Here is a 72,089-nt window from a genome sequence, read left to right on the forward strand (position 1 = left end):
GTTGGTGCCCATATAAATATTGGCTTGATGTTCTTGTATGACTCTAATCAGTCACCTTGTTCTCCTTAAAGATCTGCTTCATTCTCTTTATGCCGATTTAGGGTGGGCAAACACAGAAATCAGTCCGGTTGTTTACCAACCTTATCACTTAAACAAATGTATTTTGAGACATACCTATATAATATAGTAATTACTAAATATAATATAGTAATTAGTAATTGCTTTCCTGATTCATGGAGGCAGCAAGTGCAGCTTAATCTGGCGCTGATTTGTAACTTTTTTTAAGCAATTAAAAGCTTAACACATTTGACAGCGGAAACAGCATGCGGAACTTTAGTTCTAAGTTGTTTTCCACCGATCATCTAACCCGGAACACCAGTCACGCTTGTCATGTCAACAATGTCAAGTTACCCGGAGTAGAAATTGGTACTTCTGGTATTTTCTTTCAGACTAACACTTTTTAAAGCTATTAAGGTGTTCTGTATATATATATATGTATTTAAAGAAATACAACGTTCAGAACTGAATAAAACGAGAACACAGTAAAGTTAGAAATATATTACATACATATTACAAATAGATACAGTAAATGCCTAAAGTAAATCGCACGGTTAGCTAACGTTAGCCATGTAAGTTAGCCTACATATGATGCCATACACGTGGGTCCGAAAAAGAATGAGCAAAGAGAGATAATAAACAGCTAGAGGGTGACTTCTGTCTTGTGGATATGCATATTAAAACCACGTAAGAACCAAGTAAGAAATATGTCGTTTAATTTGAAAGCTAATCAGAATCACTTCCGGTAGTAGTGTAGTTGACTTGATAACATTACACGCTGTCGACACCGGGGAGCAGCAATACGACTGCTTGTGTATGTAATACATTAGATTTAGTTGAATATAAATTCCACTAATCTTTATTAACATGGTGGGAAAGATAAAACACGTCCGTCAGAAGATTCACCAGGAGGCAGTGAAGCTTGACAGGCCGAGCAGCCTCACACAGCCCCCCGACTCTGTGTTCCCTCAGAGTTTACTGAAGCCTCCTGTCTTGGGACTGCATACAATAAGTCCCCCACATCTGGAAAATGAGAAGCAGGACGCCTCGAATAATGTCAAACAGGTCTGTAAGAAGAACTTGTGGAATAAACAACGCTGACATGTGATGTTGAATGTACATTAGCCAATTGGGCAGGGTGATTCAAGGGTGCCATTCCGTTATTTTACTCTGTAAAAGTAGAGCTTTATTTTGAAGTCTCGCTTCTTTTTAGATGAGACTTAAGAAGGTGAATAAAATCTAAAACTGTAGTACCCGATAAGGATTAATTTTAGAATTGATATATGGTATACGTTTGTTTACGATTGCTTATTTACTTCCAATCTAAAACCTGTTAGGCTGTGGCAGAGAGCTCCTTCCCCAGCGGGATCTTTGCTGGCACTAAAATAACTCCAGAGGCCCTGGTACAAACACTGAAGTTTGAGGAACCTCCAGATGTACCCATACCTGCTCAGAAAGGTAAGACATGCTCTAGTCTGTGTAATAGTCCTCCCTCACCTTTTAATGACTGATGCTTAACGTACTTAAAGTTGTGCAAATGTGCTGACTGTTCCAGGGGGACAGAAAGATATAGACAGACACCGAATGGACTTTATGGTTAATCCCTATAGAAAACTGCATCATGGCTAGAGCAAGGTCACATCTGTCATACAAATAAATTTTATAAAAATAAAATTTATTTTCCGTTGAGAACAGCTTGTTTACTCACTTATGGACACAAATAGATATTTACTGAGTTTGTAATATTACCTAATTAATTTTGTAAATATTTAAATTCTGTGTTTGAATTTCTTCTCCAAAACTTGTAGTGCCCCTTTAATGCTGCTGGACTGTGGATTTCTTTGTGAAGGAGTCAGGTCAGATTTTTCACGACAGTCCAACGGATGTGACTTTATGCACATTCTCAAGTGCCTTGGGCCTCTCCCCGACCCGCTCACAGCAACAGTAGCTCACATTAGTGTAGAAATGGAGTCTGCTCACATAAACTAATGGCAGACTTCAGCACAACACACAAGTTCCACAGAGCCCCTTTAATATAAATGTTATATACAGTTTATATATTAACAGTACTGGTATGATCTAAGAGATCATGTCAAAATGTCACTTGGCAAAACAGTTTCTTATTTTCCTTTTCTGTTTTTAATTTTTCTGTAGGCAGATTTTATTCACAAAAGTCCAAGACCATTTCATTCAGTTAATAATGTAAATATGTAAATATTAATGTAAACCTTAATATTTTTTATAATGCACCAGGTTCGAGGGTTTACAGCACTCATTTTCTCAGAATCTTTTTCATATCCAAGTAAAATTGGTACTGTAACTGAAACTATATTGAATCAGGATATCAGGTGCGTTGTCAAGGTGGACTGGAAGTCTTTTTACCTTTCCTTTGTAATATTAAGCAATCCTGGCAGTCTCCTGCAAATAAATGAAGTTCATTTTGTCCAAAGGGGCAAAAAAAGGTCTTTAAAGGTTAGAGGCATTAAAGCAATTATCTCATCACTTCTTTATGCTGAAAGATTTTTATGCTTTATTTAATTTTGCAACACGAAATGGACACCACACCACGCAGACTACTGGGCTGCTGCAGAGTGCCAATGCATGCTACTGAAGGAAAGAGTACTGGATGGAAGGGCCTGAGCCTCTGCAAAGCCTGGCCTTGTTGACCACAGTGGTATGGTGCAGGGGCAGGTAACTGTAGTGCAGGTTGTGGCACATCTGCTCTACCTTCAGGTCATGAGCATTAGTGGCTAGTCTGCCCTCCAGACTCAACAGACACTTTTGCATCAGCTCCATCAAACACTGGCAGCGCTGATGTATGGGGCGAAGACCAGATGCCAGTTTTGTCAGGTCATTTTTTCCAGCATGAGGCTGATGTAGGGCTGGTCGAGGCACATCTGGGCCTGGGCCTCTGGTTGAGGATGTGCAGACAGTAGTTGGTCTGATGCAGCTTGGAATCACAGTTCCTGATCCGACCTGCAAGTTTCTGAGTGTCAACTGTCAGGTCTTTAATCTCGTCCATGGTCTTCTGCCTCTCCCAGCGCAGCCTCTCCTGGACCTTGCTCATCTTATTGATTTTTCTCTGAAACCGTTGGAGTTTTGACGCTGACGCTCATGGGCATTCTTCAGCCTAGCAAGGGTACACTGCATGTTCCACGAAGGAAGAAGAAGACGAAGAAGAGAAAAGTCTTCAACCAGGTTCTCAGCAGTCAGGTTTATATCCTTGCAGCGGGACAGCCACTTGTTACGCCTCTCATAGCTTGGCTTATATTGACAAATTGGAGCTGGACGCTTAATGTCACGAGTTATACCTTTGAAGGTGAGCTTGATGGCCTCACCCTTGTTTCGATAGTCTGCCAGCAACTGAGTGTGGATCAGTTCAGTTTATCCAACAAGATGCTGATCTGCTTCTGGAGCAATTCTGTGATCTCACTGGTAAACTGTAGCTCCTTCTTCAGCTCTGTGAGTACAGGGTCTTTTGCCCGTGTTCAGATTGTCTTTAAGCTCCACACACACCATTAGCTGTCTGTATAAACCCTCTCCTTAAGAAAGCTCTAAGCAGTGCCTTTCACTTGCTCCAGGGCAATGATTTCTTGGTCCACCTGCCCAATACCACTGGCTCACCTCCTTATGATGGGAGGTCAGCTGTGACATGGTGCGACAAGTGGGAGAGGGGATCCTCGAGAGATCTGGACCAGGGCGCAGACAAGCTCATCGTTGGGCCTCAGTACCTGGTCCTGTCAAGCTTAAGTCTAATTACCACCAAGCTGTCGTTGGGGGCAGATGTAGCAGGGTACATCTGGCGTCTGAACTGAAAGGGTCCTATCTTAGAGTGCAAGGTCGCCTAGGAGTATGAAAGGAATTTATGGCGTTAGCTTGACTCCTTCTATCGGATAATGTTAAGGGTCATCCACCCAAATGCAGAAATTGTGGTGGTATCAATGCATGCAGATAAATTAGGATTTATTTAGAGATGCACCGATACTATTTTTCCTTCTGATAGTAATTCCAATACCCAAACTTTGTGTATCTGCTGACACCAAGTTTCGACCTGATACCATTGCATTACAGTATATTGATATTATTAGAGTTCTACTTTCACCCTAATACAATGGAGGTGAGTGGAATTTAGTTTATTGTTCTCACAGCATGAAGGAAGTACTTTTCAAATATTTAACAAGAACATGTCTTTACAGAAAATGTGTCCTTGTTGCGCTGGTTAATCTACATAACACACTGTCAACAGTTTCTGTTAAACATACTTTGTAGCAAAGAAATAGTTCCTCTAAAAACTGTCATGTGTTTTTCTGTGAATTGTCCATCTCAATAAAGACACTGTTTTTAGAAATGGATGTGCCAATATAAAACATGAGAAAATATTTTTTAAATTTGGGTGAACTGACCCTGATTGACAGACTGTACATTTTTTCATTTTTTGGAAAGACAGCAAGAATTATTTTAAAACAGAAGAGAGTTACTTACCACATGTCCCGTGACCAGAATGAATCAAGTGAAGGAATGTTTAAGAAATCTGAGATAAATTGCCAGTCTCTGAAAAGTTGTGCTCAGTTCAAGCTGAGCAAACATCCAGAACCACTGTCACTGTGACATCAAACGGACTGTTTTACTGTTCTGTTCTTTCTGTTCTTCCATGTTTACATGAATGTTTTATATCATAAACATGCAATCATTTATATGATGATGAAGCTAGAGGTGGGCTTTTGGTGGAGTGGACCGCCTCCGCTATCAAACACTGTGAGAATTCATTGGTTTAACATTGGAACATCACCATCTTGCCGGCAGACAAAGGGAGATGCACTGTAGTGCTAAACACAGCGAACTACCACACCAAAGTCACTAATCTGCTTAGTGATACTAACACCTTTGAGACTCTGAGGCGAAATCCTACCAGTAGCTACAAAAAGGAGGTTATAGAACATCTGCATCTGAACTGGAAATGACAAAGCCATTGACAGGCCATTATATTACAGTCTGTACCCTGGGGAAGCCATCCCATGTATCTATGGACTCCCCAAGATACACAAGGAAGGAGCACCACTCAGACCCATCATCAGCAGCATTAACTCAGTTACTTATAACATATCCAAGCACTTAGCCAGTATCCTAGCTCCTTTGGTTGGTAACACTCAACACCACATCAAAAACTCACAGGAGTTCGCCAACAATGTGAGTGAAATAACACTGGACCCAGACGAAACAATGGTTTCCTATGATGTCATCTCAATTTTTACATGCATTCCCACTCAAGAAAGCTGTTAGGATGGTGAAGAAACGGCTGCTACAGGACAGCACTCTGTCCAGCACAACCGGCTTCACCCCAGACCACATTTGTGCCTTACTGGACCTCTGTCTGACGCCCACCTACTTCCAGTACAGTGAAGGTTTCTACAGACAGAAGCACGGCTGTGCCATGGGCTCACAGTGTCTCCAATAGTGACCAACCTCTACATGGAAGAAGTGGAGAGCAGAGCCTTGATTACCTTCACAGAAACTGCTCCTAGCCACTGGTTCAGGTATGTGGACAACACCTGGGTCAAAATCAGAGCAAGGGAAGTGGAAGCCTTCACAGAATATATAAATGCTGTGGACAATAACATCAAGTTCACACGGGAAGATGTCAGAGGAGACAGTCTGCCCTTCTTGGACTGTGCAGTACACATTGAAGAAGAAAGAAGCTTCAACATTGAGGTGTACAGAAAATCTACACACAGATCAATACTTGCTGTTTGACTCTCATCACCCACTGGAGCACAAGCTGGGGGTCATCAGAGCCTCAAACCATCAGGCTGAGATCATGTCCACTAAGTCATAGGGGAAGGAGAAGGAACAGAAGCACATCAGGGGAGCACTTAAAACCTGTGGTTACCCAAACTGGACCTTTGTCAAAACCAAAAGATCCAGAGCAGACAGAGAGGAGGAGACGAGAAAACGTAACAACATGGTCATTCCTTATGTCGCAGGAACATCTGAGAAACTCGGAGGACCTTCAATAAACATCATATCCCAGTTCACTTCAAACCTACCAACACACTGAGGCAGAAACTTCTCCATCCTAAGGACAAAACACCCAGGCATAAACAGAGTAATGTAGTTTATGCTGTTCAATGCAGCCAGGACTGCACAGATTTGTACATTGGGGAGACAAAACAACCTCTCCATAAATGGCACAACACAGGAGGGCCAACTCCTCAGGTCAAGACTCTGCTGTCCACTTACATCTGAAGGAGGAAAATCATTCCTTTGAGGACAACAATGTAAACATCTTGGCCACAGAGGACAGATGGTTTGAAAGAGGAATAAAGGAATCCATCTATGTCAAACTGGAACGGCGGTCTTTGAACAGAGGAGGTGGCCTAAGACATTACTTATCACCCACCTACAATGCTGTACTGAGTTCTCTCCCGAGACAGCTTAAAAACCATTCACACCTGGGCTCACCTGGCACTAGCAACCCACATGAAGGCCGGTTGGGTCAACGACCCACAAGTGGCCCTGCCGACTCTGTAAGGACACTCCCACACAGAGTTTAAAAGCCTGCGGCTCCCCTCCAATTAGTTAGAACTGAAGAAGCCTCCTGGATGAGAGGTGAAACGGCTTCAAGAAACTGAAACACGTACAGTTGCCTACGATACAGCACCTAGATTTACCATGACCTGGATGACTGAGAACCTTCATCAACATTGGAACTAATATTCCAAAAACGCAATACATGTTTTGATACTTGGCTTTGAGAAATATAATCATGTTTAATGAAGCCGACCAACATTGATATTTGGAGCTGATGCAGATGCCAATTATAGGGAGTAAAAAAATTCTGAAATCAATATAACAGCCGAGATACATGCTTTTTTTGCAATGATTCCTCAAATGTGGCAATCAAACACTTGTGACATAGACATGTAACAGAGGCTGGATATTTTACAGTTTCACAATAAACTTTGTCTAAAATAACATCAGTGAACTGAAACGGTAAACTTTACAGCAGATTTAATAATTATAAATTACTCCAAACATATTTTTCTGTATTATATTCTCTCTAAAAAAACAAAAAACTAATTTGTTCTCAAAATCTGAGGCCTTGTACACATGGACAAGGGTATTTTTATATATGAGGGTATAAAACAAAAACAATAAAAAGAAAACTGTCCAAACGATTGTTTTAGTACGGTTTCAGAAATAATCTCCATCATACAGCACACCTGAAAACACATGGCTAGTCACGTACACTGGGTTTTGTAAACAGGATGGTCTGGTTGGTTCCCTAGCTAAAGAAAATACTGTGAATGAGGCAGTAAAACGTGACCGCTCTTGACAAAACTTTGTGGATAACTTAATAATAAACATTGTCAGCAGTTTATTTTGTCTCTCTTTTCCATCTGTCTTTCTAAATATAATTTTAAACAATATAACATCTATTAATTCAACATACAAACTCAAATACAAACAACACATACTCCAAGTATTTGCCAATGATGCTACAAACACTGATGAACATGCGTGTCTGTGTCATAATTTCCAAAAAACTCCCGTCCAGACATGAACACTAAAAACAGAGTTTCTGAATATCTTCACCCTGGAATGAGTCTTCCTAAAGCTCATTTTTCAGTGCCTTAAGACATTGTTTACATGTGTACCAATGGCCAAAATGCAGAGAAAAAGCTTGGTATTGAGAAATAAATACTTGTGTATGTGTGGATGTGTATATGTATGTTTTGTCGATTGTAATTGACTGTATATTCTTTGCAATGTTATGATTTTTTTGGTGTTCTCACAGGAATTGATGCAGTATGTGTGTTGATCAAATGTGGGCACACTGCATAATGAGCATGTGCTTACATTACAATGAATAAGTAGAGTGTAACTGGGATACAATCAAGTATTGTCTTGTAGCATTGCATTCTCTGTCCACTAGATGGTGTGTCAGACTTATAGTTGTTCTCCTCATGCTACAGCAGCTCCACAGTAGAGCACAGTCAAGGTTTTTTGGGGATTTCTGTGGCACTAATTAAGGCTGCTGGAACATCTTCTTCTGCTTTGGACCAGCAGCTTAAAATGGCTGGCACAGAAATGTGAGACACAAACTGATAATCAAAGGGATGGAGGGCAGTGGTAGCATCTCTGTGGCCGATGTGTCTGAAGAAGGGCATGATGGATATGGGCATAGTTGCAAAGCACGCTGTGCTGCACAAAGCCTCACCAGACAACGGCCCGCTGCTATTTATAGAGCAGGCGTGGTATAAATTTAGCTCATGCTTGAAATCAAGATTTAGCTGCATCAGTGTTTCCCTGCTTCTACTGAAAGACACTGAGGCTGGTGCTGTCTCAGATAAGTACACTTGTTTAATCATTTATCTCCTTAAAGCACTAATAGATCAATTGGATTTTCTTGGTCACTGTCTTGTAACAAACTCAAGATAATATCAGTGCTGTTTCTCAAAGTGTGTTGTAGTGTTTTTGAATGTGTTTTTCTTTCTTTTCAGACAGCAATTGATTTCTATTTTTCAATTACGTACGGAAATCAAGTTGGTCTTGAAGCATGTTTGAGGAAAGTAATCCATCTCACTGGACATCATTTCTGTAGGGCTGCAAATCACAGTCATTTCCATCATCAGTTTATTTGCAGATTATTGTTCAAAATCTTGCTTGTTTTGTACATGAAACGTAAGACGATGATGAAAAAGCACCAAGCAAACAGGAGTCCTATATGCCCGCTCCTATTGCACGCTGACTGAAGGCGGGCTTGTGGATGCATTTTAGCATTCACAAGCATCCAAACATTTCCAATTACTCCAAAAGTCCAAATATATTGATAATACAAGATTCCAAAATTAAGAACTGAAAAAGTCAGAAATTGATAAATCAACCAATATCTTATATACACAAAATATGGTATACAGAAACACATTTTTTTTTGCAAATGATCTGTCAAATGTGGTTATCAAACACTCATTACAAAGATATGTAACAGAGGCAGGATAACAGTTTAACAATAACTTTATTGTTCAAAATGACATCAGTGCTCTGAAACAGCAAACTTTACTGGGAACACATTCTCTGCATTTTATTTTGTAAAAACCAAAGTTTTAGTATTCACACATATCAGACAAAATGTACACAGATACCTAGCCCTGCCCAGGCTGACAAGACACTACAAAAAAAACCTTCAAAGAAGAACTTTAAAACAAGATATTTGGAACAGCCTCACATACGAGTGATTTAAGAGAATTTTTGGCATTTGGCAACTTTCTCATATTTTGAATTTAAATTTGTGTAGGAACAAAAAATCACAAGTGGTGCATATGTGTCGAACAAATCATGTACAGAAAGTCGGTCTGACTCTACAGGAGGATTTGACCTGAAATCATAATTAAACTGAATGAATTTGGACTTTTACTATGAAAACAAAATTAACATAACAACTAGAATAGACTTCATGCACAAGTAATATTCTCTTCACCATATATTATCATATTATTTTATTGTAATTTCTTTTTTTTTTTTTTTTTACAATTTGTATTAGTATATTTCAGCACATAAACATGAAGAGAATTTGCTCACTCAAACAGCTGCCTCAGGGTCTTTCTCGTTCTCTACTGACTTTCCTAAAATTACCAACAAATGGAGTGGAACAGGTCCCCTTATTTGGCAATTTCAGGGCCGTGGATTATGCTAATGATCAAGTCTTATGTTTGCACACCTCCCCATGAACAGGTAGCATAACTGAGGATGAAATGAGCTATATACAAGCGTGTGCAGTTAAGAGAGTTTAGTAAATCCGACTCATGCAAGCAAAGCTGACAGAAAAACATCAGAGAGATTTAGATTTAGACTTATACAAATATGTTCTTGCATGAGGCCCACTGTTTTTCAATGTGGAATAATCACCATGAGAGTAGGATTAAAGTCTCCAGGGTTAGGGTTCAGTTTCTCAGAGACAGCCAGTATAATACTTATCAAAACTATACTTATAGAGTGAAGTCCATTTTCTCAGAGATCATATTTTTAATAAAGGCCTGTTTGTATTGTCCTTAGCCTTTAGTGTAAAGTCCTGACTGTGGCGGTTGCTCAGAGATCCCCCACGGCCAAAGTGGCAAAGTGCTCTGTCCGCAGTCTAATTAGAGGTATCATATCACTATCAGACCCTGGAGGGAAGACCCTGGATCCTCTTTATTTTCAGGTCATCTCCCTACAGACCGCCCGCCTGCCCACTTCCCTCCTCTCCTCTTCCTCGTCTTCTGCCCTTCACATCTACACACTACCCTCCCATCTCTCAACCATCTCCTGCATGTTCATCAGTTGTTAGACTGAACACTGAAGAATCACCATCATTTCAACTATATTATATAATGTTAATCTGTCAATAATCCTATGTTGTTTCTATGTTTTGGGGTTTTTCTTTTTTTTTTTTTACCCGTCTCTGTTATTTTTCTCCTGTTTGGTTTTAGGCTGATGGGCAAATTTGCCTGTGCTGAGCTGTCATGTTTACTTGCATCTTTATAATGCGACTGCATGCATCAGAGCATCAGAGCATGCAATGGAAGTAATAGTTATCTGCGTGTGAAAGTCAGTGATGCTGTGAAGATGAAAATGGTTTCTGGGTGAGAAACCAGATAGTTCTTCAAGGGGTCCTTTGGTCAGGGTGGTGGATCTGTCACACCAACCACATACAGCCTGGAGTGGTTATTAAAAATGTCTTTTGATATAATTTTGAAAGTGACTATCAAAATTGTATGCGTATGAAATGCACACGACAACAAACCTGTAACCTGTAAAATAATGGTAATACAGTTTTCCAGCAGCTTGGGCACTAAAAAATCCTGTAAAATAACAGAAATCTTATAAAAATACTGTGATTTTCCATGATTAAATAGTATTTTTTATCTGCAATTTTACATCAGATCTTATTTATTTATTTATTTTTTTTATGTGTACAAGCAATCAAATTACACTGCTAAAATACAAAAAAATCAGGCTTAAAGTTCCAGAAGAGTGCTGTTATTAGTTGGGTTTTTTATATACTGTTACTAAAAAATGTAATAGAATGATACACTACCCATGTAACACCCATCTCACTAATGGTAAAGGCTACAAACCAGCACAAAATGACAAATACCAATATCAGCCAGGATTTTCTGAACACACATTACAAACACTAACTAAAAGTAACATTGGGATTTTAGTTCATAAAACAGTAAACTTTACAAACAACTCAGCACAATGCATGATGGGAAAAGTAGGCCAGAGAGCAATAGAGTAGAAGGTGGAGTCAAACTGTGTCTTCACTGGAAAGTAGTTTGTGAAATACATAGATAAAAGCACATTCATTCAATATTTTTGCTGTTTTTTTTTTTATTTCTGTCAATTAACAAAGAAATCCATGTAAAATTACAGAACCAATACCTCTACTCACTAATTCTATCTATTGTTATATTTAGTAATTACAATCTTAAACTTGAATATAACAAATTAAATATTTGTGAAATTATGATACATTTGTATTTTTATGTAGAAAAACTGTTATAGTTAAAGCACACTTACATATTTCTCTTGTTTTTTTTATATTAGACATGTCAAATCAGTCTTTTTGTAATTTTTATATTTTAGTGTCTCTCAAAAATTAAAAAAACCTTTAAAAATGTGTAAAATGAACAGAAAGTCTTCTGTAAAATCCAAGATTTTTTTTTTTCAGTCCAGAATCCTCCAGGGAAAGAGATTAGTTATCTGAACATGGTGAAACAGAAAACCTTTCTAAAGTAAAATGCTTTACATTTGTTTCACCAACAGTCATATTTCTATAGGAAATAATCTTCCTCTATCCTCTAATTCTATGCCATCTTATTATTTATCATAAAGCATGAATATGGAATTAATTTTAACTGTTTGTACCATCTCAACAACCCAAGATTTCCCGATAAACATAAGATCTGTTCAGATGTGACCTTCATGGCCTTCATAACCTGTGATATTTCTTTGTCAAAGAAATGGGTCCTTACTGTGAGATCCAAGGTGATGGATTACTCTTCAATTATTGGATGTGTCAGAGCTTAAGTATAACAGCATCAAAAGTATTTTTTTGATACAGTTGAGTTATGTTAAACAGACAATAGAATGTGTATTTTCTTGCATAGCCAGACCTCTCTTACCTGACCAGTTTTCAGTTTATCTAGTCTCGAATATATAACGCCACACCATCACCTTGTCCACGATGGGGACAGGACACTGAAGGCAGCCAGGCAGGCAGGAACAGAAACCATTCTGTTAATGCTACGTTACTTAATACTGTACTTACTAATGTGTAGCTCTCTCTTCCAAATAATCCAGCCACGTAACTACCCATTCATTCATGAAATGAAATTGCGCACTTTAGGATCCTCCTTACCCTGGGAACATGCACGAACAATAATGGTTTGTAAGAGTGGCATTTAACAAGCAATCCAAAAAGTAATCCTGGCCAGTTCAGCCACAGAACAGCTCATCGTCCATTGTAAACAGAACAGATTCAACCATGTAATCCACTAAATCACATGTTTCCAGGTCGTCTGTCTTGATATCAAACAGACAGCTACTGCTAGCTTTTCAACTCAAATTAAAGACTGTGTCCTGCACATCTCTAAAGTTGCTCTATTTTACTAACGTTACAAAGCCTGAGTTTCACTGTAACTTTTCACAGAGAGGGTGGGAGAGAGAGAGGGCGCTTATGTTCAATTCAACAGTGCTAAAAAAAAATAATAGCAAAGATTGTTCAATTTCAACAGCGTTACATTTAAAAAAATAAATATCACATCAAAATTAATATTGGACGATTAATCAGCTATCAGCTTTTTCCTTCTCCCAACTATCGTTATTATATCAGCCTTTAAAAATCCACTATTGGTTGACCTCTAGTTACACTTTCAGAAACAAATTCCTGGTCACATGCAGCAGCTCACTGAACCCTGTCATACACTTTGTGTGTATGGAACGGACGCAATAAAGACTTATAGTTTCTATCAGAATCTCGCTGAACCACCACAATACGAGCACAGTTTCACATTTTCAGTACAAAAATAATCCTAGCTGTCCATTCATCCTAATTCATCCTCTCTTTTCTTTGTCTTCCTTTGTTTTTTTTTCCTCCTGTAAATCGGCACAAACAACTTGGACTGTTTGGACTGCGTCATTCCCGCGTCACGTCTCACATCTGTGATCTTGTAATGTGTGTCCCCTGTTGCTGATCAGTCATGTAGTGTGTAAACAAAAAATAATACAAGACTCCCGATTACAAGACAGAAAGTTGTGGAGTGTGAACAGCACAGCGATTTGACGACTTTGATAGTCATGTAGCATTGCCAAGACATTGGGGCATTTAAAACCTATACTTTCTATTTAGGCTGCCACTCAAACTGTCTTCTGTCTTCTCACCTCTCTAACCTCTTCTTTATTTCTCACGCTTCTATCTACCAACCTTTTTATCTTTGAAGTCTCAATACTCCAAAACACCCTCTGTGCCCACCTCCACCTTTCACAGCCAAGCTATCAGCCCAGCTCAGAAGGTGCAGGAAGATGAGGAGTCTGTCCAGGATGTACAGTCTGGGTGGATGTGGGCTGGGGAGGTGAGGGGGTAGTCTCTAGCCAGCCATAATCACAGCTATCCATTTCATCCAACAGCGGGAAGATGATGCCCCCAATGGGATTGGAGTGGTGGTAAAGCCCCCCCCCCCCCAAAAAAAAAAAAAAAACCACAAAGAGACACCCCCACCCACTCATGGGAGATTAGATTTCTCCGCCTCTACCCGCATTTGTAGTCAGCAGCAGATGCCTATCTTTGCCTGTTCTCTTACTGCAAACAGCAGCAGAAACACTTCTGTTGTTTAGCTGTGGTGGCAGATAAAGGCCTGCCAGGATCTCTGGAGTGTGTAGACTGAGAGATAATGTGCCTGTCTGAACAGCATCCACTGACACACCAGCAGATGGAATATGTACACAGAACACTTCACACACTAAATACAGCTCCCAGTGTTGGGATTTTGATTAAATATTTGCCCAAATATTGTTTCAACCTTGGAAGGTGAAGCTCATTAAAGTAAAAGTAAGTTCTTAACAAACCTGGGTGTTTCATTCTTGCTTTTTTTTTTTACACTTAGTTTTTGTCCAGTCATTCTTAATGATTAGGTTTCACTCACCAACTTCATCTTTTAAAGCTGAGGACATGATGAGTCTGATAGGATACAAAGTTTGTCTCCAAGTAGTATGGTTCCAGAGATGGTAATGTCGGTTGGCCAGTTTGTTCAAGATTGTAATATCTCAACAAATATTGGATGGATTGCCATGACCTTTAGTACAGACATTCATAGTCCCCAGAGGGTAAGGCCTACTGACTAGGGGTGTCAGCAATACCCACCATGCAGCAGACTGGTGCACATCTGATCTGATTTGAACTGAACTAATAACATAGTTAGAGATTCTTTATTGATTTGCTTGGGAAGATGGTTTGCTTAGGACAGATTTAACAAACTGAATTTCTGTCTTTTGTTCTTTATTGTTCAGTCACTGAAGGCTGTTTTTTTTTGTCTAAATCTGGAATATTTATTTTTGGTGAATATTATTTGAACTTGTCTTACCCTAACCTGCAGAAGGCCACCAGAATAAAGTCAAGCTGTTGTTGTAAAATACCTCTGAAAATTTCAGATTTTATATTGAATCAAATTTAAAAATCAAAAGTCACGCTGAGTCCTGGATTTGGAGAACACCCTTTCTATGGACTAACGTGACCCTTTGACATTTCATCTAATGCCATCATCAGACCAACTTTGGTTTATGACTAAATATCTGTTGAACTAATAACCTTCCCATCATCTTCAGCCATACTTTCTGTTTTGTGCTAATTTAGCTAATTAGCAAATGTTAGCATGCCAATTCACTAAACTAATATGGTTAACATTGTAAACAGTAAACCTGCTAAACATCACCATGTTCACATTGTCATCATGGACATGTTAGCATGCTGATGTTAGTATTTAGTAGGGTTGGGCGGTATCCAAATTTTCATACCGTGATACCTTCTCCACATTTTACCGGGGTATACGGTAATATACCCCCCCCCCCCCCCCCCCCCCGCAACTCGAAAATCATTTGTTGTTGGTAACTCAATATTATAAAAGCTATGACTTAATATATGTATTCAAAAAACATTATGCTTTCAAAATTAAATAAGTGTTCAATACAAAAACCTCAAAACAGCAGGCACCACACTGTTGTGTTTTTACCTTCCTTTTTTTCACCTCAGAATGTTTTTTTTTTTTTTTAAAATAGCCGATCCTATTCGAATTTATAATCTTCCAATTTAGAGCTACAATTTTAAATAAACGAACTCAAATAACATAGGCCTACACTTTGATTAAATAAGCTTTAATTTATTTCCCCAAACCGCAAGGAGCGAATAAAAGAGCGATGTGGCTCCGGAGCTGCGGTTGCCATAAAAATGCCGGCTTGCGCTTATATGTTCAGAAACAGAATAACAAGCATTATATAGGGCTAAGAATATTGAAAAATAACAACAATCCATGTATAACATTAACAACTTTTATTAACAAATATTTAAAAAGTGCAAATGCAGCAGTGAATAAAATATCAAATAGTATAACGGGCTTAAATCCACTTACAGTGCAGTAAGACACAACACGGACCTATCATCCAGCAGCCTACTTATTGGCCGATCAAATAATAAAAAAGTAACAATAATAACACAGGCAGAATGAAAATTTACAAGGTATCCTGACACTGCAATGGGTGCAGTGTTTGGTTTAGCCTATTTTTAGAACCTATGAAAAAACAAATCAAAAAAATAAATTAAAAGCACAGCTCTGCTCTAGGCTACGTATTAAATAAAAACAGAACAATAAATAACAAGGCATAACCGAAAATGGGAACAATCCTGAGAATGGGAAATGCTGCTTTTTGGTTTATTTTAGTAGTGTACCTTCAGTTTGAAAAGTTAAAAGTCCACTGTTGTCGCAGAACACGCTAGCCTACTCCCTGAAAATGGAAAAAACTAACTATAGCAGCATCCTATGCTCCGAGTCCACATCAAGGTTTTTCGCCAGAAAAACCAACATGTTAACTTTCTCCGGCTTCAGCTGGGCACGCAGCGGATTTACTACATGACCCGCGGTGCTGAAAACACGCTCTGACGGAGAGCTTGTCGCACAAATACACAAGTATTTACGGGCTACCCTCGACATCAGAGGGAACCGCTTCGCTCCGTCACTTTTCCACCAAAGAAGCGGGTTTTCATCTCCCTGGGTAACTGGTTCGCGACAATAAGCAATTGTTTCTGCTCCTGCTCGCTCCTCTGGGGTGCCGACTGGACCTGCCGACGCAACAGCTTTTCTCTGAAGGAGGCTACCCAGTGTCATCTTTTTTTTTGGTGGTCTGGGTTGCACTTCCCGCTCCTCCACTCTGCTGGACACTGGGTCTGCTGCTGCCTGGCCCTCCAGTGCCACCATCTCTGCCTCTAACGCGGCTCTTGTTTCAGCCAACGCGGAGTCGTCATCCTCACATCCCCCGCGGTATCGAGGGTCAAGAAAGGTGCATTTGCGCATCAATTTGCGCACTGAATCGCTCTCATACTTTGCCTCCAGCTTGGCAAGAATACCAGTTTTTATTGACTTTGTCAACTGCACATCCTCGTCTGACACAGCCAACACATCATCCTTGCAGAGCTGGAGCATGGGCAGGATAGAGGAGCTGGTCACATAGGTTTCTCCTGACAAAACATCAGTGAAGTGACTGACTGGTTTGAGTGCGTTATGAACAGCCTGCAAAACATCCGTGTCCTGCCAGGTGAGTGATAGGTTGCTCCTTCTGTCGTCGGACAGTACGTGTCTGATTGCCTGGGCCTGTTCGAGGATGCGCTCTACCATCGCTAGTTTAGAGCCCCAGCGAGTTGCGCAGTCCTGCCAATGAAAATAAAAATATAGAATAGATTATATAATTTTCTGTGTTATTCTATTCTCCACCACGATAATCACAATGCTAATAAAATGTGTTTATTTGTCTGTATCAGAGCATGTGAGCGGAGCGCAGCGGAGCGGACGAATTTTGGAAGGAGCGCAGAGCGGGACTTTTTTTTTCTAGGATGATTCGGATGGAGCGCTCCACTTTCGCTCCGTTACCGCTCACATCACGGTCCCGATGCTTGGCCAAACATACCCCGCTCACATGCTCTGGTCTGTATAGACCTATGAAACTGAATGCTTACCGTTATGAGACTATGCTCTGGGAGTCCCAATTCCAATTGCTTTTTATGCAATTCACGCTTCTGTGCCAGCTGTGTGAGAAGGCCCCGACGATATTACGGCATAGTCCGAGAGCGCGCTCTGTTTTTTGCCTTTGGTCCTGTACTGCATTTGTCACAGCCAAGTTCAGATTGTGACCGAAACAGTTGAGCCAGGGCCACTGCAGGGACCTGATTGCAGCAGCAATGTTGGCTGCGTTGTCTGTGGTGATAGCTGCAAGTTTTTTTTCATCCAGTTGCCAGTCATTAATCGCTTCCCTGAGCGCAACAGCAAGGTTGTCCGCTGTGTGGCTCTCTGGAAAATATGTGGTCTGCAGGCACTTTGATTCAAGTTTCCACTCTGGTGTTATGGTGTGGACTGTCACGGACATATATGGTGTCATGTTCACTGACGACCACATATCTGTTGTTAGTGAATAACTGTCAGTCCCCGACAGCAGCGCTTGAACGTCGTATCGGACTTTATTATATAGGTTTGGAATTGCTGTTTTTGAAAAATATTTCCGACCAGGCAACTCGTACTGCACATTTAGGGTTTTAATCATGTCCTTAAATGACTGTTTTTCCACTGTGTGGAAAGACACCGCCTCTTTTGCCAAGTACCTGGCCACCGCATCTGTGCAAGTTTTCCACCGAAGGCTGTCCCTTTTGTATTTTGATGATTTCTGGAAGGCCCCCATTATTGTTGGTTGCCGGAGAGTGGTTGTGGGCCTTGCTGTTGCTTCATCTTCAGCTGGAGGGGTTGACACCGTTGCACTGGTTGAGCTCGGCGCCAAATTCAGTCTTGAAGCTGTTAGTGGATGATTAATCCTGAGATGCGCTCTGAGATTTGAGGTGTTTCCATCTCTTGCAGTTACTGTCTTCTTGCACAGTTTGCACACAGCCTCGTCAACATTCGCAGGTTCCCCTCTATCGTTTGGCCCGAAACCGAAATACTGCCAAATTGGAGAAACTGTATTCTTTTTGGGGACTAACTCGCTTGATGTTCCGCTCGCCATCTTGTCTTCTTTCTCCCTTCTGCACTGTCACGTGACCATGTCTTCTCTCAATCAACAGTTAATTATTACAGTTGTTGTTATGGTAACTGTTATTACAGTTGCACATTGTAATTAGCTACTAATAAATTGAAAACACAACCACACATAGCCTTCATGGGTGCTGCTGGACAAAAAAAAAAAAAATCTGCTGCGCATTTTTTTTATTGACGTTTTTTTTTTTATTGACGGTAATGAAAATGATACCGTTGCTATTTTTGGATACCGTGGTATACCTTATTACCTTATTACCGCCCAACCCTAGTATTTAGTTTAAAGCACCACTGAGCTTAAGTACAGTTTCACAAAGCTGCTAGCATGGCTGTAGACTCATAGTCAGGCTACTTCCATTTACTCTTACACTCTAGACTTGTTTTGTCCCAAACAATCATTAGTGAGTGATGTATCCATCATGCTGTATGTATCCAACATACATTGTCCTGCTGGCCCAAATGCTGACAGGGCACCAAATTGTGTTAGTATTTTGTAAAAGTACCAATAGTCATTCCTACAATATTACTGCAATATTGATATCAAAGTAGGGCCTATTTGGTCAAAAATCAAAAGAAGATTTCAAAATATCAAGGTGTATATATACTGTATATGGCAATATGGCCTATAAATATTTTGATATTATTTTAAGGCCATACTTCCCAGCCCTAATTCAAACTATATATTTTTGAGGTGCTCTGAAATATTTACATCTTTAGTAGGAGCCAATTGACTACATTTTTGTATACTTTGGACAGTTTGTATGGAAGTGGGACACGACCAAAAGTGGCAAAAGTGGTGGAGCCAAATCAACTTATCTCAATTGTAACTCAACAAAATCTGAAGATTTAATTATAATGGTTATATCTTATTAACAATGTGATGCATTATGGAGCCATTATGGGCACTACTGTACATCCAATATGTAAATCGTACATTAGCACCCCAGATACCTCTTAGAGTTCAAGATCAGCTGATTATCTGGAGCCTTTTAGACAAAAAAAGAGTCAATTTCTTGCTTACTACAGACTGAAATCTGTAGAACAGAGATTATAATAGACAGTATTTTAGCTATTGCTGCAGTCCTCATGGCTGAAGTTGGGTTGATAATAATAATAATATATATAAATTTAATTTATATAGCGCCTTTCAGGGTACCCAAGGACGCTTAACAAAGTGGAACATACAAAATAAAGAATAAATGGATAAACGAAAATACATATAAGATAAAGAACTAGAAAAGTTGATTGTTGGGGCTGGACCTAGAGCTGATAGGCCTTATTAAAGAGATAGGTTTTTAAGTCTTTTTTGAAGTTCTCCAGAGAAGTCTGTTTGCGGATTTCAGCTGGGAGAGTGTTCCAGAGAGTGGGGGCTGTCACACAGAAGGCTCTGTCGCGAGGGTTTGCAGTTTGGTGTGAGGGATGGAGAGCTGGTGTGTGCCTGATGAGCGCAGCTTCCGAGACTGGGTATAGGGGTGGAGGAGGTCAGACAGGTGTTGGGGGGTGAGGGAATGGAGAGATTTATAGGTCAGGAGGAGAATTTTGTAAGTGATGCATGATTTGACTGGGAGCCAGTGAAGGCAGATGAGAGTGGGGGTGATGTGTTGCCAGGGCTTGGTGCGGGTGAGGACCCTGGCAGCAGAGTTCTGTACATACTGGAGCCTGTCCAGGGTTTTGGAAGGGAGCCCAGACAGGACTCCATTACAGTAGTCCAGGCGGGAGGTGATGAAGGCTAGGATGAGGGTCTCTGCCACAGGTTCGGAGAGGGAGGGCTGGAGTCTGGAGATGTTTTTAAGGTGATAAAAAGCTGATTCGGTGATGGATTTTATGTGTGCTTGAAAGGATAGCGTGGAATCGAGGATGACACCCAGGTTGCAGACTTCCGTGGATGGGGAGATAGAGCAGCTGTCCACGTCCAGGAGAAGATCTCCAACCTTCTGGAGCAGCGCGTTGGAGGCCACAACCATGAGCTCTGTTTTATTGGTGTTTAGTTTGAGTTAATTTGATGTCATCCAGAGTTTTATATTGTGCAGGCAGTTGACAAGTGACTGTGGGGGTAGCTGGGTGGATGGTTTGGTGCAGAGATATAATTGAGTGTCATCAGCATAGGAGTGGTAGTTGAGACCATGTTTGCGAATTATCTGACCAAGGGGGAGCATGTAGATGGTGAAGAGGAGGGGTCCAAGCACAGAGCCTTGAGGCACGCCTTGGTTGACTGGAGCTGGGGTGGAACTGGAGTCTCCAATGGTGACAAACTGTTTTCTGTTTGTTAGATAAGACTGGAACCAAGAGAGTGCTGTACCGGTGAGACCAAGGTAGTCAGATAGGCGGGTGAGGAGGATGGTGTGGGCGATTGTGTCGAAGGCTGCAGAGAGGTCCAGGAGGATCAGAATACTGATGTGGCCAGAATCGGCAGCGATGAGGAAGAATCAGCAGCGATGAGGGTTAAATGGGATCAATAGGCCAGCGCGCTGCTGCTGCTGCTGCTGCTGGAACAGAACTCATTGCACCCTGCTGTGCTCATTGAAATGACATGTGACCTATCTGTTGCCTCTGACCTCTGAACTCCGCAGAGCTGGAGCTTACACAAATCAATGAATAGAAACAAGGTCACGCACCACATTGCATCATTTAGTTTACATAGCATTCAATAATGAGAATAATGAAGCGTATAAAGCACCCAAACAGATATTTGTTTAGAATGCAGCAATTCTGGGTCCATTTTGATTGTTGGAGAATTGTTTTGTATGTGGTTACATTCATAACTAGCTGATGTGACATCATGTTGGGGTATTTAGGGGGCACAAGCACACTAAATATCAGATTTTCTGGAGTAGACATAGAAACACCAGATTAAACGGGTATAGTTTACGATGAATTAAGTTGTTGCCTTATTTGTTTTTTTTGTTTTTTATATCTTATCTGCCTCTTTTCATGAATAAAACTCCAATACATATACTTTACTCTGCTCTTGGTCAATCTTTAATAAATATATAATAAGCACATAAACTGCATCTACCAAATCCACCATATCAGAGGTGACCCTGATTTGCCAATATGTTGTTTTGAACAAAAGGCCAATATTGACTCCATATACATCAGCAAACCAATTTATCATCCAAACTCTAGAGTCTGTTATCACCCTCAGGCCCATCATAGAAGTGGTGTTCAAGGTCTTTACTGCATTGATAATTACAGTCACTGCCTTCAGGCCTCTATTATACTCTGTTGCACTACTGTGCTTCATTCAGGGAAGGGCTCATTGATCTTCTCTCTGTTCCCACACACACATGGAGCCGATGGCTGGAGTTAGAGTTCTGTTTCATGATCGTACCATTAACTTTCAAATATTGGCAGTGGCTCTTTATTTACTTTGACAGGCAGGAAGGGGATCAACAGTCTATTTGATTTCCTTATAGTTTTTAGTTTTAAATCTCACTGTTTTCTGATTTGCTGCTGTTTGCTGTTGTCTTTAATATTATGTGCATGTTCACAAACAAATGCAACCAGTACAAGAACAGAGCTGTGTCATACTCACCACTCAGTTAATGCAACTTAACATGATGCTCCAAAGCAGGTAAAGCCTTTCAGCAGTTCATAGAGCATACACCTTTATGAGAAGCTTTTAATTTGAAACATCTGCAGGAAGTTGCGTTTCATTGATACTATCTTGATGCCAATCAAAAAACATTAAAAGTAGAATGCTAGAAATGAATCAGTGAAAATAACCTGTGTTTCTGTTACAATAAAATTTCAGGATAGCAGAGGGGTGAGTTTGACTCTTTTATTGCACCAGTGGAATCAATACTGTGGATCTGATCAGTATGGAACCAGCTTCATTTGTTCACGTTGGGCATCGTTTGACAACTGGCTTATATTTGAGAACATACCGTATTTTTAACAGTATATTTTTACCAAGAGGCAACCTCTGGGGCTGAAAAATTAAGCAAACGCTGAAGTGCCAAAAAGTGCAGTTCCTCAGTTGGCCACTTGAGGCTGGGTTTAAAAGCGAGTCAATCCCCATAAGAGCCCATGTTAGAATGTCCAACTTTAGAGCAGAAATAAACATGTTTACAGTCTGGTACAAAAAACTGTTTTGGTCTCTCTAGCTAACCTGCCCGCTCATGACAACTGTATGGGGTCGAGTTTGTATATAACTGACTCGTTTGAATATTTAAAGTTATGAAAATATTGGGCTAATAATAGGCTTATGGCTTGTTCTGCACTTAATTGCACCGACAGACTGGAGGGACAGTCGGTAGTGTTTTTAATTAACGAATGAGCCTGTTAGCGTTAATCAGCAGACAGCAGCAGAAGCTGGTGAACTCTGGAGGAGACAGCCATGGGCAAAGCCCGGAGCTTCTGGAGGAATAAACAGCCACATTTGAGGAGAGCACAGAGTTTGTTATTTAAACTTTTAGGAATAAAAAGTGGATTTATCTTCAGTCTCGCTTCTCAACCTGTCTGCTGCAACGAGCTGCAGAGGTGCCTAAATCCACTGTAATGTGCTGTGATTCTTGATTTGTCTGCTGAATGGGGGGAAATTAACTTCATTTCACGAACATACAGAGGAGAGGGAAAAAGAAAATACACTGCAGGATAACAGAATGAAACACAGTATCTGGTGCACAAACACAGACACACACACACACACCCCCGTGGTGTCTGTTATTACTTGCTATCTTGCAGCTAATGCACAGTTAAGAATCTGGCTGTTTAGGTCAAATAGAGCTGCGGTCAAACTCACATGAATAACATGAGGTGGAATTCTCTTCTCCTTATGTGTTTATACAAAATTTTAGCCCTGTTAGCTTGTTTAACTAACCAGGCTCACTTCAGCTCCACCCACACTCCACCTCTTTTCCCAGTTTTGATTAGTCGGGAGTTAGGCGGAGTCAGGTGCTGCCGAAATGGCAACGACCAGTCAGCACCCATTTTGGGCTTCATTCTGGCGCTTGAGAAACCTGTGGGTGACGTCACTGTGGCTCTGTCCGCTATTTCTACAGTCAGTGGTTTTTACCTAAAATGAAATATTATGTCATTCTAATTCAATGGTATTAATAATTCTACTCATCTTAACTTTGCAGTGACAATCCACAACATTCTTACTTGTTGGTTCGCTGACATATTAAGTAACAAGCAATCTTTGTTGTTATGGTGTCTGCATTATTACTTTGATGTGCACCTTCTCCTAGAAAAAAATATCCTCTACATAATTATACAGTAATCTGAACAAGCTGTTCCCCATTAGGATTGCTAAAAGCATAACTTCCTTTGTAGTGTACTAGTGTATTTGAGGACCCTCTAAAGTGTTAGTATAAAAGCTGCCCAGTAGAAATACCAGTGGCCGTATTGCCAAACTGGTTATTCAAGGGTTGACATTTTTTTCTTTCACTTGCCTCAACCATATATTTCTATTTATATCACTCCACGGAGGGGACAAACAGGGACAGAAGAGAGGAAAGGATACAGTCTGAGAAAATACTGTCATGTGTTGATAGCAGATAATGGAAAAACCCAAACACTGATTTTGCTCTTGGCGTGGTTATTTTCCCTTTTCCTCATTATCTGTGAGTGATTCTTTTCCACTCTCAGCTGTTTTTTGTGTGTTTTGTGAAATCTCCACACAAGCCATGTGGTTTTACATGCTCTGTCAGTATTAACCCTGTCTACTGTGATGAAGAGCAGAACTGGAGCTGAATATTAAGAGAGGTCAATGCCACTGACATATATCTCTTACCCCCGTATCACTTAAATCCAGAAGTCAGTAGTTTATACTCTACACTGCTAGATTAGAGTTTCCGTCCGTCTAGAGCAGAATATTATTGAATTAATTTTACTGTCTCTCTCTTTCTCTAACACACACACACACACACACACACACACACACACTTAGTGTCACAGTATATCTACACCACCCCGGCTTCACTGTACTGACCACAGGGGACCTCAAGGTGGCTTTGCTGATAAAATTACATTAAAAACTTTCCCTTGCAGCCTCAGGATGTTCTTCCCACAAAGGGGGGAAGTAAATAGGACTGTTGTAACTGGCTCTATCTTCAGCGTGCACCCAGTGTGTTTACTAACTTTTACATTTCTGTTCCACTGAAATTGAACTTTTAGTCCCTTCCGAAGTATTTCTATTATTAAATCCGGTATAAATCCCATTAAATAATGTGACAAATAACTAGTTGCAGTCTGTATCTATTCTGAAGCTAGACCAGTGATTCCCAACATGTTGAGGTGCCAATACTGAGTGGAGGCCTCTGTATTGCACAGGATTTGTTAATTCCTATTTATATATTGTACATTTTTGATTGTGTCCATAAGGTGGTCCGGAGGGTGAAAACACAACAATTTGAAATACAAAACATTTCAGGAAATGCAACAACGTTTCAGAGAGCACCTTTCAGAAAATATATTTCAGTATCACGGCATTTCACAAAACATGTCACACAAACACAACATTTCACAAAACATGTCACACAAACACCTCATTTAAAAAAAACATGTCACACAAACACATTTCACAAAACATGTCACACAAACACAACATCTCACAAAACATGTCAAACAAACGCAACATTTCACAAAACATGTCACAGAAACGCAACATTTCACAAAACATGTCACACAAAAGAACATTTCACAAAACACATTTTAGAAAACAAATCCACAAAACACAACCTTTCAGAAAATAAGAAAAAAAAAACCCCATGAAATTTCAGATTTCACAGCATTTCAGAAAACATTACATTTTTAAAATCACGTTAAACAAAGCAACATTTCAGAAAACATGACATTTTTAGATAACACAGCACAACACATTTTAGAAAACGTTACACAAAACACATTTGAGAAAATATAACTTTACACAAAACACATTCACAAAAACACAACTTCCATGAAACACATTTAAGAAAACACATCATTTCAGAAAGCACATTTCAATAAACAAGAAATTTCAGAAAACCTGAAATTTTCATATAACACAGCATTTCACAAATCATGACATTTTAAAAATCACAGCGTTCAGCAAAACATTTCAGAAAACACATCTTTTCCGTAATCAGAAATGTGTTTTTCAAAAGTTGTTGTTTTATGTTGTTGTGACTTCTGAAATGTCGTATTTTGTGAAATGCCATGTTAAACAATTTAAAAAATGTGTCTTTTCAGGAACAAATAACTGCATCACAGCCAACATCTGGCAAAAGAGTGAGACAGATAACCTGGCTTACCTAATCATTAAAAACAATATAAATACAGGTTAATGATAACAGCTGTGTTGGGTCATTAACGTTTAAAATGGGTTATCAGTGAAAATGTTACAGATGACAAAAAGTTGTTGCCTTGAAATCACTGCAGACAGCGGAAAGTGACAAGGCTACACACAGTCTGTTACTGTTCAATCTCCTCTTTGTCTCTGTGGTCACCATCACTTTTCACGTTTTAACGGAGCTGAATTCACCATATACTTCCCTTTTACATTTCGTTCAGCTGCTGTTGTTCAAACAACTGGACGAGGATGAAAAAGTTCTTGAATTGTGGCTCATAAACTCTAAATGTTAACCAGCAGTCATGTCATGTCAACATTTCATGTTGTGCTGCAGTAGTAAAATCATTATTTTCTTATTGCAACATCATTTGACAAAATCAGCACAAATCCATGTTAATGACAACAGCTGTGTATTTTTCTTTAATGACTTAATTAAAATCAGCACTGAGTAAGTTTCAGACTACAGAAAGTTCTTCTTAACTTTACATCCACGCAGCCCCCAGCCCCCCAAGTCTCCATCATCCACCTGTTGAAGTTGTGGGAAGTGGTTCAAGTCAAAATTTGCCTCATCATTTTATTCACTCAAGTGTGAATAAGGAAAGGTTTCATTCATTTTTTATGCAGAAATGCTTAAAGCAAAGGACACAATCTTGTCTAGAAGTCTTTTGAATTACGACACCAAATCAAGTACAAAATGATGTAAATTAAGCTTGAAACTTCACTCTTGACCTTTGAAAAAGTAGTAGTAGTCACTCAGTGTCCACTTACTTTGTTTTTTTTTAAAGCTTCCACAGTCTTTATCAGACCTATTGACATGTGAGCTCACTAGCTTTTAGAATTTCAAACATTTCTTAAGGACTTTTCATCCATGTAGACTTAAAAGTGAAGTAACATATTCTCCTCAGATTTTATTTGTAAAAAAGGTGTTAAAAATCAAAAACCTGCTGGTGTGTTAAACAGAGCTCAGTGTGTGTTGTCATCCAGCCTTCCCTCTCTCACTGCTCTCACTCAGGGAGCGGGTGGAGCGGGTGGAGCGGGTGGAGCGGGTGGAGCGGGTGGAGGCTGGCTGTAGCTTGCAGCCAAGTCAGTCCCTCGCCACCTTTGATGTATCTTTAACACATTTATGAATTTGCCTCTCTTCATGTTTAATTAGTAGACTTCTCCCTCTGCTGAGTGGAGCCTAGCTGGGTTTGATGTGTGCTGTCACGTAACTCTCTCTCTCTCTTTGTGTGCGTGTGCGTGTGTGTGTGTGTGTGTGTTTTCACAGGCCCAGAAGAGAAGAAAGTCAAGTCAAAGAAAGAGAAGATGAAGGAGAGGAGGGAGAGATGGCTCAACAGTGAGTTTGTGCAGCACTCAGCACTTAAGTAGGAATGCACTGACACAGGTCAGAACATTGTTTGACATTATTTATTTTTACAAAATCACCCCTGAATATATGGTATAAGTACCATCCTTTCTTCTAACAGTGGAAGTGGGATTTAAATCTTTAATTCAACATATTTAAATTACATCTTGGACAAGCAAACCATAGCCATCTTGGCATCTGTGAATTCTCCCTTATTAATATTAAGTGTGTTTTGTTTATTTATTTTTATTTATGGTTTATTGCAGACTTTCACTCTATTGACCCAGTTAAGAATTTAATATAAGCAATGTTTTTTGGCAGTAGAGAGTACATTTTGTCACTAGAGCACCAAATGTGGATTAATCTGCCACTGAAAGTAGTCCCCAACAAATTTCCTATATTGATAAAAAATACAGTGAGCAGCTATTTAATAAAATTTTGGCGCTTAAAAAATAAAAAATGTACTTTTTTTTAAACAGTGAGGGCTGCAGCTTCCTATTGTTTTCAGTGTTGATTAATCCGTCTCTCATTATCTGCATTGGTTAGTTGTTTGGACAACAAAGAGAACTTTACTTGTTACAGCTTTTAGAGTCTGTTTATGAAGCAATCAAAGATCTTAGACTGAAGATTCAGTTTATCTGCTTTAGAAAGTTGTGGTTTTGGTTGTCAGTGTAAATAATGATTACAGATGTCTAAGCCAGCTATTCAATACTTTTCTGTCCGATCAGTATGTCTCTGAGTTTTGGACTTTCTGGCTGAAGGTCCATCTTTGAGTCAGTCTGTGATTATAACTCCTCTCCCCAACATCATGACTGCTGCTATCATCTCCCATAATTGCGATCAGGCTTGTAACCGTACCCCTCTGCTGAGCCAATCAATTTCTGGGTAACACAACACATATCCTGTTCAGGCATATAATTAGGTGCTAATGGCCGTGCGACTCAATCCTGCTGAAACCAGAGAGCGGCTCCATGGCTGACAGCTTTCAGGAATTAGAAGAAAATTAGAATGAAATATTAGCTTTGTTCAGATCATGGACACAGGGTCGAGACAGTACAATCCGACCAGTGGGGATGTTTACGGGCTCAGGCCAGTGTTTGAGGCTGGGAACTTGTGATTGTAAATAGTTTACACATCAGTCAGTGCTTTTCTTAGTTTTTTAGTCCCAGCAAACCATGAGGATGCAGGTGAAACAGAACCAGACATATTGTCCTTTTGTCTACATATTACAGGACAAAGTGTTTATCACACATGTAATTAAAGCCTGGAGATGTAGAGGTTAAGGTCTTACCTTGGTCGCAAAAACATCAAAAATAAAATTTGGCATTGAAAACAAAACCTGAACTGAAAAAGGAAACATTGACATTGAGACAAATATTTGGCACTGATATAAATTCCACTGAAAAATAAAACACAATTTCCATATATTTTTGTATTTTGATGTTTTTCAATGTCAGTCTTTAGATTTTTCCTTCATGCCCCTCAGCTGTCATTAGTGCTTGTTCCGGAAGACCTCTGACAGACCAGCATTACGTCAGTTCAAACTTGAATCCTGCCGGTTTCTGTGTAAAGCAAACTAAAACAGAACCACTCAGCATACCTGTGGTTCTGTAGGTTCAGGTGAAATCAACAAAGCTGTATGCTAGCTGTGTGCTAACATCAGCATCAGACTGTAAAAGGTGTTCTCAGCAGACCTTTAAACTGTTCCGTGCTTCACACTGACACTTTTCTGTAAATGAAGTTGTGTTTCGCAGATGGAGACCTCTCACCCTTCACTGACACTCAGTCCTGCTTCACTTCTTATTGTTGTGTTCAGCTTGGATGTAACTCTCCCTCTCGCTTCTCCTCTCAGAGATCAGCTCCATCAAACAGGCCAAAGAGCAGCAGGCAGCCGAGGCCCGGAGGCAGGCCACGCCCGTAGTGGGAGACATGAGGCCACTGGCCGACGCCCTGCCAGAGCTCTCTCAGCTCATCGCCCCCGCAGCCACAGCCCCCACTGCTCGCCGCAAAAGCAGGAAGAACAAAGTGTAAGTGCCAAGGTGCCCGCTGTGGCAGGCATCAGGTGTCAACATGACAGTTGTCGATTTTTAAGTGTGGTGCTCCGTAATTCTCACATTTCTTTTGTTCTTGAGAAGATTAGATGTGAGTTAAAGACTTAGCAGCTCTGATGGCGACCGTAAGAGCAGACGGACTGATGAGTCTCCATCTGTTGACTGTTGTCACACTGTCAGTTATACAATGTGACACAGAGACTGAAACAATAGGTATTAAAAACGTAACCACAGTGATGTTGTCAGTGGCTTCCTTGTCACTACCCATTCCATGCCAGTTGCCTGATTAGTACTGCACACATGCAACTCACAACAGAGATGAAAATGGAGAGATGTCTTACTCCTCAGCTTCTGAAAAAACCCAATGTGTCTAATTCAGAATGTTATTTATAAGGACAATTACAAACTAGTTTAAAGTCTTCTGGATGTAGTCTGATCAGGTTCATTATCTGCTGTTCAGTGTGAAAGGAAACAATCGCTATTATTTTTTAAACTGCACATACATGCTCATTTTGGTGTAAAAATTGTACAAGAGACAAGTTCTGTCCAGATTCCAGACTTCACTGGAAATAAAAGTATACAAGTTACAAGTTAATTTATTCATCATTACACATAATAAAATGGAAGTTCACAAACTCATTCCTGGTACATAAATTGCAGAACATGTATAGAGTTATTTATATACAAATATGCATAAACAGGTAGTGCATCTTTTGAATCTGCGTCAGGGTGAATGTAAGCAGCAGCAACAAGATGGTGATGATAATGTGCTTGGCATCTTCATATTAAAAGTTTGACATGAGGTAAACACTGTCCATCAGCTCTGACTGTGTGTGAGCACCAAGCATTGATGTTCTAAACACAGTCCACCTCCCATCAACTGTAGTCCTTGTGCTTGTGGGCACAAGTAAAAGAAAACAACTCAACAGTCAGTATACAGTATGTTTTTCTTTGTTTTTGTTAATTGTTTTGGCAATGTCACTATCATGTTGTCCAATGGTGCATGTAAGGCATCATTCCCTGTATATAATGGTTGGGTATGTTGATTAATTGGAGACTAACTACAAAAAAGTGTAAACTACACAAAATGCTATATGATATGTACTGTACATACAGTATACTGCATGTGATTTTGCTGTAGTCACAAGTGTTTGTCAGCTCCAGCTCCAATTGGCTGTGATAGAAACAAAACATTTGGGTGCAAACAATAATTTTTGCCCCTTTTCAGCCACAATACGTTGAAGTTAAGGCTGCTGGCTTGTTGATACCCTTCCATTTGTCTCTGTTTCAGTTTGTAAGACAGACTGAAGTAAAAGATATTTAAGAAGTAAACACTGTTAGTAGTTTTAGTACCTAAACTGAACCAAGAAGCATCCACTGTTAGTAGTTTTAGTGCCTAAACCGAACCAAGAAGCATCCATACGCTGAAGGTCCTGTATGTCTGTTGCTGTTGCGCTGCAACAGGCATGTTGTTGGGAACGGTGACATACACGTATGTTGTTTTGGGAGTCGATGGCCATCAACCTATTCAGTTGTTTAGGAATGAGGATGTACTGCATTTTGTTGTAGTGGTGAATGTAAACATATCCTTTTCTTTGTCCTGCCTCCCTTCAGGCCGGTGAAGAGACCTGAGCCAACAGACTTCAGTCAGATGAAACAGTCACAGAAACGCAAACTCCTGTAAGCAGCTTTTCATGTTGTAACTTCTTTGAAATTTGGTTCTGTCATCCTGCACATTTAGCAGTAAAATGTTGCTCTCCTTTAAAAATCTGAACATTTATGTGTTTGGCCTTTATTGTAGGGAAACTGAAACCAGCCGGTTTAGTGACGCAGTGAAGACCCTCTCTGCTAAAATGAACCCTCTGGCTGATATCGGTGAGCAGCTGCGGAAGAGGATGAGGCAGGAAGAAGAGCAAGGTCCCAGCTAACAGCAGCTACAGCTCAACTCTGTGAGACTGACGTACCTCTACAGACGTTTATCGACAGTTCCAGACTACACTTGATTTTGTGAGGGAAACCCGACCTGGTACATCGCTGGGTTTAAAGGAGGAACCTGACACCCCGCCACATCTCACCCACTGACTCAAGGATGCTGCCCACTGCTCCCATACAAACATGAGTGGCATCAACTGTAATATTTGTTGATGTTGACTGTAATGGATATCTTTTCAGTTTTATTATCCACATTTCCTCTTCAGTAATAAATCACTGTACATTTAACAATCAACTGTTATGTGTTTTCCCTTTTTAAATGTCTGCTTTCAGCTGCATCAGTATTCACAATGTTGTGGAATTTTGGCTCCCTTGACCATTCAGGAGAGATGAAGCAGACTCAGAGACACCGATGACTTACGTTGAGATAGTTTATAAAACATGATCTTGGAGGAGCAAAATAACAGCACGTCTGTCTGCACAGAGTGACGCCATGATAATCCTTAACAAGTCTTCCCAAATGGTCGAATTATATCTCCAGCTCAGGAAGCATCCCTCCCATAAATGGTTATCTGTTTAACAACATAGCAAGGGGGTGAATGCAGAGTTCCTCACCTCTAGCCAGAGGAATAGGAGGTAAATAGGTCACAGACACTAAGTCTGCTAACATAGATAGATCGAAGGCCTCCTTACGAGTTTTACACAGCTTTGCTTTGGCTTGGTTCTGTAGACATCTGTTCTGTAGCTTTGAATAACCAGGTTGCAGAGACCATGAGATATAAACTCATAGAGCAGTCTTCACTATCCTTATCCAGACATTAACGTCTGTACAGGATACGTATGACCTCTTATCATATGAGGACAGAATGACCTGGGAGAATCATATTTTTCTCCCACACACAACATTTAATAATCAAATGGTGCCCGTACAAACAAATCTGCCTTGTTTTTATCAACACCTCCACACAGTTCCCACTCATCTATTTTCAGTATCTTCTCATTGTGCTGTATTCAGAATAAGATCAGCTCCCAACCCTGAGTGACTCATCAGCAATAACCATAGCAACTCCACTGATCCATGTAAATGAACATCTTGTCGGGAAACACTGAGCCACAAGCTGAATGAAAATATTGTCAAACTGTCATCAGTGAGCAGATCGACATGTAACGGAGAGATGTGGAAATCACTCCACCAACACTGAGCGTGTGTGTGTGTGTGAACGCAGACTCATCGTGGTGTGTTTTAGTGCCCAAACCTCCTCCCACACAATATAGCCGTAGTATTGAACTGAGTATCTGGAACATAAATAACTTTGTCTCATATGAAAATGTGTTTTTAAATAAAACCCACCATAACAAAGTGTTTTATCCTAATCATCTGGACTTTCACGTAATTATAAGACACAGTCATATCTGTCACTATGTGTCTCATAGTGTCATTATTGTGTCTCAAAACTCAGTCACACCTTTGGGCTTTACCATACACGTGCTGGCTCGGCTTGGCACCTGAGATTTTCATTTCCATGACAACATAGCTTCCTGCTTGAAGGCATGTCTTCAACTGATGACGCTCTTGTCTTGTTTAATAGTCAAGGAGTGGCTGTAATTCCATTCCATCTCACAGTATTATAGAAGAATAGCCTCTAACTGCTCCGCTAATTCAGTTATAAACACGTTTACGTTCCTATAAATTCTTAACAGTAAAAGTCCTCTGTTATTTTATGTGATTACATATTTAAAAGCTTTTATTATGAATCAGTAAAATCAGGAAATGCTGGGTTTTCGCCAGCAGTAACACGACTTCTGAAACAGCTCAATGCATACATGATGAAACGGTAAAATAGCAGATATTGGAAAGTAGAAACAGGAGAGACTGGAGAGAAACTAAACTAAAAACCACAAAGATTCAGGAAGATGCTACAAAACTACTGAGACTTACTCTGATGTCTCCTGCACAGACATGAGTTGTCTTGCAGCACACACTTGTTTGAGGGGGAGATGGGAGTGACATCAATTGGCTGTGCTAATGAGGTGTCACCACAGCCCGCTCGGTGGTGGAGCTGACAGCTTTGACCACACTCCAGAGAGGGTCCACGGACACGGCTTGGCTTTACTTGCACCAGTGCTGGTGGAAAAGCCCTGCAATATGACCTTGTTGGACATCCCATTCTAAAACCATGATATGGAGTGGGGCCCGCCTTTGCAGCTACAAGAGACGCCACTCTTCTGGGAAGGCTTTCTACAAGATTTTGGAGTGCGTCTGTGAATTTGAACATTCAGCCAAAAAAGTATTTGAGAGGTCAGGCACTGATGTTATACAACAAGGCCTAACTAATTTCAATTTCTCCCAAAGGTGTTCAGTGGGATTGAGGTCACAGATCTGTCAATCCAGTTCTTCCTGGCCAAACTCACTATCTCTATGGATGTCGTTTTGTGCACAGTCCTGCTGGAACAGCAAAGGGCCTTCCCCACCTTTAGACACATATTAGCTAAAATGTCTTTGTATCCTGTAACATCAAGAAACCTCTTCACTGGCCCCAGACGATTATCCCTCCACCAGTTTTTATGTGCTTTCAGCACTTGTTTGGTGCTGAGCGGTAGTTGTCCCTTAGTGCTTCCCTTTCAAAATAACAGTACTTACAGTTGACTGGAGGTCAGAGCTAGTTGTGAAAACACACAACACACAGCAGAAATACACAGTAGAAACACAGCGCACAGTAGAAATACACAGTAGAAACACACAGCACACAGTAGAAATACACAGTAGAAACACAGCGCACAGTAGAAATACACAGTGGGAACACAGAGCACACAGTAGAAATACACAGGAGAAACACACAGCACACAGTAGAAATACACAATAGAAACAAACAACACACAGCAGAAATAAACAGTAGAAATACACAGCAGAAATACACAGTAGAAATACACAGTAGAAATACACATTGGAAATGCAGAGCACACAATAGAAATACACAGTAGATGTACACAGTAGAAATACACAGCACACAGTAGAAAAACACAGCACTCAGTAGAAATACACAACAGAAATACACATCAAAATACACAGTAGAAATACACAGCACACAATAGAAATACACAGTAGATGTACACAGTAGAAATACACAGCACTCAGTAGAAATACACAGTAGAAACACTCAGCACACAATAGAAATACACAGTAGAAATACACAATACACAGCGGAAAAACATGGCAGAAATACACAGCACACAGTAGAAACACACAGTAGAAATACACAGAAGAAACACACAGCACATAGTAGAAATACACAGCAGAAACACACAGTAGAAATACAAACCACACAATAGACATACACAGTAGAAATACACAGAAGAAATACACAGTAGAAACACACAGCACACAGTAGAAATACACAGCAGAAATGCACCACACACAGTAGACATACACAGTAGAAACACACAGCACACAGTAGAAACACACAGCACACAGTAGAAATACACAGTAGAAACACACATCACACAGTAGAAATACACAGTAGAAACAAACAACACACAGCAGAAATACACCATAGAAATACACAGCACACAGTAGAAATACAAAGTACACAGTAGAAATACACAACACACAGCAGAAAAATACGGCAGAAATACACAACACACAGCAGAAAAATACGGCAGAAATACACAGCACGCAGTAGAAATACACAGTAGAAACACACAGAAGAAACACACAGCACAGTAGAAATACACAGTAGATACAAACAGTAGAAATACACAGTAGAAACACACAGAAGAAACACACAGCACAGTAGAAATACACAGTAGAAACAAACAGTAGAAATACACAGTAGAAACACACAGCACATAGTAGAAATACACAGTAGAAACACACAGCACAGTAGAAATACACAGTAGAAACAAACAGTAGAAATACACAGTAGAAACACACAGCACATAGTAGAAATACACAGTAGAAACACACAGTAGAAATACAAAGCACACAATAGACATACACAGTAGAAATACACAGCACACAGTAGAAATACACAGCAGAAATACACAGTAGAAAAACACAGCACACAGTAGAAATACACAGTAGAAATGCACAGCACACAGTAAAAATGCACAGTAGAAATACAGTAGAAACACAGCACACAGTAGAAATACAAAGTAAAAACACACAACACACAGCAGAAATACAGTAGAAACACACAGCACACAGTAGAAATACAAAGTAGAAACACACAACATGCAGTAGAAACACACAGAAGAAACACACAGCACAGTAGAAATACACAGTAGATACAAACAGTAGAAATACACAGTAGAAACACACAGCACATAGTAGAAATACACAGTAGAAACACACAGTAGAAATACAAAGCACACAATAGACATACACAGTAGAAATACACAGCATACAGTAGAAATACACAGTAGAAATACACAGCAGAAATACGCAGTAGAAAAACACAGCACACAGTAGAAATACACAGTAGAAATGCACAGCAGAAATACACAGTAGAAATACACGGTAGAAATACACAGCAGGAATAAACAGTAGAAAAACACAGCACACAGTAGAAATACACAGTAGAAACACACAACACACAGCAGAAATACACAGTAGAAACACACAGCACACAGTAGAAATACAAAGTAGAAAAACACAGCATACAGTAGAAATACACAGTAGTAATGCACAGCAGGAATACACAGTAGAAATACACAGCACACAGTAAAAATATACAGTAGAAATACACAGTAGAAATACACAGTAAAAACACACAACACACAGCAGAAATACAGTAGAAACACACAGTAGAAATACACAGTAGAAATACACAGCACACAGTAGAAATACACAGTAGAAACACACAACACACAGCAGAAATACACAGTAGAAACACACAGCACACAGTAGAAATACAAAGTAGAAACACACAGCATACAGTAGAAATACACAGCACACTATAGAAATACACAGTACACAGTAGAAATACATAGTACACAGTAGAAATACACAGCACACAGTAGAAATACACAGTAGAAATACACAACACACAGTAGAAATACACAGTAGAAACACTCAGTAGAAATACATAGTAGAAACACAGTAGAAATACAAAGCACACAATAGACATACACAGTAGAAATACACAGAAGATATACACAGCACAGAGTAGAAATACACAGTAGAAACACACAGTAGAAATACAAAGCACACAATAGACATACACAGTAGAAATACACAGTAGAAACACACAGCACACTAGAACTACACGGTAGCAATACACAGTAGAAATGCACAGCACACAGTAGAAATACACAGTAGCAATACACAGCACACAGTAGACATACACTGTAAATAATCCACAGAAGAAATACACAGCAGAAATACACAGTAGAAATACACAGCACACAGTAAAAATATACAGTAGAAATACACAGTAGAAATACACAGCACACAGTAGAAATACACAGTAGAAACACACAACACACAGCAGAAATACACAGTAGAAACACACAGCACACAGTAGAAATACAAAGTAGAAACACACAGCATACAGTAGAAATACACAGCACACTATAGAAATACACAGTACACAGTAGAAATGCATAGTACACAGTAGAAATACACAGCACACAGTAGACATACACAGTAGAAATACACAGCACACAGAAGAAATACACAGTAGAAATACACAACACACAGTAGAAATACACAGTAGAAACACTCAGTAGAAATACATAGTAGAAACACAGTAGAAATACAAAGCACACAATAGACATACACAGTAAAAATACACAGAAGAAATACACAGCACAGAGTAGAAATACACAGTAGAAACACACAGTAGAAACACACAGCACATAGTAGAAATACACAGCAGAAACACACAGTAGAAATACAAACCACAAAATAGACATACACAGTAGAAATACACAGAAGAAATACACAGTAGAAACACCCAGCACACAGTAAAAATACACAGTAGAAATACACAGAAGAAATACACAGTAGAAACACACAGCACACAGTAGAAATACACCGCAGAAATACACAACACACAGTAGACATACACAGTAGAAACACACAGCACACAGTAGAAATACACAGTAGAAACACACATCACACAGTAGAAATACACAGTAGAAACAAACAACACACAGCAGAAATACACCATAGAAATACACAGAACACAGTAGAAATACAAAGTACACAGTAGAAATACACAGCACACAGTAGAAATACACAACACACAGCAGAAAAATACGGCAGAATTACACAGCACGCAGTAGAAATACACAGTAGAAACACACAGCACAGTAGAAATACACAGTAGATACAAACAGTAGAAATACACAGTAGAAACACACAGAAGAAACACACAGCACAGTAGAAATACACAGTAGATACAAACAGTAGAAATACACAGTAGAAACACACAGCACATAGTAGAAATACACAGTAGAAACACACAGTAGAAATACAAAGCACACAATAGACATACACAGTAGAAATACACAGCACACAGTAGAAATACACAGCAGACATACACAGTAGAAAAACACAGCACACAGTAGAAATACACAGTAGAAATGCACAGCACACAGTAAAAATGCACAGTAGAAATACAGTAGAAACACAGCACACAGTAGAAATACACAGTAAAAACACACAACACACAGCAGAAATACAGTAGAAACACACAGCACACAGTAGAAATACAAAGTAGAAACACACAACACGCAGTAGAAATACACAGTAGAAATACACAGCAGAAATACACAGTAGAAATACACGGCAGAAATACACAGCAGAAATACACAGTAGAAATACACAGCACACAGTTAAAATATACAGTAGAAATACACAGTAGAAATACACAGCACACAGTAGAAATACACAGTAGAAACACACAGAAGAAACACACAGCACAGTAGAAATACACAGAAGAAATACACAGTATAAACACACGGCACACAGTAGAAATACTCAGTAGAAATACACAGCACACAGCAGAAATACACAGGAGAAAAACACAGCAGACAGTAAAAATACACAGTAGAAATACACAGCATACAGTAGAAATACACAGCAGAAATACACAGTAGAAAAACACAGCACAGAGTAGAAATACACATCACACATTAGAAACTGTCAGTAGAAATACACAGCAAACAGTAGAAATACAAAGTAGAAACAAACAACACACAGTAGAAATACACAGTAGAAAAACACAGCACACAGTAGAAATACACATCACACATTAGAAATAGACAGTAGAAATACACAGCACACAGTAGAAATACACAGTAGAAATACACAGCACACAGTAGAAATACACAGCAGAAATACACGGTAGAAATACACAGCAGAAATACACAGTAGAAGTACACAGCACACAGTAAAAATATACAGTAGAAATACACGGTAGAAATACACAGCACACAGTAGAAATACACAGTAGAAAAACACAACACACAGCAGAAATACACAGTAGAAACACAGTAGAAATACATAGTAGAAATACACGGTAGAAATACACAGCAGAAATATACAGTAGAAGTACACAGCACACAGTAAAAATATACAGTAGAAATACACAGTAGAAATACACAGCACACAGTAGAAATACACAATAGAAACACACAACACACAGCAGAAATACATAGTAGAAATAAAATGCACACAATAGACATACACAGTAGAAATATACAGAAGAAATACACAGCACACAGTAGACATACACAGCAGAAATACATAGTAGAAATAAAATGCACACAATAGACATACACAGTAGAAATATACAGAAGAAATACACAGCACACAGTAGACATACACAGTAGAAATACACAGAAGAAATACACAGTATAAACACACAGCACACAGTAGAAATACTCAGTAGAAATACACAGCACACAGCAGAAATACACAGTAGAAAAACACAGCAGACAGTAAAAATACACAGTAGAAATACACAGCACACAGTAGAAATACACCGTAGACATACACAGTAGAAATACACAGCACACAGTAGAAATACACAGCAGAAATACACAGTAGAAAAACACAGCACACAGTAGAAATACACATCACACATTAGAAATAGACAGTAGAAATACACAGCAAACAGTAGAAATACAAAGTACAAAACACACAACACACAGTAGAAATACACAGTAGAAATACACAGCAGAAATACACAGTAGAAATACACGGCAGAAATACACAGCAGAAATACACAGTAGAAATACACAGTACACAGTTAAAATATACAGTAGAAATACACAGTAGAAATACACAGCACACAGTAGAAATACACAGTAGAAACACACAGAAGAAACACACAGCACAGTAGAAATACACAGAAGAAATACACAGTATAAACACACGGCACACAGTAGAAATACTCAGTAGAAATACACAGCACACAGCAGAAATACACAGGAGAAAAACACAGCAGACAGTAAAAATACACAGTAGAAATACACAGCATACAGTAGAAATACACAGCAGAAATACACAGTAGAAAAACACAGCACAGAGTAGAAATACACATCACACATTAGAAACTGTCAGTAGAAATACACAGCAAACAGTAGAAATACAAAGTAGAAACAAACAACACACAGTAGAAATACACAGTAGAAATACACAGCACACAGTAGAAATACACAGTAGACATACACAGTAGAAAAACACAGCACACAGTAGAAATACACATCACACATTAGAAATAGACAGTAGAAATACACAGCACACAGTAGAAATACACAGTAGAAATACACAGCACACAGTAGAAATACACAGCAGAAATACACGGTAGAAATACACAGCAGAAATACACAGTAGAAGTACACAGCACACAGTAAAAATATACAGTAGAAATACACGGTAGAAATACACAGCACACAGTAGAAATACACAGTAGAAAAACACAACACACAGCAGAAATACACAGTAGAAACACAGTAGAAATACATAGTAGAAATACACGGTAGAAATACACAGCAGAAATATACAGTAGAAGTACACAGCACACAGTAAAAATATACAGTAGAAATACACAGTAGAAATACACAGCACACAGTAGAAATACACAATAGAAACACACAACACACAGCAGAAATACATAGTAGAAATAAAATGCACACAATAGACATACACAGTAGAAATATACAGAAGAAATACACAGCACACAGTAGACATACACAGCAGAAATACATAGTAGAAATAAAATGCACACAATAGACATACACAGTAGAAATATACAGAAGAAATACACAGCACACAGTAGACATACACAGTAGAAATACACAGAAGAAATACACAGTATAAACACACAGCACACAGTAGAAATACTCAGTAGAAATACACAGCACACAGCAGAAATACACAGTAGAAAAACACAGCAGACAGTAAAAATACACAGTAGAAATACACAGCACACAGTAGAAATACACCGTAGACATACACAGTAGAAATACACAGCACACAGTAGAAATACACAGCAGAAATACACAGTAGAAAAACACAGCACACAGTAGAAATACACATCACACATTAGAAATAGACAGTAGAAATACACAGCAAACAGTAGAAATACAAAGTACAAAACACACAACACACAGTAGAAATACACAGTAGAAATACACAGCACACAGTAGAAATACACCGTAGACATACACAGTAGAAATACACAGCACACAGTAGAAATACACAGCAGAAATACACAGTAGAAAAACACAGCACACAGTAGAAATACACATCACACATTAGAAATAGACAGTAGAAATACACAGCACACAGTAGAAATACACAGTAGAAATACACAGCACACAGTAGAAATACACAGCAGAAATACACGGTAGAAATACACAGCAGAAATACACAGTAGAAGTACACAGCACACAGTAAAAATATACAGTAGAAATACATAGTAGAAATACACAGCACACAGTAGAAATACACAGTAGAAAAACACAACACACAGCAGAAATACACAGTAGAAACACAGTAGAAATACACAGTAGAAATACACGGTAGAAATACACAGCAGAAATACACAGTAGAAGTACACAGCACACAGTAAAAATATACAGTAGAAATACACAGTAGAAATACACAGCACACAGTAGAAATACACAATAGAAACACACAACACACAGCAGAAATACATAGTAGAAATAAAATGCACACAATAGACATACACAGTAGAAATATACAGAAGAAATACACAGCACACAGTAGACATACACAGTAGAAATACACAGAAGAAATACACAGTAGAAATACACAGCACACAGCAGAAATACACAGTAGAAAAACACAGCAGACAGTAAAAATACACAGTAGAAATACACAGCATACAGTAGAAATACACAGCAGAAATACACAGTAGAAAAACACAGCACACAGTAGAAATACACATCACACATTAGAAATAGACAGTAGAAATACACAGCAAACAGTAGAAATACAAAGTACAAAACACACAACACACAGTAGAAATACACAGTAGAAATACACAGCACACAGTAGAAATACACCGTAGACATACACAGTAGAAATACACAGCACACAGTAGAAATACACAGCAGAAATACACAGTAGAAAAACACAGCACACAGTAGAAATACACATCACACATTAGAAATAGACAGTAGAAATACACAGCACACAGTAGAAATACACAGTAGAAATACACAGCACACAGTAGAAATACACAGCAGAATCACACAGTAGATATACAAAGCACACAATAGACATACACAGTAGAAATACACAGAAGAAACACACAGGACATAGTAGAAATACACAGTAGAAACACACAATAGAAATACAAAGCACACAACAGACATACACAGTAGAAATACACAGAAGAAATACACAGCACATAGTAGAAATACACAGTAGAAATACAACGCACACAATAGACATACACAGTAGAAATACACAGAAGAAACACACAGCACACTGTAGAAATACACAGTAGCAATACACAGTAGAAATGCACATCACACAGTAGAAATACACAGCTGAAATACACAGCACACAGTAGACATACACAGTAGAAACACACAGCAGAAATACACAGCACACAGTAGACATACACAGCACACAGTAAAAATAGACAGTAGAAGTACACAGCACACAGTAGAAATACACAGCAGAAATACACAGCACACAGTAGAAATACACAGTAGATATACACAGTAGAAATACACCGCACATAGTAGACATACACAGTAGAAATACACAGCACACAGTAGAAATACACAGTAGACATACACAGTAGAAATACACAGCACACAGTAGAAATACACAGCAGAAATACACAGCACACAGTAGAAATACACAGTAGAAATACACAGTACACAGCAGAAATACACCGTAGAAATAGACAGCACACAGTAGAAATACACAGCACACAATAGAAATACACAGTACACAGTAGAAATACATAGCACACAGTAGAAATACACAGCACACAGTAGCAATACACAGTAGAAATACACAGCACACAGAAGAAATACACAGTAGAAATACACAACACACAGCAGAAAAACACAGTAGAAATACACAGCACACAGTAGAAATACACAGTAGAAACACTCAGTAGAAATACACAGTAGAAACACACATTAGATATACAAAGCACACAATAGACATACACAGTAGAAATACACAGAAGAAACACACAGGACATAGTAGAAATACACAGTAGAAACACACAGTAGAAATACAAAGCACACAACAGACATACACAGTAGAAATACACAGAAGAAACACACAGTAGAAACACACAGCACACTGTAGAAATACACAGTAGCAATACACAGTAGAAATGCACAGCACACAGTAGAAATACACAGCAGAAATACACAGCACACAGTAGACATACACAGTAGAAACACACAGCAGAAATACACCGCACACAGTAGACATACACAGTGGAAAGTCACAGAAGAAATACACAGTAGAAACACACAGTAGAAATACACAGTAGAAATACACAGCACACAGTAGAAATACACAGCACACAGTAAAAATAGACAGTAGAAGTACACAGCACACAGTAGAAATACACAGTAGAAATACACAGCAGAAATACACAGTAGAAACACACAGTAGAAACACAGAGTACAAATACACAGTACACATTAGAAATACACAGCACACAGTAGAAATACAAAGTAGAAACACACCACACACAGTAGAAATACACAGCACACAGTAGAAATACACAGTAGACATACACAGTAGAAATATACAGCACACAGTAGAAATACACAGTAGAAATACACAGCACACAGTAGAAATACACAGCAGAAATACACAGCACACAGTAGAAATACACAGTAGACATACACAGTAGAAATACACCGCACATAGTAGACATACACAGTAGAAATACACAGCACACAGTAGACATACACAGTAGAAACACACAGCAGAAATACACCGCACACAGTAGACATACACAGTGGAAAGTCACAGAAGAAATACACAGTAGAAACACACAGTAGAAATACACAGTAGAAATACACAGCACACAGTAGAAATACACAGCACACAGTAAAAATAGACAGTAGAAGTACACAGCACACAGTAGAAATACACAGTAGAAATACACAGCAGAAATACACAGTAGAAACACACAGTAGAAACACAGAGTGCAAATACACAGTACACATTAGAAATACACAGCACACAGTAGAAATACAAAGTAGAAACACACCACACACAGTAGAAATACACAGTAGAAATACACAGCACACAGTAGAAATACACAGTAGACATACACAGTAGAAATACACAGCACACAGTAGAAATACACAGCAGAAATACACAGCACACAGTAGAAATACACAGTAGACATACACAGTAGAAATACACCACACATAGTAGACATACACAGTAGAAATATAGAGTAGACATACACAGTAGAAATACACAGCACACAGTAGAAATACACAGCAGAAATACACAGCACACAGTAGAAATACACAGTACAAATACACAGTAGAAATACACCGCACATAGTAGAAATACACAGCAGAAATCCAAAACACACGGAAATTTCACAAACTAACTTGTGACAGTGCCATGTGTAAAGTTACTGAGCTCTTTACAAGCCATCAAACTTCTTAATGTTAGTCTGTGGAGATTTCATGCCTATATGGTGGATTAATGCCCAATATAGCAGTGACTGAAACACCTGAATAGAATAATAAGTGAGGGTGTCCAATGACTTTTGGCCATGTAGTATATCTGATAATTATGAGATAGTTTATTTATGAATGGCTTCTCTTTGTGTGTCTTATAGCTGAACCTGAATAGTATCTCATACTTCAGAGACACTCATATTAAGACTTATTTTGTGATTGTGAGATATCATGGTAAAAGCAGAAGCTAATTTTTCTCAAAGGTTTCTTTTAATCTTCCTATTTCAATAACATGTTTTATATTTTTTTATAATAACATTTATTAATCATTTTTTTTAATTATTTGTGTCAGATTAGTATGAGTAAGTCATATTAAATAATCAGAAAGTGGATTATATTTTTTGGGATGGGGCAAATTTAGTATTATCAACAGTAATGAATTAAATATTTATATTCATATACATACTATCTAGATACATAAACCTACATACTTAAGTTCTCCCACATTAACATAGATCCAGATACATATTAAATATGTAACATATTGTACATATATACATAAATTATTAAGATTCATTTCAGGGATGTGGCATTTATCAGAATCAGAATTCCTTTATTAGTCCCGCAAACGGGGAAAGTTGTGCATCACAGCAGCCAAAGGACAGTTCAATATAACACTAAACAATAATAATAGTAAAAAATAAACAATATAATAAAAAGGTGTGAAGAAGAGCTAGAACAGAAATAGAAATAGAATCGTTTATACATAATATGTACAAATATAAACAGTGTGGGCAGTGTATTGTTATTAATAAATAATAAATAAAAGTATGAAAATTGCCCAGTTAGTGCAAACCAAAATGAGAAATTAGTTATGTATAGTTTTTATTGCACAGTGCACAGTGAGGTCTACTGGGAGCAGTGCTGGTTGTAGAGTCTGACAGCATCATGAAGGAAGGACCTGCGATACCTCTCCTTCACACACTTGTATCAGTCTATCACTGAAGGAGCTGCCCAGTGCTGTGTGATAGTGTCCTGCAGGGGGTGGGACTCCTTCACCAGCCGCGATGACAGCTTATCCATCATCCTGCTCTCTCCCACCACCTGCACTGGGTCAAGTGGGCATTCTTGATAAGTTTATCAAGTCTCTTCCTACCTGCTGCCGAGATGCTGCCGCTCCAGCAGACTACTCCATAGAAAATGGCTGATGCCACCACAGAGTCATAGAAAGTCCTCAGGAGTGTCCCCTGCACTCCAAAGGACCCAAGCTTCCTCAGCAGATGGAGTCTGCTCTGACCTTCCTTATAGGTTGCTGCAGTGTGATCAGTCCAGTCCAGTTTATTGTTCAGGTGATGATGAGGAAGAAGAAGAAGAGGTAAGATGTCACCATCTCAATGTCCATTCCCTGGATGTTCACCTGTGTGCAGGGTTGTCTGTGCCTGCGGAAATCCACCACCAGCTCTTTGGTCTTCCCGGTGTTGAGCTGGAGGTGGTTCCGTTGGCACCAGTTCACGAAGTCCTGAGTAAGTTCTCTGTAGGCTCTGTCGTCCCCGTCCCTGATGAGGATGATGATAGCAGAGTCGTCAGAGAACTTTTGTAGATGGCAGTGGGGTGATTGGTGGGAGAAGTCTGCAGTGTACAGGGTGAACAGGAAAGGGGCCAGGACTGTTCCCTGTGGGGCCCCCGTACTGCAGACAACTGTGTCCGACACACAGTCCTGAGTCCTCACATACTGTGGCCGGTTGGTGATGTAGTTGAGGACCCAGGACGTGAGGTGTTGGTCCACCCTCGTGAGCTCCAGCTTGTCCCCCAGAAGTGCTGTAACAAATAGAGGAGTCACACATTACAATGCTATAACAGTATGAACAACATCATATTAAAGGAAAAATAGCAAAACAGAACGAAAACAACAGAGGCTGTGTGGTATAAAATCAGAGCAAGCTAAACATAGTTTCTGTTATGACAAGCTGCTGAGCTGTAAAAACATCTTCCCCATTAAATTTATATTACTTATGTAACATACCCACATCAGCATATATCTGTCTGTACTTCCATGGCACGTACTCCCATTGTTGTGCAAGCAGCCTCCTGCCTGCATGATGTCTGTTCCTACCAATTATTCCATATATTCAGTTGTGAACACACCTCTGTGCATCCTGAGGTAGGATTACCTCTAGATGTTGTTTTATCCAGTCTGAAGAGAGGAGAAGAAAACTCTGTCTGGATTATTTTTTGGCATTTTAGACTTTTTGTCAAGACCTTCAGGAAACGAGAAGAAACAGGGATGACGTACAGGGGATTTCCCTCTTCGAAAATAAAAGAGGGGATCTATCTTGTCACTCAAAAACAGGAAACAGCTGTTAATGTTTGTTTCAATGCTCTGAGCAATAAAATGCAAGACACCATCCATGTTGCTCCAACATTCTCACTTGACGCACATGAACACACCCAAGTCGGAAGAATGACTTCTGACCTCAGGTAGTGGACCATCCGAGGAGCACATGAATGCAGCACAAGTACTGATATCACACAGTATATAGCAGTAGTAATATTAGTAAAATATAGTGAAAATCTGTCATTAAAATATAATTTATGTAAACGTATCTAAGTATTATCCTAAGAGGTATCAATAACAATGCAGAAAAATGGCCCTGTTGAGTTTTGACTATTTTATAAACAGACTGTTTCTGATGATTTATTTTCATAAATCCACCATGAACAACATTTACTTACACAAAACTGTAAGTAACTGTTGTTTGAGGTGGACAGTTACATCAATAATACATCATATTATATGAACAATTCATAATGACTGAATTTTCTATGATGTCAATCTTAATTTGTAAAGTAACTACGACATCAGATAAATGTAGTTGAGTCAAAAGTACAATACTTCACTCTAAAGTGGAGTGGAAGAAAGAAGGTAAAATCTGTACTTAAGTACAGTACTCGAGTACATGTACTTTGTTACACTGCATCACTGAAAGCTTCTTGGAAAAAGTGCTCATGAGGGTGCAATGTGTGATAGCTTCAGGGACCAAGAAAAAAAACGATGAAATAATTGGAAAAGGAAACGTTCTTTTTCAGTCAGTGTTTGAGACGTTCTCCAGTTTGATGTTGTCCTGTGATCTTCACTGCACCATGTCTGTAAGAAGATATGGAAATGACAGGAGAAAAAACTGACTCATCCCCACAGGCCTCTGAAGGCTTTGCTATGATTAGATTAGAGGTAAGAAAAACCTAATCAATACAAGGATCAGTGCTGCTGCGGGCCATTAGGACTCATTATTAATGGATACTATGTGAAGAGCACAGAGTCAAATTAAAAGTAATCAGAGCTCATTGTTAGCCACCTTCAACATACTGAATATATGAAGCAGTGGACATGTTCCTTTGTCGTCTCCTGTCAGCAGAGACATTTGACTTCCCTCTCAGCCCGATGTATCTCTCAGACAGGTGTGGACACATTCTCTTTTTTTCTAAATCTCCTTTGCCTGCAGTGTTAAATGACTTGTGTAATTTGGCTGCCTACATTCCTGCACTGCCAAATGGAGCCTGGCATTGAAGAGAGACTTGACAGAGACACTCTGTCTCATCACCAGCTGATACTCAGTGACAGCACAGGATGACCTAGAGTAAACACAGGAGAGACAGGCAGGAAGAGGATTAAAGGACCAAGCTGCAACAAGTCTCCTGACAGTCCAAACTCAGGACTTCAAACAGGGATTAAAACAGGTTGGAATGACATGGGGCAGGAACGTGGAGGCCCGCTATGAATAAATAAACACATTTCAAAGACAGCTACACAATCATATTCAACACATTCTCACTCCCAGCTCGGTCAGTGGCCTTAAGCTTTTAACTATGACGCCCCCTGGAGTCAGTTAAGCATGTGAAGGAGTCTGGGGTCAAGTAAGCAATAAAAACACAATATGCAACGTCCAGTTAAGCTACATAAGTGACGTAACTCATCTCCACAAGCCACCCTGCCACCCAGCCTCCCGCACCTCTGTCACCAGCCTCTACTACACCTTGAATCTTCGGTGTCTCATTCTACCAGCATCTCCTCTCCTACCACACCAGCTGACCCACAGCCTGCGTCTACACCTGTGTCTCCCCTTCAGAGGTTCCCATCAAGCCGCTACCATCTCTGCTGTGAGCTTCTCCTCTCCACCAGTGATCCACAGCCCAAGCCAGCAACTGCTACATCTACACTGCACTACTGTTGTACCTTTAAACCTATCCCAGTCTGGTTGTCCACTTTTGGGCCCTGCAACAAACACCCACTAATTGTAACAGGAAAATGAAAATGCCATCTTGAACAGCGCACTCTTGTTAAAAATATCCAGTGATTTCACACTTACAAATGTTGAAACGCCATCTCGAAGAGCAATTGTCGCCAAGGAGTATCCAATGGTTTGGTGTGTACAAATGTTGAAACATCATCATGAACAGCGGTCTCTCGCTAAAAATATCCACTGACTTTGTACTTACAGATGTTGAAATGCTGTCTCGAACAGCGGTCTCTCACCAAAACTACCCAGTGGTTTAATGCTCACAAGTGTTGAAGTGCCGCCTCAAACAGTGGTCTCTTGCTTGGTAGCTGTCTCAGCTAGTTGTCACCTCTCCATCCCCTCTGTCTCCTGACATGAAAGTCACCTCATACATATGTAATCTGAATGTGATAAGGCACATATTGTAGAACGAATTAAGCATATAAATCTCATTTATCAATGGTTTGTACAATGACATTTGCTTCAGGTGACTGAGCTGTTCAACCTGACTTTTCTGATCATATAAAAGAGAGAAGCGAGTCCAGTGAGTATTTCTGTATGGCTATATTTCTCATCATGAGCTCCACAGACTGGTATTTATGGAAAAGCTTCAAACCGACTTGATATTCACATGTATTTGAAGAACCTTAACCACAGTTTTGCATATTTCAGCCATTAATAAAACCTGTGTATATTTTACAGTCATATCTGTTTTAAAGGTGATGAGAAGATGGAAGCCCACACACTGTACAGTACTCCACTACACAATCATTAGACCATCAAACAATGTTTCAATCCACAAGGGGGTTTTTGTCAGATCAAACAGGACCTGATGAAGAGCTGTGGAGATCCCTCTGTTTAATGGTGTGACGAAGGTGCTGGAGGAGCAGAGTACACTGTGTGGGTTCTCATACTTTTATCCTCATACCTCAAAGGTTTTGCAGTGATATCCTCCTTTTCACACAGCTAATGGTTTGACTTCATTCCACTGTGCTATGCCATCAATGTAAAGGAATATGGCTCCGAAACATATATTTATTTTAAAAGACAATGTTTCACTCAATCAGTGTTCTTTAATTACTACATTGTATTCACAAATGACTCATCTCAAAGTACTGTCAGGTTACTTCAGCATGGTCACATGAACTTTTCAACTACCGCTAATGAGCTTGTTTCAGAATATGTACCATGTGAATACATTATATAAACTATAATAATGAGGGCCTTAAAGAATGAGACTGGTGTTATTCTACATGTCTTGTTCTTGTCACCAAATCTAATCAAAAGTCTCAAGTCAACTGTCTCTTAATTTACTCTGACTTCCTGTTGTTGGCTCTCAGCACCAAGACTGTTGGTTCCCAGTGAAGACATAAGCGGCTAATTATCCTGCTGGTTTGCTCGCCAGCCTGGTACTTCGCTAGCTAGCCGGTTCGCTGGGTGCGCGCGAGCTAACTAACACTCTAGCACCTCAAAGTCATTAAAATATAAACTCCAGACAAACTAATTGGACTACTCCTAGACCTCACACCTATGACCTAACACCTGCTCATTATGCTAGGGTGGGCTGGCCCAGGGTAGAGGACAGAGTACAGTAACTTGCCATTGGCCTGCTTTTCAAGATACTCAAGGGACCAGTGCCCATGTAACTGTCAAACTACTTCAAAAGAGTGAGAAATGGGCACAACAGAGAGAGGGAGCTCCATTACACAAATAGAATAATTTAAAAATCAGCACAAACTTTGAATGGATTAACACCCAGTAATACAATATTATATTGTACAGCAGACTATGCAAATGTCAATTTCAGCAGGTGTTTTATTTTGCTACTAAATGACCAAATCCCAGATATGCCATTCTATGTATTGATACCTATAAAATTGTCTTCCTACAGATTGTTTGGGGGAACTGGCCCTGAGCCAACTACCAACGCTCCTTCCACCAACCATGTACAAAGTTGGCCGAAAGGTATTCCGGCACACCATCGAGGAGTCCAAATTGGCGTTTATCGACCATAAGCCTGTAAGTCCCTCTGCATATCTAATGGGAAATGTTATTCATTTTAACCACTTGAACCCAGCATCCATATTCTTGTCGGGGTGTTAGCCAAAATGGCAGATCAGCAGGCTCACAATGCTTTGCAATGTGACATGTTGTGAGCTGGTAGATTGGCTATTTTTGGCAAAGACATTTTGTGTAGATGGAAAACAGTGATCCAAGTACAGAGCGAACCCAGGTCCAGTTTAATTGGTTAAGAATGTGCCTGACTACTTATAGAATAATTCAGAAATGTATTTATTTTTTATTTTTTTTATTATCATTATCTTGCTTACTCTTTGCTTTTCGACAAGATTTTACTTCAGTGTTTCTCAAACTTTTAAATTTTAAGGTCTCCCCTTAACTCTGACAGGCTTGTATGGGTTAATTTAGACCCCCCTAAAGGAATCCACAGAGTTCCCTGGAAGTGGAATCCACTTGGAGAATGGATGCGTAGCGTTAGTCCAACGGACCACTGATTTGACGATGCATTCGTCCGACGCGCTCCGTCGGGAACCATTGAAACTAACCCTATACTTAACCCTAACCTCACTGGAACCTAATGTCGGGGTAATGGGACGTCGGATCAACGTGTGCTCCCCTTTGAGAACCACTGTATTACTTTTTTTGATTTATCATCTTTTGTTCTTTATTTCTTTCTCAGGTTGGAACAAACTTGGTGGAATATCTCGATGAGGCGAAGGCATCACCCGTATGTCCTGTCGCTGGGGAACGACATACGGCACTCGTCTCAGGCCTTTGTCATTGTCGCTGGGGAGGCTTTGGAACAGAAGACACTGCTTCAGGCAGTCGATGTCTGCTTTAAGGTATTCTATATATTTGACATCGAGTACCCGAAGCAGTGTGCTCCAGTTTGGGAGTTCCTCCAAAATGGAGTGTATGGAATGGAAGGAGATGAATCAAAACCGGTTAAGTTTTTGCGTGCAGCAATACTTGCTTGCAAGTAGACTGTGGATTTGACTTTTTTTTTCTCCGGCTCAGAGTAGAGTTCTACCTGGTTAAATCATGGTTCTGGATTGAAGTGTCAAGTGTGTTCATGTTCAAAATATAAAGTTACATCAAATGTATATAGTTACCTCATGCTCAGAAGGAGTAATTTATGAGCAAGTTATGTGCTTATTGAGGCGAAGAATTCAAATGGATACTTGAAGCATCCATTTTTAAAATGTTTACTTGATAATCTTTATTGGGTTGCCAAGCCTTTTTGGCTCCTTTTTTTAAGATGCGTTCAAATTTGTTTACAGCAATGGTTTCCAAACTTTTAAGGCCGTGACACTGTTAAAGGGATAGTTCGGATTTTTTGACATGAAGTTGTATGACATCCTCACCATCAGTGTCATCGCTTCAATGTTCAAGCCTATGGCAAGAAGCCAAAGTTGCCTAATAGCAATGTCCGTGACAGGAAAGCGGTGAAATATATACGGCGACTTGGTGTGATCTTTGTTGTTGCAACCCGGATAATCGCAAATCCGCACCATTTTTATATATCCTCTTGTCTAATAATCTCGCTAGTACTCACGTTAGCTCTCACGTTAGCTCTCTCGCACATCCGAGCATGTAAACACCGTGAAACAGCTGACGGAGCGGTGCCGTGTGTCAACAGGCGGAAGCGCGCAGTGATACGAAGGGAGGGGAAATAGTGCCAGGTGATCGTGAGGTCTGACTTTTTTGTCGTAAACGATTTTGTGATGCAAATGTTTTACTCTTTTGAACGGATATTGTTTTTTGAAGCAAAACGCTTTATCTTCGTGACCCCGCAAACTAGCCGTAACTACTTTCTTCAGCAACAACAGCGGGACAGACCTCGGCTCACAGGACGCAGTGGGGGAAAAGTCACTGCTGATGCACGACACTGATGGTGAAGATGTCATACAACTTCATGTCAAAAAATCCGAACTATCCCTTTAATACTGTAGTTAGTTGGTTACTTTTGACGTAGTAATGGTCCGTTTTTCATTTTCGCTTTTAAAAGTCCTAAACACAAGATATTGTACATTTATTCATGTAGTTTTGCACTGCTGTCAATTGTTGAAGATTGTTTTGCACGTTAATCATCTGATCTGCCAAAAATAGAATAAATATTTTTCTAAGATTCTAACATTGTTTAAAAGTGTTTATTGCATAATATATTCGCATGAGCAAATATAGGATGTATTTTAGAGGGTTTGTAATGTAACTGTTTACGAGACATGGGTATTCTGTTACAGTAAAACACAACATCACGATAATCACCATTTTTGAGGTAAAATTATCCCATTGCAGTTTATGAATCAGCATTTGGGTGGAATATTATATAAAGTATAATTTGCATAATATTTAACCAATTCATATGGTAGAATTTACCCAGTGTTGTAATTAATTTGACCCATTATTTGAGTATAACAATTAACCAATTCATATGGTAGAATTTACCCAGGGTTGAAATTAATTTGACCCAGCATTTGAATTAAATGTGTAACCCATCTTGTTGGGTTAAAATGCACAACCCATTTTGTTGGGTCAAATTAACTACTGCTGGGTTGGTCCAATAGTTACCCAGGCGTTGGGTTAAAAAAAAACCCCAAGTTGGGTTGATTTTAACCCAGGATTTTTTAGGGTGTATAATTAATGTAAATCAATCTTGGTGTTGTGTTGGTGTTCATGTTGTTATTTGTTGTGTTCTGTCCGAGTGTTTGGACAGATGCTTTGGCAACATTGTTTCTTTCATGCCAATAAAGCCCCTTTGAATTTGAATTTTAGAGCGATAGAGATAGATGGAGAGATCGAGAGAGTGACAGAGATAGAGAGATAATAGCGATAGTGATATAGACAGATGTTAAGTTTCAAAATTAAGAAATGTAAAAGTTTAACAACGACGTGAAGTTTCAACATAAAGACGTGAAGTTTCAACATAAAGATGTGTGAAGTTTCAACATAAAGACATGTAAAGCTTCAACATAAAGACGTGAAGTTTCAACATAAAGATGTGTGAAGTTTCAACATAAAGACATGTAAAGCTTCAACATAAAGACGTGAAGTTTCAACATAAAGACATGTAAAGCTTCAACATAAAGACGTGTGAAGTTTCAACATAAAGACATGTAAAGCTTCAACATAAAGACATGTAAAGCTTCAACATAAAGACATGTAAAGCTTCAACATAAAGACGTGAAGTTTCAACATAAAGACGTGAAGTTTCAACATAAAGACATGAAGTTTCAACATAAAGACGTGAAGTTTCAACATAAAGACATGTAAAGCTTCAACATAAAGACGTGAAGTTTCAACATAATGTGGCGAGGTGGAGGCTAGGGATGAGTGTTGCCGAACAACGCCACCTGTGGAATTTCGCCCCAGGAAGTAGTTACTGCTTTTCAGAGAGGCTTTAAGATCACGCAGGCTCATGAATCACCACTGGGCAGGAGACAGTGTTCAAAATCCTTTTATTATACAATTTTGTTTAAGTTTCAAGATTACCAGGCCGTCTCACATTAATAAACACTGGGCCAAAAGGGGGGATGGATGGACAGGGCTGGGCTTGCCACGGCGGCCCGAAACCAAAGAGGAGGGAGAAACAAACAAATAATATCACCCGTGACACTGCACACACACGTCTGAGACGTGAAGAACCCGCCACCAGGGATTGGGTCACCGCTCTGGGCTCACAGCACCTGTCCACAAGGAGAGAGGGAGAATTAAAATGGCCTCACAGTCTGACTGATATCTCTCTCACGCACGCACCAAAATCAACAATAAAGTATTATGAAAAAGAAACCAAAATAACCAAAAAAATATATACATATATAATTAAATCTTCAAATACAATTAAACAAAAACAATGAAAAGAATACAAAAGAACTCAAATTCACACTTATCAATACACAAATTAATAAATCAAGCTGTTCCTCCAATCAATAACAGACCCACGCAGCAGCCCCCAGAGAGCCAGGAGCTTTAGGGCTCTTATAACAGCTCTGTGAGGGGGATGCTGGACCCAAACTTAACCCCCCCCCCCCCAAAAAAAAGACGACAACAAGAATAAATTTTTAAATGGGACTAAAATAGCTGCGTAGTCAGCAGCAGCCAAACAATGGAGCCAATCAAAACAGCAGCGTCGTCCAGGGAGCCGTGGCGATGAATTAATACTTATATGGACCTCACCGGCGCAGCGTCACAGCAGGCCAGGTAGCAGAGTTACTGCACGGCTTCTGCCTGATCCAAACTGTGGCACAGCATATTTAACAATTAGCCGGGGGTCGAGCAGCGGGTAGAAGGAAAAGAGGATGGCGGACAACGCCGACTTACCACGAGGAGGCACAATCCACACCCAGGAGGGCTTCCAGCGGGGCAACTCGGCCCCACGGCGACAGCAGTCTGCCACACTACAATAAAAAAAAAAGGAGAACCGTGTCACCGATGCGCCCTGTGGCACGCTCAGCAGGAGGAAGGACAGCGGTGCGCATACCTGTTGTGCTACAGGAGGAAACGTGCGCCAAGATGATCCGCCACGCCAAACAGGGCTCCACCACACTCAGACACGCAACAAAGGCACAAACACCTGCACCGGCTCTGCCACGCCTGGCCACAGCCAGTATAAATAAAGTGCGCAGCGCCGCCCATCAATCAGTGCGCCGAGCCACACCTCATGTGGATGGAGCAAGGAAGAGGGGGACGGGATGGAAACGAAAAGACCGTCCTGCCACATTCCATAAGGACATGTAAAGTTTCAACATAAAGACATGTGAATTTTCGACATAAAGACATGTAAAAGTTTGACATTAAGAAATGTAAAGTTTCAACATAAAGACATGTGAATTTTCGACATAAAGACATGTAAAAGTTTGACATTAAGAAATGTAAAGTTTTAACATAAAGAAATGTGAAGTTTCAACATAAAGAAATGTAAAGGTCTAACAAAGAAATGTGAAGTTTCAACATAAAGAAATGTAAAGGTCTAACAAAGAAATGTAAAGCTTCAACATAAAGAAATGTAAAGTTTCAACATAAAGAAATGTAAAGTACCAACATAAAGAAATGTAAAGTTTCAACATAAAGAAATGTAAAGTACCAACATAAAGAAATGTAAAGTACCAACATAAAGAAATGTAAAGTTTCAACATAAAGAAATGTAAAGCTTCAACATAAAGAAATGTAAAGTACCAACATAAAGAAATGTAAAGTTTCAACATAAAGAAATGTAAAGCTTCAACATAAAGAAATGTAAAGTTTCAACATAAAGAAATGTAAAGGTCTAACAAAGAAATGTAAAGCTTCAACATAAAGAAATGTAAAGTTTCAACATGCTGAAATGTAAAGTACCAACATAAAGAAATGTAAAGTTTCAACATGCTGAAATGTAAAGTACCAACATAAAGAAATGTAAAGTTTCAACATAAAGAAATGTACAGTTTCAACATAAAGAAATGTAAAGTTTCAACATAAAGAAATCTAAAGCTTCAACATAAAGACGTGTGAAGTTTCAACATAAAGACATGTAAAGCTTCAACATAAAGACGTGAAGTTTCAACATAAAGACATGTAAAGCTTCAACATAAAGACGTGTGAAGTTTCAACATAAAGACATGTAAAGCTTCAACATAAAGACATGTAAAGCTTCAACATAAAGACATGTAAAGCTTCAACATAAAGACGTGAAGTTTCAACATAAAGACGTGAAGTTTCAACATAAAGACGTGAAGTTTCAACATAAAGACGTGAAGTTTCAACATAAAGACGTGAAGTTTCAACATAAAGACGTGAAGTTTCAACATAAAGACGTGAAGTTTCAACATAAAGACATGTAAAGCTTCAACATAAAGACGTGAAGTTTCAACATAAAGACATGAAGTTTCAACATAAAGACGTGAAGTTTCAACATAAAGACATGTAAAGCTTCAACATAAAGACGTGAAGTTTCAACATAATGTGGCGAGGTGGAGGCTAGGGATGAGTGTTGCCGAACAACGCCACCTGTGGAATTTCGCCCCAGGAAGTAGTTACTGCTTTTCAGAGAGGCTTTAAGATCACGCAGGCTCATGAATCACCACTGGGCAGGAGACAGTGTTCAAAATCCTTTTATTATACAATTTTGTTTAAGTTTCAAGATTACCAGGCCGTCTCACATTAATAAACACTGGGCCAAAAGGGGGGATGGATGGACAGGGCTGGGCTTGCCACGGCGGCCCGAAACCAAAGAGGAGGGAGAAACAAACAAATAATATCACCCGTGACACTGCACACACACGTCTGAGACGTGAAGAACCCGCCACCAGGGATTGGGTCACCGCTCTGGGCTCACAGCACCTGTCCACAAGGAGAGAGGGAGAATTAAAATGGCCTCACAGTCTGACTGATATCTCTCTCACGCACGCACCAAAATCAACAATAAAGTATTATGAAAAAGAAACCAAAATAACCAAAAAAATATATACATATATAATTAAATCTTCAAATACAATTAAACAAAAACAATGAAAAGAATACAAAAGAACTCAAATTCACACTTATCAATACACAAATTAATAAATCAAGCTGTTCCTCCAATCAATAACAGACCCACGCAGCAGCCCCCAGAGAGCCCAGGAGCTTTAGGGCTCTTATAACAGCTCTGTGAGGGGGATGCTGGACCCAAACTTAACCCCCCCCCCCCAAAAAAAGACGACAACAAGAATAAATTTTTAAATGGGACTAAAATAGCTGCGTAAAGTCAGCAGCAGCCAAACAATGGAGCCAATCAAAACAGCAGCGTCGTCCAGGGAGCCGTGGCGATGAATTAATACTTATATGGACCTCACCGGCGCAGCGTCACAGCAGGCCAGGTAGCAGAGTTACTGCACGGCTTCTGCCTGATCCAAACTGTGGCACAGCATATTTAACAATTAGCCGGGGGTCGAGCAGCGGGTAGAAGGAAAAGAGGATGGCGGACAACGCCGACTTACCACGAGGAGGCACAATCCACACCCAGGAGGGCTTCCAGCGGGGCAACTCGGCCCCACGGCGACAGCAGTCTGCCACACTACAATAATAAAAAAAGGAGAACCGTGTCACCGATGCGCCCTGTGGCACGCTCAGCAGGAGGAAGGACAGCGGTGCGCATACCTGTTGTGCTACAGGAGGAAACGTGCGCCAAGATGATCCGCCACGCCAAACAGGGCTCCACCACACTCAGACACGCAACAAAGGCACAAACACCTGCACCGGCTCTGCCACGCCTGGCCACAGCCAGTATAAATAAAGTGCGCAGCGCCGCCCATCAATCAGTGCGCCGAGCCACACCTCATGTGGATGGAGCAAGGAAGAGGGGGACGGGATGGAAACGAAAAGACCGTCCTGCCACATTCCATAAGGACATGTAAAGTTTCAACATAAAGACATGTGAATTTTCGACATAAAGACATGTAAAAGTTTGACATTAAGAAATGTAAAGTTTCAACATAAAGACATGTGAATTTTCGACATAAAGACATGTAAAAGTTTGACATTAAGAAATGTAAAGTTTTAACATAAAGAAATGTGAAGTTTCAACATAAAGAAATGTAAAGGTCTAACAAAGAAATGTGAAGTTTCAACATAAAGAAATGTAAAGGTCTAACAAAGAAATGTAAAGCTTCAACATAAAGAAATGTAAAGTTTCAACATAAAGAAATGTAAAGTTTCAACATAAAGAAATGTAAAGTACCAACATAAAGAAATGTAAAGTTTCAACATAAAGAAATGTAAAGCTTCAACATAAAGAAATGTAAAGTACCAACATAAAGAAATGTAAAGTTTCAACATAAAGAAATGTAAAGCTTCAACATAAAGAAATGTAAAGTTTCAACATAAAGAAATGTAAAGGTCTAACAAAGAAATGTAAAGCTTCAACATGCTGAAATGTAAAGTACCAACATAAAGAAATGTACAGTTTCAACATAAAGAAATCTAAAGCTTCAACATAAAGAAATCTAAAGCTTCAACATAAAGAAATGTAAAGTTTCAACATAAAGACATGTAAAGCTTCAACATAAAGAAATGTAAAGTTTCAACATAAAGAAATGTAAAGCTTCAACATAAAGAAATGTAAAGTTTCAACATAAAGAAATGTAAAGCTTCAACATAAAGAAATGTTAAGCTTTAACATGCTGAAATGTACTATGCCGCATTCTTTCAGTGTGCTTATCCATCCTCACATGGTCAACTTTTAACTCATGTTCATATTGACATACATATGTCTTTGGCTGAAATATTCCCTTATTTGATAAAAGGAACGTTCAACATAAAACACAGTGCCATTTACCTGTCTCACAAACCAGAGAGTGTGTCTGTGCAGTGCAGTCTTCCATTTGCAAAGTAATTTGTAAATTAAACTGTCAAGTTAAAGTACAATATTTCACTCTGAAAGTAGAATTATAAAACAAAAATACTCAAGAAACATTCAAGTACCTGAAAAATATCAGCCTGAGCTGTGCCAGGCTTTACAGCTACTATTACTACTATATAGAATATTTAATTTTCTGGAAACTGTTATACAGGTGGAAGGATGGGCTCTTTTATTTATTTAGAATTTTCTTTAGTTTTCAAGTTTGATCCCAGAGTGGGGCAGGTAATGACTTTTTCAAAGACTGGTGCTGAGCTGGTGGACACCTCAATTATTAATGTTATGTGCACTGTAAAGACAATCTTGTGCTTTGTCTGTGCGGTTTGCACATTTCCGTACTTGTTCATTTGTGTTAATGTTCATTGAAAAACTAAATAAAGACTTAAATAAAAAATAATAATAAAAAAAAAAAAAACAGCCTGGCTCTACTTCACAGCTTGACTTGAACAAGGTTGTGTTGTCTTCAACATTCCTGAAACACATAGTAGATCATTATTCAACATTATGTTACATCAATTCATGTGAAAGCATTATCGATTAGAGAGCTCTAATTACCTATCTAAAGTATTGTGAGCATAAATTATTAATTCAAGGCAGTCAAATGTGAACAAAAGTTCTTTTCTCTCCCCTCATTACATCTTCAGGTTTCATACAGTCCCATCAGTCAAGCATGTTTGAGCATATCAAAATGGTGACGATTTAAATACATTTATGGTTCACTGTTGATATACCAATAATGATAATTCTTTCTCATGTTGCTTCTTATTCTCATTTTGATTGTGCTTCATTTTATCAAAATGTGTTGGCCCCTCTGAGCCACCATATGTTTGCAAGTACATGAGTTTTGTTATATTTGCCTTCATTCTTCAGACAGAGAGAGACAGACAGACAGACAGACAGATACGTCCCTTTTTATTGTCCAGGGGGAACAGGGAACGGCAACATGACAAACCAAGGATTCAGACAAAACAAAGTTAATGGTTAAAGAAAAACTGCTTTAATGAGGATGAACTTAACTCACAACTTGGTTTACAAAATGTGGGGGAGGAAAGGAGTGAGGTGGAGTGCCAAAGCAATGAAATCAATAAAACAAAACAAGGCCTATACTAATTCTTATTCAAAACCCAACACAAAAACCTCTGTCTTCTCTAAAAAAAAAAGGAGTTCAAAACAACTGTCAAAACGATACACGAGTGGCATCCATCCACCGCTAAACTAGTGTTTTTAGACAGAGTTTACTACGTGATGAAATGTATAGGGCACCCCAACTTACCTAACTCCTTTCTCCCACCACATACCTTTAAAAATCCAAAACAAAACCAAGTCTGCCAGAGCATGTGTATTATATGAGGACCAAATGAAAAATGAGAGAGCGAGCTCCTCAGCCAGGCTCCCTTTTATTGGGCATCCAGTCAGGTGATTGGCCATTGCAGAAATTACTGCAACAGGGGGCGGTGGCTTCATGGCCTCTCAGGTGCAGCTCATCACCTTGTCAGCACCTGAAGGAAAACTAGGGGAGGGAGAGACAGAGAAGAGAGGGAAAAAGAAAACAAACCCTCTGCCCCTGCCGGGCACGTAACACACACACACGCACACACACACACACACACACACACACACACACACACACAGAAAGAGAGAGAGAGAGCTCCTCTGTGCGTTGGTTCCTCTGATGTACTCTACTGTACTTCTCTGGAGTCCTTTCATTTCCACACTGTCTGCCTCTGTGATTTGCTCTGACTCAGGATCAGCTCTACTCCCTCCAGCTCACTCACATATTTCTCATACATGACTCATTCAGATCTGCTGAGAGATGCTGACAAACCTGGAAGAGAAACAAACAGCACAGCACAGAGAAGTCTTTAACACTGTTTTCCCTCTGTGTTTTCCACATCACCACCTGTTTGGTGAATAATAGAAGAATTTAAATAGTAGGTAATGTTTTAATGACATTCCTTGTGTTATAAATCTTCTGAGTGTTGTTGGTGATTAATCAGAGGAAAGTTTGCTGCAAGGTTTCCTCTCTCGCCTGGCTGTCTGCTTTAAAATACAGCATACAGTAAATGAGTCAATGCACTAGAATTAACCTGAGCACATGTCCCAGTAAAGAGGAAGTCTGACAGAAAAAACAGTGAAGGTCCCAGATTGTTTAAATTTCACAGTTATAGTTTTTAGTATTTCATGACCCAGAGATTGGGATTGTTTTGAGAAAACATCAGCTTGTAACATGTAAACTTATAAAAGTTTGTCCTCGACACAGGGCTGATGCATTCACAGTATAAAAAAGCATATATGGAAAACAATTACACTGGGAAAGAGAAATAGTCAATAAATTATAATGACCAATATTTATGTACTTTGTTTACTGCACTACCAGGAATAATCATTCTAAAGCTTCCTGCCACTACACAGACAGATTACTACAGAACATAGGAGGCCATCAGAAGAAAAAATGAATAAATCAAATGACAGGTGAGTGGGACATGCAGAGATGGGCTGGGTTTTGCTATACTGGAAGATTTAAACAGGATCCTGCTTCATGTGGGTCAGATGCTGCAGGACCTGTTAGGACAGATTTCAATCATTCTTTTGCGGCGAGAGCCAATCAGCAGTGTTCAAAAGTATCCTAAAGTCAGACTTGAGTAAGAGTCTTAAAGTATCCAATATTAAATTTAGTAAGTTATAAAGTATCAGAAGAAGTAAAGTAAATGTTGTATATGTATGTTGTATATTCTGGGTTGACTGATTAACTCTCTCTGCATTTTAAAAAAAATCTGATTGCTGATAAAATGAATAAGTTCAAAAATGTTCCACTTTGACTTTGATGCAGCATGTTATCTGTAAAATGAGTTAAAAGTTCAATATTTGCCCCCAAAATGTAGTGAAGTGTAAGTATAAAATAACAGAAAATATAAATACTCAATTAAAGTACAATTACCTAAATGAATTACTAATTGCACTTAAGTGCAGTTGTTGAGTAAATGTACTTCACTGTACATCACTGGCGACCAGCTCAGTCTAGTTGTGACGTGTTTACTGCAGTTATTGTGAATCTTAAACAGAGAAAAGATGGATATTTAAAAATGCTTTCATTTGAAATGTAATATCCCAAACAGATGACTCATTAAAGGGACATTTCATCATTTATCTGCCTCTATCATCAACAGTTCTCTGCCTCAACCCAAAAGAGTTTGTAAGAGATATGGAAATACATGAAACTTGCACGATAATCCCATTTTTCAAAGTGAAAGCATTCCTTTTTGAGCAGTGATCAGCACACATGTCTTGTGTAGGACCTGCAGATGAAAGAAAAAACAGCTGGACTTTATGTTCAGTTGTAACACAATCTCTTCAATACAACACAGAGAAGAAACATGACACCATGAAGAACTCTGGGACATTTCTTTGAAGTTTATTTGATCATTTTGGCCAGAAAATAAAAAGTGTCCTGACGGCAGATCCCAGGAGGCTCAAATGGAGAAATGTCAGCAGCTGCTTGATGAATTGAATATTGACGTATTGATCATGAATCACGTGCCTGAATATTGATCTGCTCATCTGTCCTGTGGGACAGTAACAAACATTTAACCTCCTGCTCTTTGATAGCGAGTTGAGCTACATGGAGCTCTTTAACATGGACACCTGCACTGAATTCATGTTCTGAATGTACTGATGGTGGAGGAGTCCAATGAGTCTGCTCCACCTTCTGTCACAGTTTGCCTCTTTGTTTGTATTCAGAAATATAGCCTGAACAGTATTTGATTCCACACATTCTTTTCATACAGATATTTTAAAGGCGTATTTAATATCACCACCAGAATTCACACCTCTGTCCCGGTGTGCCTGTATGGTACCAGACTTCAAAATAAATAACTGAGACAGAAAAACATAAGGAATTCTGAAAATGAAAAATTCAACACACACAGTCCAGACCTGACAAATCATCCTGCAGTCCTGCTCTCACCACAGGAGGAAATAAATTATTAGGAGGAAATTCTTTACATCATGCTTCTCTGAAATAAATCACATTTACACACACATCACATGTCTCTGTACATGATTAACTATTCTAAGGCATCAGAATTCATTCTTGCTAATATAACTGTCTCATCCCTTGTTTGCTGGGTGTGGGTTTATTTTTTCTGACGCCATATGACTTCTTATTCCTCTTACCTACAGTTGGTCTGTCTTTTTTCAGATTTAGCCTCCAAACACCCACAGAGTTATCAACACATTTTGGCTCTGTTTAATACTCAGATCACTGGGGTACAAAATCATGATAAATATTAGGAGAGCTAACAAACTGTTTAACTGTATGAAACAACAAACTGTATGTCTACAAATTATTCACATTCCCAAATTGAAATTGAAACCTACTTCAAAATGTGGGTAGAGTTGATTTATCTTGATGTGAAAAATCCATGTTAGTTTGAAGTCTTAGTGACCAAATGAATACATTCTTTACTATAGCTTCAATTTTTTATATTACATGCTGCAACCATACATTCTAACAATATATGTAATTCATATATTTCAAGATATAAGTGTAGAACACCCATATACAATTTGCATATGGACATACAGTATATTAAAAGAAAGAAAAAGTTCTTTTAACTTTTAAGAAAAGTTTTCATCTATATATGTACATAATATTTTATGCATATTATACAAATACAGGTGTTATATTAATAGAAAATTATACATGTGACATTCGGTCAAAATATGTAATTTACATACATAAACCTCCATATTTGTATGGGCTTGACATATATGTCAATATATGAAATTGTTCCAATTTCTAATAAGTTTCATATGTGGTTTGTACACATATGCACATATACTGTATTTCATATATGTGAATTTCATATATGTACATATATTAAATTTGCGTATGGGACTACTGCTTATTTCAAAACAACACATCCTGATACCTTAACGACTGAAGAGGTCAATTGCCAGTGAGTCCCAAAATGACATATAGCACCATGCATTCCCAAGATCAACAAACGTATGTGTTCTTGTCATACACGGCAGTTTGGTTCAGGCAACAAAACTGAGATACTTGGTAAGGTTACGAAAACATTGTGGTTTGGGTTAAAATAAGTACACACGTATGTGTGTATGAACCCTCAGTTAAGTTGTGTATGTGTAAGAACCTTAGCTGAAAATAGTCATAGTTAACTACAATTATCAACAGACTGTTAAGAAATAACAGTTTTGACCTACCTGCCAACAACAACAACAGCTACAGTTTGCAATTAGCAGTTACTCTGGTCATATGCTGTTTTCATTATTTCCAGTTTACATTATTTGTCTTGAAATTAAACTATTAGCTTATACTCCCGAGCATTAATAGATGTGACTATTCATGATTTTTATTCACTTCTGACAGTGAACAGTTTAGTCCTGCTTGCAGCTTTTGTGCTGCAGACTGAATACATCCTACAGTATCTGACCTGGACACATACATGAGCCATGCTGTATGTGTTTACATTAGAACTCTCTAAGTGAGTAACTTCAATTTTTCATAAAATACAAGCAAAGTATACCTACTAGCAATACGTCATTAATGTAGTGGAGATTATAGCTGACGAAAGAAAAAGAAAAATTTAAGTCATAGTATCAGACTAATTAAACTGATCTTTAGACTCAGCAGTGAAGGAGGACGACAGTTTCTTAAACTCCTTGGATTGGAAGATGTCCTGTAGCTGTTGTAAGGCCATAAACACTCCACAATCTCTCAGACACCCACAGTGTGTTCAGTTCACCCTGATGTGCTGAAAATAATCAGCGTGGGAATTGTTTCCACTGCAACACCTACCCTCTGGAAACAAATCTAAAAGTTTCCTTAACTAACGTTCAGCATGGTGGACAGCTGTGTGTTAAAGTTCTCTGGTTGAATGACATTCATCATATTGTACTGACACTTCAGGGAAATGCTCTGAAGTGTATTTTTTTGGACTTGGACAGTAGTATAGATTGGATTAAGCACTTTTTTGCATTGAGGGAGCACACATGCAGAATAAACCATCTCAGATATCTTCTGATGTTACTTCCTCAGGTTCTTCTTCTATGCTTGTTAAATTGGCTCCATGTAGGGACTTTAAGTTGTGTAGGTTAGTGTATTTCAGTCCTGTTACTATGGACCCCTGTCCTGCACACTGCTCCAACACACCTGATTCAAATGATCAGCTCGTCATCAAGCTCTGCTGATGCCTGATAATGACCCCTTCATCTGAATCAAACATGTCAGAGCAAGGACACATCTACAACATGCAGGGCAGGGGGCATCAGGACCAGGTTGAAACACACTGGTGTCGTCCATTGTTATTGTCTTTTGCTCCCAGATATTGATTTCTACAATTCATGGAAACTTTTCTATGTATCCCATAAAAGGCAAAATATGTGATGATATAATAGTTTGAGTAGAGCCGCAACAATTAACCGCTATGTACTTTAATAATCCATTAATCACTGAGTAATTTTTTAAAGACAAAAAAGTGAAACTTCTCTGATTCCAGCTTGTTAACTGTGATTTTTTTCTGGTTTCTTTCCTCCTCGTTGACAGTAATCTGAATATATTTGGGTTGTGGACAAAACATGATATTTGATGATGTCATCTTGGACTTTTGTAAACACTGATCGATATTTTTCAACAATTGTAGACCAAACAACAAATCGATTAATCAAGAAAGTAATCAACAGATTAATCAACAATTGAAATAATCGTTAGTTTGCAGCCCTAAATTTGAACACTGCTGCAGCATTCTCCTAAACAACTGAAGTAGCTGGGAACTTATTTTAAAACGGTAAAAGAACCAGAAAACATCCAAGTCTCCAGAAGCCCCGAGATCACAAACTGATTTGAAAAGACGTTATTTACAGTCTTTTTTAAAGATGAAATCTTCACTGTAGCTGCTAAGCTAAAAATGTTAGCATGCACCCCGTCTGAAGTTGGTGCACGAGCTCGACCACATGTGAAGAATGAAAATGTCAGAAAATAAAAACAGGAACAAGACATGACGTCCAGACACAAAAAGCACTGATGTTAACCATATTTAATCAAATTTTAAAGCTGAATGTCCTGTCAGAAAACATTGTCACTGTGGAATTTTTAGGATGTACTTAAAGCTCATAAAGATTTATGAGATGGTAAAAAAAAAGAAGGAATTTACCTGTCACTTCAGATCTTTGTTTTGTATATTTTTCCATTCATTTTCATACTAATAAAAGTCACAGTTGTTCTTCTCAAAACCCCCAAACAAGAAAGCAGGACGCTCAACAGAGGAGGTCAGAAGGTCACAGAGTGTCATCAGAGGTAGTATCTTATTAATCCAGTCTGCTGTAACACAAGCAAAGTCCTCAGTGTTTCTAAATGATGTTTATGTGGAACATCTGCACTATTTAATTGTAATGAGTTTCCTCAAAGTCCAAATTTATAGTTCCAGTAGAGGCAGGAATGTTAATAAGTTCTAGTAAATCCAGATGTGGGGAAAGATGTGGAGCTGTTCTGGTTCACAGATTTCACAGGGCAACAACGGCACAAATTACAACTCCTACTGCATTATTGGTTTGGATCCAACAAGCTATTTCATTCTTGCTGTTGTTACTGCACTGCTTCCTGCATGGCATTCGGGGTACATACAAAAGTGCAGGCTTGTTTCGTGATCTGAACGTCTGTAAGTTAAACTAGATGCAATATCAGTGAACCGTGAGGACGTCTGAGCTTTTAGACTGCTTCATAGTGACGAGAAGGAGCCAAGAAAAACATGTTGAAATGGGGAATATATTAAACTCATCCTCTCCATCTTTTTACCTTTATGGTTCCAGAAAAGGAATATTAATTAAGAGAAGATACAATAATAATAAAAAATAATACAAATATTTCAACTTCAATCTTTAAAACACCAGCGATAACTGCACATCAGTGTTCATCCTTGACCTTGGAAATAATTTGACAAGGCAATCCCAACTCCAGGACCACTCACTGGATCTTTTCTTGAGCTTTTCACGGAATCACACTGTAGGGTTTCCCTCTCTGAATGAAGTGATGACAGCTACAGACAGGGTCAGCTCCAGAACAAATACAGTGAGGAGGAATTTGGTCATTACAATAAAACCTACAATATTGTCTGTGTGAAGCAGGCAGATACTTTCTACAACACACAGGAGCAGACAGGATGTTGTCCAACAAAAAACAAACAAATTATTAATATATATATTTTCATTGTGACATTAAACATAAATACATGCATATACGTAATTATTACACATTTTATATAGCATGTGTTATTAAGATATTGGTCTTATTATATAATAAGTCAAAGCTACTCAGTATGGAGGACTGAAACTGACACAAATAAATCAAATTAAATTAATGAATGGTTCAATAAATAGGTAAATATCCCATTAAATGCACCAATTATAATACTAAAAATAAATATAGCCATTAATACGTTTATAAAATGGTACATAAATTGAAATTTCTGATGATTCTGCTTGTTTTACCATTTTATTTATCAATTTATTCATTTTTAATTAATGTATGTATATTTATGTATGCATTTATTTATGTATTAACTTGCAAAATGCAAAGGGAAAAGAATACAGAAATAAATGCATAAATCAATACATAAACAAATACATTTAAGAATGGATATATGAATGAATAAAAATGGAAAATTAAATGACAAGTCAATAAATATGGGGACTAATACAAAGGTAAATAATACAGAGGCAAATTAAAAACTAAAATATCAATTAAATCACATTCATTCTAATATCATTGTTGGTGCATTTAATGCATTAATTTATTTATTGAGTCATTTATTACTTTTTTCCTTTATGTGTTTTGAATTTGGCAGTTTGAGTCCTCCATACCTCAGAATAACATACTGTATATTTAGGAGGAAGTAAAGCTTTAATCTACAGCACAAAATGTGTCGATCGTTTCATGTAAACAGTGTTTCTGGATGGAACATTAAGATAATTATAATTATAATTAATTGTATTTATTAAAAAATAAAATAACTCTTGTCATATTTAACACTGTACACACTGGAGCCTGTCAGTCGTGTTGCTCTAAAACCCCAGTGTTACACATGGCGTATAAAAACAGTTTTTTCTGTCAGTATATACGCAGTGTGTCCAATCAGTGTCTCTGCCGGTGCGTAATGCGCCAATGTGGCCTCATTTTTCTGCGCCCACCTCTTTCCTCCTGTCCAATAAGAAAAGGCAGCTTTTGGAGCAGCCAGGAAAGACCTTGCCTGGGTGATATTACCCACTGTGTTTTTCTCTTCCTCAGCCCGCAGAGCTCCACTCCTCCATTAGTGTGTTCTCCTGCGCGCTGTGGCGTCCGGACGCTGCAGCATCACCTGCACCAGGGTCGGCTGGCTGTCATACCCACTGACTGAAAACACCTTCAGAGAGAAGCTCACCGTAAGTACCCGCTAATGGGTCGCTTTCATTTATTTTCCTTTTGCTTGAGTTCACACATTTAGAGCGAGTCCTCCTTAAGTCAAAACTCCATTTAAAAATGTGGCAATTAAACCGATCTTCGTTGAACCCTCTAAGCACACCCCACGTTAAACACGACACAGTATTTTTTTCACCAAATAAAGCACACTGATCCACACGGCATGTGTATGAGGTGAAAAGCAGCCGTTACGTTTTAATAAAATATAACTTCATCAACAGACTGACGCTACTCACCTCAGCACAGTCCTGTGGATTTTAGCAGAAGAAAACTGAGGATACAGCAGACAAAGCGGTTGTACTGTTGAGCCCACTGCTGCATTATATCTAATCAGTACGCCGAATTGAAGGGTCGATCCGAATGAATAACATAGGCTCTTTGGATCATTTTTATTACATATAATTTTGCCTGTAATCAAATTTTGCTTTAATTAGAGGCTTTTTCCATTAAGTTTGGTGAGACTTTCTCATGATATGAGCGAAAGCGCAGCGAGCACGACTCCTGAAATATCTAATACATATCGCAGTATTTGAATCATCACCAGTTATATAGTATAGTTGAAATGAAGAGTTTATTAAGAGGATGATTGTCAGACAGCAGGAGACCATCAGATGTCACGTGTTGTGTCCTGTGTCACACTGAAGTCAGTGACACCCTGAACAATTGTAACAGCATTACAATTAAGAACATATATGTTTTAAATAAATGCGAGCAGCTAATTTGATTAACATCCTTACAAGCCTTGTGATAAAAAGCTTACATTTCACAATAAGAGAAACGTTTGTGTAGCAAACATTTATAAAAGTTGACTTCATATCGAAGTAAAAGCCGCTTGGTCTGTGAGGACAAGAACCCAAATATATATATGTGATTTTATTTACAACCAGGAGGCATTAATAAGCAGTTACACTCATGCACTTACAAAATCATTTATTGGGAAGCTGCAGCACAGCCTCTAAACCGGACTGTTGTGAGCACATTGTCAGGCCTTTAAACCCCAAAATCACACACTGTTCCACATATTGTTTGTTATCACAGGTTTGAATCTGTGAGTCTTTTGAGTCTCTTCTCTGCTTCCTGGTTCTGGTGGAAAACATGTTTTGTTATTCATCTGCATGAAACGCCCAGTTTCATCTAAATAAGTGGAAATATCCATGCATGTTGTTTGTCACTTTTGGTTTGCACTGTACGCTGTGCTGCTGGTCCTGACTACATCAGTGGTCCTGTGAATTTTGGTCTAAGAAAACTGGGCATACAACAGACAAAGCAGTTTTACTGTTGGGCCCACTGCTGCAATATATCGTATCAATACACTGAATGATAGTGTCAGTCCTGACGAATAAGAGAGGCTGTTTAGCTATTTATGACAAATGACAAAATTGCAGATAATCAAGTTTTCCTTAAAATAGTAGCTTTTTGAATGACGTTTGGTGAGATTTTCTCTTGATGTAAGGGAAAAGCAGCGAGCTGGACTCCTGAGATATCTGATGTTCTCTATATGTACTGTATGCTGTGCTGCTGACCCTGACAGCCAGCGGTAGACTAAGCTGAATGAAAAGTGAGTGTTAAAATCAATATTATGCCATCAGGCACTGTGGAAATGGCCTCGATGTTAATCATCTAGAAGCAGTCATTTCAAAGATGCACTGATGATTGGACTGAGGAATACTAAATAAAGCTTTTTTTCTTATATTGTCTTTGCAAAAATTCAAAATGACTGTACACGTTTCACTGATGCAAAAAGCATAATTTGTTGCTGAAATTATTGTCAAAAAGTGTAAATGAAAGTACACCTGCTGTTATTTATGATGAAAAGTTGCACATTTGGGACTGTAATCTTGAAGAATGGGAGTGTTAAACATCCATTTTCTTGGAAACCTTCATAAATTATGCACAGTACATTAAAAGACTATTCTAGTATGAAGATGGATCACCCTGTGTAATTCCCCTGTGAGGGAAAGTGCCTTTGGCTGCGGCACAACACCTATTTGGCAAATTCATTTGTGCTGCGATTACTTCTGGCCTCTGCATGGCTCGGCTCAACTCATTGCAGGCTTTTTTTGCTCGTGTCTTCCACTTAGCCTACATGCACAAAAATAGAACTAAAAAGGCAGATGACAGAATACATGTTCACTTCCATTCATGTGTATTCAAAGTTGGTTAGGTGTGACTCAATCAGTGGGCATCTTTAACAGAAGTGGACTCGTTTTATTACATTTACTGTGCAGCACTTAGGCAAGACTCCTGGTTGGAACTTGGGCTGAGAACTGTTTGAAATTGATGACCAGCGCTGGTGTGAATTTGGTAACAGTGCAAAAACAACTGGATCTCTTTTTGAGATTTGTATTACTACAGTAGCCTTTAATTAGTAGCCGTTTAATTTTCCTTTAGTCGACTAATCGTCGGAGCTCTGACCTCCATGCAATGATTGGTGTGTGGGGGTATGACAGTAGGACAGGTTTGAAACTCTTGCTCAAGCTCCCAACTTTTTAACATTCATGTTGACATTTGAGTGCAACATCATAAATACCTGTAAGGTGAGGCTGTTAAAGCCCCATTAGTCCTATCTTGTCTCGTTCCTCTGTATGACGGCAGGCTTTTGGCCTTGGCCTCAAGCGTGGCTATTCAGAACAGCTATAAACATTTCTTCCTTTAGATGTAGTCATATGACATTTTATGCAAACTAATTTGTTTAACCCAGCTTTAATGCTGTGGGCTGTGACTTTCATGATGCTGCTGCTGATGCTTTAAATGTAGCTGATGAAAAACGACACTCTCAGTAAGCAGGCCAGTACGACAGGACTGTCAGAATTGACGATTCCACAACTATTCCATGATTAGTTGATGCAGGATGCAGTGTGTCCATGTTAGGGCTGTCTGGAACACCATTACTGGACTTTTGGTGCTTCAGTGAGAGCTTCATCATACTTTCCTCCAAACTTGTGGTCAGTAATGATAGACGAGGACAGGAGGAGACATCAGTGTTGGGCAGCTGTACGCATGTAGGGAGGGTTGATGTGCGCCTGTCACAGCTCAAAACACTGTGTCCAGTAATAAAATGGCCTTAATAGACCACATCCCAAATTCCTTCCTTATTTAAGCGCCACCACTGGATGTTGATACGCGTCATCACTTCGTGCGGTGGAATTTAGCGTGTTCACCCGGGTCTTACATTTAGATCAAACCAAGGTGCCAAGGTGATAAAAACCCTACTGCAGAGTCAATTGAGCCGGGTGTAAATGCCAAGTTTACACATTCCCATTGCACACAAAAGCCTGATCTTAGCGGGTTTAAGTGGGATTTTGACCAGTGGAAAAGGGTTACAAGTTTTTTTTGTGCCTGAACCTAACCAGATCATAAGCATAACGTTTATTCTGTTGATTGGGTTATTTTAGATGTTAGCGTTTAGTGAAATCTTTGGTTATCCAAAAGTAAACTTCTACCTCACATTAGAAATGTGGGATTGTATTGAATCTTGCCTTCAGTCTAACAACCCCTCCTTCTGTCCTGTGAAACCTTTAGAATTTCATTTGCTTCTTCATCAGGCTGTTCTTCTAGAGATGGACTCATACAAACCTGTAAGTCAGCTTTTAACGTTCTTGCCTGTGGTTGAAGATTGAGCAACTGCATCTAATTTATTTACAGAGCTAAACTCCACTTCTGTCCTTAAAGGGAGACTGCAACATTCAGATGTTATTTTTCTCGACCAGGAATGGAGGGCTGTAAGTTATGATTCGCTCGTCTTGTCAACAACTGAACAACTCAAAGACATTCAACTAACAGAAATATAAAAGAGAGAAAAGAAGCAAAC

At 39.0% G+C, this 72,089-nt stretch overlaps 1 protein-coding gene across 1 annotated transcript; it reads left to right on the top strand.

Moving 5' to 3' along the window:
* Positions 1-830: 830 nt before the first annotated feature.
* slx9 (SLX9 ribosome biogenesis factor) lies at positions 831-31,276 on the top strand. Its single transcript, XM_073495422.1, has 6 exons — positions 831-1,122; positions 1,395-1,515; positions 26,921-26,989; positions 28,851-29,025; positions 30,664-30,729; positions 30,851-31,276. Exons 1-6 carry the CDS (start codon positions 925-927, stop codon positions 30,975-30,977), a joined length of 756 nt encoding a protein of 251 aa, XP_073351523.1. The 5' UTR covers positions 831-924; the 3' UTR covers positions 30,978-31,276.
* Positions 31,277-72,089: the final 40,813 nt, after the last annotated feature.

The sequence above is a fragment of the Pagrus major genome, chromosome 24, assembly GCF_040436345.1.
Source record: "Pagrus major chromosome 24, Pma_NU_1.0".
In the NCBI taxonomy this organism is placed as follows: domain Eukaryota; kingdom Metazoa; phylum Chordata; class Actinopteri; order Spariformes; family Sparidae; genus Pagrus; species Pagrus major.

Bases quoted from the DNA above. Each gene is read 5' to 3' on its own strand.
- slx9 (XM_073495422.1), top strand. From the start codon at position 925: ATGGTGGGAAAGATAAAACACGTCCGTCAGAAGATTCACCAGGAGGCA. The intron at 1,123-1,394 runs GTCTGTAAGAAG...AAAACCTGTTAG, and splicing joins CCTCGAATAATGTCAAACAG to GCTGTGGCAGAGAGCTCCTT. The intron at 30,730-30,850 runs GTAAGCAGCTTT...CCTTTATTGTAG, and splicing joins TCACAGAAACGCAAACTCCT to GGAAACTGAAACCAGCCGGT.